At 37.5% G+C, this 72,089-nt stretch overlaps 1 pseudogene; it reads left to right on the top strand.

The window, feature by feature from the left end:
- The first annotated feature begins 12,101 nt into the window (after positions 1-12,101).
- On the top strand, positions 12,102-15,174 carry LOC121169110 (annotated as a pseudogene).
- Positions 15,175-72,089: the final 56,915 nt, after the last annotated feature.

Genomic DNA, 72,089 nt, shown 5'->3' with positions numbered 1-72,089 from the left:
GCACTCAATCCAAGTACTGATTTGTGACCTAGCTGAGCCTCTTCCAATCCAGATGCTATTTAAAGTCTGAGAAAGTGGCAGAGTTTCACCCATGTGCATGGGCCCCTGCAGCTACATGGGAACTCCAGAAAAAACTCTTGGCTTTGGATTGGCTCAGCTCCATTCACGGTAGGCATCTGGGGAATGAACAAGTGAATGGAAAATCTCTCTCTCCATGTCTCCTTTTTTCTGTGTAACTCCTCCTTTAAAATAAAAATAAAAATAAATCTTAAAAAAAGAATAGGCCAAACTTTGACAAAAATTTAGGGGAAAAACTTAAAAAAAAAAAAACCCTCAAACTCAATAGAACCCATGAAAGATCATCATAGGAATGACCAGCAGTCCTCCTCCTCCCCAGCACGTTTCAATGCAAGCCATACTCCGGTTGAGAGTTGCCTTTCCCATGATGAGATTAGATCCAGAATTTTTCTTCTTCCTCAGCTATATGAAAAAATTATGATAGAAAAGGAGATTACATGCTTGAGGCAGCTTGAGCAAACGGAGCCGAACTCCTCTTCATTGGCTGATCTTAGCTGATGAGAGGAGGAAGCAGCACCTTCCTCCATTCCCGCCCTCCCCGATCCCCGGCTGCTTTTTAAGCAGCTGGCACCATCTTTATTTCACGGGTTGCCAGTGCACCCACCATGCACCGGGCTTTTCCTGCTGGCCACCTGCTGATGAGCTCTGGGGACTTGAGGGTGATGAATTATTGCCTAGGGACATCATATGTATAAGTGAGGACTGAATCCTGAGAGACATCTAACAACAGGACCACTGTACTGGCTGGTAAGTGATGGTACTGAGACCTGATAATATGGAGGGGAGAGACTGGAAGATCTGTATTGATCAGACTGATTCATCAGTGCTCATGGAAGTCCTGAGATGGGCTTGTTAGCACAGAGCATCACTGACTGCCACACATCAGACTACACGAAAGCTATGGCTGGGGGCCTCTCCAGCAAAGCTAGATCCAAATACCTGATTGAATGTTAGAACAGGGGACAGGTCACATTAGACAGGACCATGATACTAATGAGCATGTGAGAGAACCAGGACTCGGGGGTAGATTCTGTGGGGGATAAGTGGGCCCAACTCTATGGAAATACAAGTCCGACTGGTTAGCTCAAGAGTTGGGGTGGTGACTGGCTGAACTAGTAGTGAGCATGGAACCTACCAACACTCACTGATACTGGAGCTGAGAATAAGCTAGGCAAGTCCAACCTGCAACACATGTATCTGTATTCTAAAACAGGGTGTAGCACAGGCCGGCCTGCAACAAGCACCACCTCTTACAAAGGCCAAGATGCAGGGGCAGGATATGCCAGGCAAGTGTCTAGCACCTGCTGGAGCATGTGCAATCTGAGTCTGGGAGTGGGCTGAGTGGGGAAACTGGGAGACTCCCTTACTGGGCCATAGCTCCCACTGGTGAGCATGTGTTCCAGACCTAGGGGCCAGGCAAGCTGGGCAAGGTAGCCACACTCATTGGCAAGTGTATGGGTTGGTTTTAGAAGGGGGCAGACCGGGCATGGCCGAGCAGATCTTAACCCACTGGCGAGTATAGAAACCAGACTGGAGTGCAGGTTATGCCTGGCTAGGGTAAAACACCTACTGGTTCACATGAGCCAGAGATGGGAGCAGACTGAGCAGGGCCAGGTTGCAGCACCTGCCAGTGAGAGTAGGGACTGGTGGCTGGCTAGGTCAGGCCAGGCTACAAAATCCAAAGGCAAATGCTAAGATAGATGGGGGCTATGCCAGGCCAGGTCAGAGCAACCACGGGCACTTGTGAAATCTGTGGAGGAAAGCATGCCTGGCTTGGGAGCAAAGAGGGCACTTTGGCTGGGATATGATCCCCGTTGGAGAGCATGAGGGCCAGGGTGGGGGCTGTAGTCTTGTCTGGATATAGCTGCAGAATCCCATGGCATGTGTGTGGGCCGGGTATAGGATGCATCAAATTGGGTTAGAATCTTGCACCTACTGGTACTCGTGAGAACCAGGGTAGGTATAGGATGAGCTAGGCCGGGTCTCTGCCCTTGCTGAGCCGTGTGTGAGCTGTGTCTGGGTGTGGACCAGGTTTGGCTGGGCTGTAGCACCCAACAAAAAGAATTGGAATGGGTGAGGGATGGTGAGGAAAGGCCACTGTTTCTTCTAAGACAGGAGGTGAGCTAAGTAGGGCTGGTCCATGAACCCACCAGTGTGCACGAGATCTGGCATTGGGAGAGATCTGGATGGAGGAGCCTGGGGAAGTCCTCTATCAGGACACACTCTCTGCAGGTGGTGCAAGAACCAAGACTTGGGCTGGGGGGGGGGGGGCAGCCCAGACCAGGCCAAAATATGGTACCCACTGGCATACATTTGGTGCAGGTCAGGGTCAGGACAGACTGGGTCAGTCAATACCACCAACTGGTGAATCCAAGTGCCAGAATGGAATCTGGGTCAGGCAGGGTCAGGGCGCAATACCAGCCAGTTCACATGAGTACTGGGATTGGGCGGGGCTAGTCTGTCGACAACAACAGTGTGAGTTGGAATAGGGGTGGGCCTGGCCTAGGCAGGCTACAGCATCTGCTGGGAAATGCCAAGGTGAGGGGGCTATTCCAGACTGGTGTATAGTACCCAACCAGCACATGTGAAACATAGGGGTGGATGGGGATGGCCCCAGTGAGGGAGCTGTGAAGGCCCTTGTGCTGGGCTACTACTCCCACTGGTGAGCATGAGAGCTGGGATGGGGGCAGATCAGGCCACACAGGGCCACATTCAATGGCCTACCTGTGACCTGGATCAGGGTTGGCTGACTGTACCTTCTGGTACATGCATAAACCAGTGTTGGTATGGATTGATTGGGCTTTGCCACAGCATCAGCTGGCAGATGCTGGCACAAGAGCCAAATTCTGTTAAGTGCAAAAATGGTTTAAACTGATGGCTGCATTAGTGTGGACTGGATAGTGGGGCTGGTTGGGATGAACTGGGCTTCAATACCCATCAACATGTATGAAGGCTGAATGGGATGTGGGACAGAGGGGACCAGTCTGCTGTACATACTGTCAAGCACAGGAACCAGGGCAGGGGTAGGTTTGGTGGGGGTTTTTGTGGGTCGCTCAGACTATACTGCAGCTCGCACTGGTTTATGTGAAGGCCAAGTATGTTGTAGGCAGGATTGGGCTGGGCTCCAACACCCACTGGGCTGTGTTAAATATGGGGCTGGAGACAGAACTAACCCAGCAATTGCAACTATCAGTGTGTGCATAGGCTGATATGGGTGAGACTGTGCCGGATCCTGTATTGACACAAACACACAATAATCAGGTCAAGGATGGCCTCAGATGAGGTTTCTTGGGCGACTCCCTACCGACTGAACTGCTGGACTCAGAATCCTAACCACGGAGAGAATTGCATGTTCCAGGGCTGACTGTGGAGTGGTTATATCAGAACTGGGCCTCCTCAGTGGCTCAAACACAGCCGAGGACAGCATATCCAAATGTTCATGGAAGATATGGTAGTGCATCGGGGCCTGCAGAGGACACCTTGTACCATGGCAGAGAACAGAGGACAAAAGAAATTGACCAACTACACCAACCAATCATTGGCAGTGAAGATCTGCCAATCACATGTATGAAGGCTGAATCTCAGTCACTGGCAGACAAAGACACTAAGGTGGATTATAGCAGCCAGTGGACTTGGGAGAGATTTCATCAAGACTGGAGTGGTGGGTTCGCCAGCAATTAAGGGTTGTTGAACTATCAAAAGCTATTGAGAAATTCATGGTGTAGTAAATTTCTATTTTTCTTCCTGTTGTTGATTTTGTATTGTGGCTTTTCATTTAAGAGGGATGTGTGGTGACTGTGTAATGGAAACTATCATGTCCAGATGTGAGGATACAGTACAGCGTGCATCTCTACTTCCAAATCGAAGATGTACTACTAATGAAACTATTAGCTGTATCTTGACAATGGGAGGCTGGACTCTGCCATTGTCTATGCCTGCAATAAGCATGTGACTTAATGAATAGCTATGCTATAGTAATAAAAGGGAATTCAGTGGGGGGTGGGGATTAGGAAAGGGGCAGGAGGAATAAAAATAAATAAATACAATTAATAAAAGAGAAATCACATGTTTTAAAAGAAAGTCTCAACTTCTGTGAAACAACAGCCCAACACATAGCTGAAGAAGAAGAGATATTTTGCTCCTTCAGAGAAAAACCAGGAGAAGTAAGAGCTTAGAGTCCAAAACTATCCATGCAAGGGAGCCAGAATTTAAACTGAGGAGCCATTTATCCCCCTGGGTATTGTTAAAAATGATAGCATAAACTCTCAATAGTAAGTGGATGCCAATGGTGAAAGAGATCAAAACAATTCCATCAAAACCACTGCAATTAATCAAAAACTACTCATATATCCAGCAATGGCTATCCTTCTAAAGTGAAGAAGAAATATATCCCTTGATGAGAATATTTTTAAAACTGTTCCAAAATATAGAATACATGAGAATATTTAATAACTCATTCGGTAAAGCCACTTCTATACTGATACCAATGCAAGAGAGAATTTGAAAGAGATATTTTCCACCAACTCACATGAGCTAGCGTGGGATCCAACGTAGTGCAGTAACCGAAAATTCAATTTGGATGCCCAACATGGGTCATGGATTATGGAAACGTAATTATTTATACTATCACCTGTTGCTTACTAAGCTTCACATTAGCAAGAAGCTAGAATTGGAAGAGCCAGGGCTCAAATCCAAGCATCGTTGATTACTACGATAGATACCCATCTCAGATCTTCATTTAATAAATTTTCTAAAACTTGATACAGTGGTAAAGCATTGTCTATCATTGACATTTTGACAGTTCAAAGTTGCCTTACGAAACTTACAACATGCGGTTTTATATTCAAGTTTTTGTTATCTTAAATTTCTTTTTTTTATGTGGTGTGTAGAATATTTGTAGTACTAGGCATCTAAATATTTTCAAACCATCTAATATCATTTATCTTAGAACATTTGTATGTGCTATGCAGAAACTATTTTGCTACATGATAACTAATGAAAGAATATATATATACATATATATGTGTATGATAATAAAAAAACAGCAGTGGTTTCTCTCCTTATAGAGGAAAGTCTTTCATACAGGTCGATTTTGAGAATAGTGTGTAGTTCTGCAATGAGGAATGTTATCCGGAACCATCAGGGACTAGTGTGCAGGGTTTGTCTACTACTTACCTTATGGGGAGACTCAAAATGATTTGAAATAAAGGATAAAGCAAAAATAGGAGCATGGCAGAAATAAATCTGAGTTACTCCACAATCTTGTGAATGCTTCAGTGTCACATGGGATTACCATGACACTCACAGATGTGTCCCAGTTCACTTCCTATCCAATAAATTTCCATTCTGGATAGTTCAAGTTTTCAGAGTTAGAATTCCATACTTTGGACATGGCACATTAATTTCTAGGAAAATTTCTAACTTATGCAACAATAATAACTTCATACGTATTTTGTGAGCAATGAAGATGTTCTTAGTCCATGAATCATGTGGGGTATTATACACAACAGCTCTTAAGCTGTATATGGAATGGATCATGTTTAACTCTGATGCATACAGAGGTCCATAGTGATCAAGGGAGGATATAGTTAATAGTTCCTTTTAATCTTATGCAATATATCCAATTTAATTTCTCCAAAGGCTACTAATAATTCAAGTAGTTTCTTCTGTCTATTCAAAATGAACAACCACCAGTATGCGCAAAATCTGGCATAGGGAGAGGTTCTGATGGAGGAGCTTGGGAAACTCCTCTGTTGGGACACAGTCCCTACAGGTGAGTGCATGAACCACGATAGGGAGCAACCCAGACCAGGCCAGAGAAAGATACCCACCGGCATACATTTGGCATAGGTGGGGGCAGACCAGGCTGAACCCATTCACATCACCTGCTGGCAAATCTGAGCACCAGAATAGAGTGTGGGTCAGGCTGGGTTCAATCGTGACACAAACCGGTGCACATTACAAAATGCCAAGGTGGGGTGAGCCATATCAAATGTGTCCTCAGTGGCCAAACAACACAAGTGAGAACCAGGGAGGGAGGGGGCAAAACCGGCAGGGGGAATGTGGGCTCCCCTGCTAGACAAACACTCCCACTGGTGGGCGTGAGTTAGGATGGGGGCAGACCAGAATAGGCAGGGCTACAACACCTGTGGGCCTCATGTGAGCTAGATTGAGGAAGGTCCAGATAGGGCTGAGTGTTCTGACTGCTGCAAGCAAAAATCAGAGTGGGTGGGGGTTGGTTAGGCTTTGCTGCAGCATCAGTTGGCAGAGGCTGGCACTGGGGGCTTAATCTGTCCATTTAAACTCCAAAACCCCCTGGAGAGTGCATAATCCGGGAGTGGGAGTGGCCTAGGAGGGAGATAGTGGGCACCTCTCTCTTGGGTTACCACTCCCACTGGAGAGCACAAAAACCAGGACAGAGACAGGGATGTGTGTGGCCTGGATAGTAGGGCTGGTTCGGTTGAACTAGGCTTCAGTGCCCACTGACAAGGATGAGAGCTAAATGGGATGTGGGACAGACTGAACAAGTCTGCTCTACATGCTGGCATGCACAGTAACCAGGGTAGGAGGAAGGCCTGGTGGGGTTATGAGAAATTGCCCCAACTAGGCTGCAGCTCCCATTGGTTTGGGTGAGGGCTGTGTATGAAGTGGGTAGGATCGGGTTGGACTACAACACCCATTGGTTCACCTGGATGACAGGACTGGAAACAGAACTGACCCAGCACTTGCAACCATGAGCATGTGCATAAACTGATTGGGGTGACGGTCTATGCCGGACCGTGTAACTGGCAAGCACACACAAGAATCAGGTCTGGGATCACATCAGACAAAGTTACTTTGGAGATTCCTCCAACTGAACTGCTGTTCTCAGAACCCCAACCTTGAAGAGACTATGTCAGCCAGTGGATTCTGAGAACTAGGAGCCAAGAGCTTCTTCCAGATCTCCCACACGGGTGCAGTGTTCCACGGCTTTGCTAGGTACTAAATAAGGAGTTGTACGGGAAATAAATCAGCCAGTACATGAAATGGTGTCCATATGGGATCCCGGTTTTCACAATGTGAGAATTTATCCACTGAATCATTGAACCAAACCCAACAATGTTAATAATAAGTTGAAAACAATATTTAAATTTTTGCAGCTTTTCCGTCATTCCTTTTGTCAGCTAAGTTGGTAGTAATAAAAATAACTGGGAATAAAATTTTATTCCTGATAGCTTTTCTCTCATTTGCCTTAAATTATTCTGCCTAAATATTTCATTGTTAAGCATTATTATTTGTAAATAACATTAAATGTATTACAAATTACTTTTATGAAATTACTTTTGTGATCATAAATATTTTGTCTAGATTTTTAGCGTAGAGCTGATGAGAAATCTAAACCTTTGTTAAATCCTGTGCACTGAGAATAATAAAAGTTCAGTCATGAGAGAACGCCTCTGAGAGTTTTCCACATTAGTCTTACCCATGACAAAAGCATAAATCCACTTGTCTTATTACTCTGTGAATATGTTGACCACAAAGATGTTTTAAAAATCTCAATTTAACCTCTTAAGTATTTATATATCTCAAAGGTCTTGTGTTATATCTGCTGTTTCAGACCCTGTATTGAAAATATTTAGACTTTAGATTGAGAATATTGCTCTACTTTGTTCAATATGTGACAACAATGTTTTAGACTACAGACTGGCCCTCTTTCTCCTGCATCCACCTTTATTCTATTCTCCCTTCATTTTGAAATATGGTAAACAATGAAAGAGTATCTATGCAGATGAACTAGTTTAATTTCCCCCATTAGAACTGATGCAAATTCAAATGCTAAAACACATGTGCTAAAATGTGCCAGAAATTTTATTATAATAATGGCTTTGTTTAACATTATAAAGTAGATTCTCCACATCGCGCACATTTTATTTTCTGTAATGCACTGCATAAGTGTAAGTTTTCTGCAAAGGCCGTACCAAGCTCCTTCTATTACATCTTGTCTGAAGCACAGTCACAAGAATGTGTACATATTCATCCGGCCTAGATACCTCCCTCACATGCATTCTTCAGATCATAACTCATGGTCACTTCCTCAAGAAAGTTTACTGTGCCCCCTGCTTTTTTCTGCTAGATAGGATTTTTCAAGTATATCCTCTTACGGAAGTGGGTGGATAAGGATCTGACTATTAAGTGTATTTTTTCTCCCTAGTGTTCTGATTTGGAGAATGCAAACACCAGGGCTTTCTCATATACCAGCGTATTGCTGAGAGTTTATTTGGATTTATTTTAAAAACTATTCTTCTCAGTTTTCCAGTTTCTGCAGGAATAGAAATCTTGTTCCTATCAGCCTTTGTTACTATAATATGTAATCTACTGAATTGTATTTTCACCCTAGATTATAACAACAGTGAAGGAAGGAATTGTTTTTATTTTGCTCACAGTTGTATCTTGAGTTGACTACATAATGCCTAGGATATAGACAATGCTTAATAATGATATACTGATTGAATGAAAGAGGGAATACATTGTGATAATCTTAGAGCTTTAGACATAGAAGCTGATGCAATTTACCAATGAGTAAATAGCAGCCCAGAATGATAAGCTGAGATGTCCAAGAGTCTGTATTATATTGGGAATTAGTACAGAGTCACAGCTATTTCAGCCATTTATGTTATGGTACTCTCACTTAGAAAACAATCGCAGTACTAATGTGGGAAAAAAGAGAAACTAATTTGGTAATGGGAGCTGTTGTTTTGTGGATGAATATTCATTTCCACTTCAAAGAGGAAGTTTTATGTTTTATTTACAACATAGATATCATTTTATTTTGCAGAAAAAAAGTATTTGTCATCCATCCTGCACATTGAGTGCATGCTAATGATTTTACTTGTCAAAACAACTGAAAAGGATCAGTGAGTTTATGCTGTTCAATTTCATTTTCTCTATAGCTTTTGTTCAAACAGTTTGGAGTGCAAATGTATTTTGATCATGCAAAATCACTTGATATAAAGAATTTTTAATAATGTTTAGAAATGTGTTTATGGAAATCTTAAATGATCTGAGACAATCTAATTTTGCAAACCTCATTGTGGAGAGGAAAGTGTCTGAATATTAAATACATTATTTCTCTACAGGATTTTTATAATTTGAAAGATTTATAGGCTAGAATTTCCTCATCTTACAGCTTACTGTTAAGAGTTTATTTGAATTTGTTTTAATGACTGTATTGGTTCAGTTTCCCTTGTCTCAATAGATGATGTTACTTCCTAAATCCTACTAGTAATTGAAACAAATTGGAATATTGCTAGAAGATTTCTTCAATCTGATCTCTTTTCTTCAGGAAGCATCAATTTTCAAACAATTAGTTACCATAGCTAATACAATAAGGTTTGGGTTACCAACATAAAAACAGGAACTTTGAACACCATACTGGTTTTTCTCTGAATGGCACTGGGAAAAAAATGTATTTTGCTTTCTTGTTATGAGTACTTGATAACATTCTTTTGTCCAAAACTGGGATTTCAACATCTGTATCATGATTTCAGATGGTAAGGATAGGAAAACAAGTTAAATAAAACCTCATAAAATATATCTGATGACCACAGTGCATACATATATTTGTATGTTGACACATAAGTAGATGCAGTGTGATATGTGGCTCAATATTAGTACCATGTATCAAAATTAGATATTGTCTTGATATTTAATATGATAACATGGATGATTTTGGTCCTACAAAAATATTTCAGAAAAATGTATTTCAATAATCTTTTTAGGTTTCTTTCGACTCTGTATTTGTTGTAGTTTATTTTTTTTTACATAACACTGCAGCCTGAATTGAGTAAGAGTATAACTTTAGCAGACCATAGGAAATCGTATTTAAATTATACCAATACATGATAAATGCTAATGAATCTGTATATTTTTGAGACTGTCAAATTAAAATGGCTTGATTAAATTTATCTGTAGGTGCTTTATATTTTTTGGTAGTCATTCAGAATTGAATCTTTTCAGGTTTTTTTCCTCAGCAATTTTCTTATTGGAATAAAAATGCATGGGTACAGATAGAACATTTGTTATGGGTATGAGTGAACACTGAAATGAATGTGGTCCTTTTAAGATCTCTTAGCTTGTAAGTATCAGTGATTAAAAGTGATTTAAACAGTGGTTCATGTATTTGATTATCACATTCCTTTATATATTGTCTTTCTACCTCAACAGTCACGGTTAATAAGCATCATTCTATCAAAAAATAAATGCTAGAAATATACTTGGACAATTTATTTAATTTTAATAGTCTATGCATGGCATTTTTTTGTGTTTCAATAGGAGTCATTGCTACTGAAATAGACATGAATTTTCCCTTAATTTGTTTCCATTGTCAGTTTTATAATACAGCTGGTAAAAAAATATATGAAGGCCACATATGACAATCTCTGGGATACACTTTGTCACTTCACATGTCATCATTTGCTAAGGTATAATTGATTTTGACAAAATTGCAAATACTAATCATAACAACTTACAAATTAAATGAAATCACTTTCAAATTTCAGTGACATTTTTCATCTAGTAAAAAAAAAACTCTACTAAAACTTTATGGAACCAGAGAAGATTTGAACTAACCAATGCAATGTTGAGCAAGCACAACAAAGCTAACTTTAAAATATGTTAAAAAGCTGCAATAATTAAATTACATGGCATTGGTGTGAAGACAAATTCATAGATCAATGCTACAGAACAGATTCTAAAAGAAAGCCCATGCCTCTAGTGACAAATGATGTTCAACAAAGGTTCCAAGAATATGCACTGGAAAAAAAGAAAATTCTTTAGTAAATAAATATTGCTGTTGAATTTGCATATCTATATGTTAAAAATGAAACTAACCCTCATCTCTCATTTTGCAGAAATATCAAATTGAAATGAACAAAAACCTGTAAATGAGAAACCTGAAACTGAAACTACTAGAAGAAAATGTAAAGTCTTTAGACATTGAAATGGACAAGGAGTTTTTAGAATAGATCCCAGAATCAGAGGAAACAAGAGCAAAAATAGATTAATAATATTTCAAAGTAAAGAGCTTCTCTACAGCAACATAAACAATTAACAGAATGTAGGGACTGCCCACAGAATGGCAGAAAGTGTTTGTAAATCATAAAACTCACAAAGTATTGGGACTGACACAGTGACCTAGTGGCTAATGTCCTCACCTTGAACGTGTCAGGGCGCCAGTTCTAATTCCAGTGGCCCCACTTCCCATCCAGCTCCTTGCTTGTGGTCTGGGAAAACAGTTGAGCATGGCCCAAAGTCTTGGGACCCTGCACCCATTTGGGAGACCCAGAAGAGCTCTTGGCTCCTGGCTTTGGATCGGCTCAGCTTTGACTGCCGCAGTCACTTGGGAAATGAATCATCGGAAGGAAGCTCTTCCTCTCTGTCTTTCCTCTATGTATATCTGACTTTGCAATTAAAAAAAAAAATCTTAAAAAAAAAACTCAGTATAATTTAAAATAGAGAGTATATTTAAACAGATATTTCTCAAAGGATGGGCGAAAAATAGGAAACAAGCATGTGGAAAAATATGTTGAACATCCTAAACATCAGGAAAATGCAAATCAAAACTACAATTAGCTATCATCACTCTATAGTTAGATTGGTTATTGTCAGAAAGGCATAAGAGGATGTTGAAGAGGATTTGGAGAAAAAAGAATGCTTACACACTGGTGGTAGAAATATAAATTAGTAAAGCACTATGCGGAACAATCTGGCAAAACAAAACAAACATAACAACAAAACAACAACAACAACAAAACTAAAGATAGATCTAATATAGGATCTGGCAATCCGTCTCCTGTGTAAAGTCAAGTCAGTCTGTTGAGGCAAACTCTCCAATCCCATATTCATTGCAGCATTATTCATAATGGCCAAGGAGCAGAAAAAAGCTGTATGTTCACCCACTGGTAAATAGGTAAAGAAAATGTGATACCTATTTACAATAGAACGTTGCTCAGCCATCAAATGCATACCATTTTATTTGCGACAACATGAATGAAACTAGAGGCCATTATGGTAAGTGAATTAAAGCATGAAAAGAAAGATAAATATCATATAATCTCAGTGAAGTGGAATCCTTCAAAAAAGTGATTTCATAGAAATTAAAAGTAAAATGATAATTACCAGAGACTGGAGATGGTAGGGAGGAGTATATGTAAAAGGTTGATTAATGGTTACTAAGTTAGATAGTAACCATTGATGGTTACTGTAGCCGGCAGTAGTAAATATTTTGGAGCTCTATTGTATAATGGTGTGACTATAGATAATGTAATGCTTTCCTAAATGTTTTCAAAAATCTAGAAGATAGGATATTGGATTTTTTTCTCCATAAACAAATGTTAATTGTTTGATGAGATATATTTATCCTGATTGTACACCACACATGTACCAAATTATTAAGTGGAATCCATAAACATGTATAGGCCAGTTATTTTTCAAACTGCAATTTTTTTCTAATTTAAACATGTCAAATTTCATCTCATTATAAAAATGAAAAAGAGATGAATTTAGATGCCCTGTGAAATGATAGTCACTGCTTCATCATTATGTGGGTACTTTGTGAAGATGCAATTTTCCAGTTATCAGTTACATTCTGACATAATTTTACATTGTATTTCAGAGTAGATTTAAATTTTCGTTTAAAGATATACATTTATTTTATTTATTTAGAGAGTCAGATTTACAGAAAAGGTTGGACAAAGGGACAAAGATCTTTTTTTAAAGATTTATTTTTATTGGAAAGTCAGATATCTAGAGAGGAGGAGATACAAAGAGAAAGAACTTCCGTCCGATGATTCACTGCCTAAGTGGCCACAATGGCTGGAGCTGAGCCAATCTGAAGACACGAGCCTGGAGCCTGGAGCCTGGAGCCTATTCCAGGTCCCTCACATGGATTCAGGTTCCCAAGGCTTTGGGTCTTCTTTGACTTCCTTCCCAGGCCACAAGCAGAGAGCCAGATGGCAAGAGGAGCTGTTGGGATCAGAACCGGTACTCATATGACATCCTGGTGCAGACAAGGCAAGGGTTTTAGCTGCTAGGCCATGGTGCTGGGCACCCAAAATCTTCTGTGTCCTGGTTCACTCCCCATAAGGCCACAATGGTGAGAGCTAAGCTGATATGAAGCCAGGAGCAAGGAGTTTCTTCTGGGTCTTTCACACAGGTGCAGGATCCCGAGTCTTTGGGACATCCTCTACTGCTTTCCCAGGCCACAAGCAGTGAGTTGGAGGGGGAATTAGGGCTCCTGGAACACAAACCGGCACCCATATGGAGTCTCAGAGCACACAAGGCAAAGATTTAGCTACTGAGCCATCACACCGGGTCCATGTTTAACGTTGACAAAAAAAGTTTGGGAAAGCACTAATGTATATTCGTCATCCCTGCTATCCTTTTTAAATCTCACATTATTATCTTTGTCACAATTGATCAATGACAGCAACTTCCCCTATTTAACATAAAAACTTCAATTCTTTCCATCCCATCCAGCCTTTAGCAATAAACATGATGTGCTCAGATTGAGATGCTGTTTTTGTTTTAAATTTTTGTTTTGTTTTAATTTCAGCATCCACATACAATTGAGAAATGTAATAATTTGTCATTCTGTGTTTTATTTCACTCAACATTATGTCTTACAGTTCTATTTTGCTGAAAACTACAGAATTTCACATTTTTTCTTCATAACTGAATAGTATTGCATTGTGTATGTATGCCACAGTTACTTTGTTATCTAAAGGCTGACACTTTGTTGAATCCATATTTTTGCTATAAATATTCAGTAGGTATCCCTTTGTCACAATGAATTCACATCTTTAGGGTATATAACCAGTAACAGGATTTCCAGCTCATATGGAAGCTCTATTTCTGTGTGTGTGTGTGTCTTTGTTTTTATTTTATTTAAAGAAAACTACATAACATTATTGCATATCTATTAATGGCTTTCATCACCTTGGCTTAAATTTTCAAGTAAGACAAGAAAATTAAGTAAAATTTTGGGCTAGGCGGTCTGCCTCCAGCTTAGGCAAAGGTGCGCTGATTCCTGGTCCATCTCCTGCCTGGCTGCCTGACCCAGCCCCGCCATAACTTCAGCTTTGGAAGATCTACGGAAAGATCTAGGAGAGGTAAAAGTGTTACTGGAAGAGCATACTAGCAAAAGAGTACGTGATGCCCTTACAACAGAAAAAGCCAAAACTGAGACTGAAGTAAGAACAAGATGCAGTAGAACACACGAAAAAGCAGAACTTGTGGCAGTGACAAGCCAGATGCTCCCATCACAGCAGGGTACACAGTGAAAATCAGCAATTATGGATGGGATCAGTCAGATAAGTTTGTGAAAATCTACATTACACGTACCGGAGTTCACCAGGTTCCTCTGGAGAATGTGCAGGTGCATTTCACAGAGAGGTCATTTGATCTTTTGGTGAAGAATCTAAATGGCAAGAGTTACTCCATGATTGTAAACAATCTGTTAAAACCCATCTCTGTGGAAGGCAGTTCCAAAAATGTCAAGACAGGTACAGTTTTAATCTTATGCAGGAAAAAAGCAGAAAACACATGATGGGACTGACAGATGCAGGCGGAAAAACAATGCAACAAGGAGAAGCCCTCATACGATGCAGAAGCAGATCCTAATGAAGGGTTCATGAATGTTCTAAAGAAAATCTATGAAGTTGGAGATGATGATATGAAGTGAACTGTTAATAAAGCCTGGGTAGAATCTAAAGAGAAACAAGCCAAAATGATACACAGAATTCTGAGACTTTACAGTTGGGCAGCTGAGATGAGGAACTGCTGTGTCCAGTAGGGGAATATTGGTGAGCTGCATATATAGACTTGAAATATATAAATTTTAACTATTCACACAGCCTTCCAAGTAAAGGCAATGAATTCTCCATTTCCTACTGGAAGATTTATTTAAATAAAATATGCTTATTAAACATTTCCTGTAAAGATGTTCATTAGTACCGTGGTTTTTCAGAAAGGGTTATATTGCATTCTCATGTAAAATCTAAAAGGCCTAATGAGAATGCTTTGTTACTTGTATTTTTGTTAAGAGGTAGAAAACATTTAGTGACATTAGCTTTCATCATTGTCAGAAAATGCCGAGTAAAACCCAAATTTGTGCCTCTGCTTACAAGTTGCTTTGGTTGGATCCTGTCCCCAGCTGAAGGAGTGCCGTGCTGTGTGCCATCACCATGCCCTGACAGATCCAGCAGACCGCTCCTGTGTCTGAATGCAATGTTTATGTATGGATATAAATTTACTTATACATCTGAACATCATGAGACAAGCATCTTTGTGCCATTTTAGCAAAATCCCTTCTATTCCTGTGTTCAATAAAATTAGATTTCTATTTTAAAAAATAAGATAAACTATTGGGATAGAAAACTTCAGGATGTTTTGTACTATGCTTTGTGCCTCTATAAAGGAATATTTGAGATTGAATAATTTCTAAAAGAACACATTTATTTCATCTCAATTGTGGAGGTTAGAATAAAAAAGACACAGTAACAGAATAAGTGAGGAACTTTTTTTCTGGAACTTCATGTGATAGAAAGCAAAAGGACAACAGTAGAGATAAATACTATACCCTGAGAATCAGAGAAATATTTGCAAATCATTTCTATGATAAGGAGTTAACATTCAAAATATATAATGGTTGGTAAAACACAACAACAAATGGCTCAATTTAAAAAATGGACAATTGACTTGAAAACTCATTTCCCTAGGAAGATATATAAATGACCAATAAGCACATGAACAGATGTTCTGACATTATTAATCATCAGAGAAATGCAAATTGAAACTGCAATGTGATACCACTTTGTATTCATTAAGGGGGCCATTAACAAAAATAGAAAATAAGATGTCTTGGAGAAAGTGGAAAATCTCTTACTTCTGTGTAAAACTGGTATAAATACAAAACAGTGCCCTTGTGGAACATAATAAATTGGTTCCTTTAAAAACTTATGTAAAATATTATAAAATTTAGAATTCCTAATTCTTGATAAGTTTTAAGAGAATTTGAAGAAGACATTGGATAAATATCTGAGAACCAACATTCATAGCAACATTATTCACAATAGCTGGCAGAGAAAAAAAGACAGGTATCAGTATACAGATGAAAACAAAATAGTGTAGATTTGTTGTGGAATGTTAAGGGGTTAGAGCTGTGGCACAGCTTATAAAGCTACCACCTGTGGCACCAGCCTCATATGTAGGCCCGGGGCTGAGCCCCAGCTGCTCCCCTTCTGATCAGGCTCCCTACTAGTGTGCCTGGAAGGCAGCAGAGGATGGTCCAAGGCCTTGGGCTCCTGCAATCACATGAGAGACCCAGCAGAAGATCCTGGCTCCTGGTTCCAGGCTTCAACTGAACTCTGGCTGTTACTGCCATTTGGGGAGTGAATCAGCAGATGAAAATCTCTCACTCTCTCTGTCTCTGCTTCTCTCTGTAGCTTCCAAAGAAAGAATAATTAAACTTTTTTTTAAAATAAGGGAATTATGAGATATAAAAACAGTGGAACTTGAAGACATTATGCTAAGTGAAATAAGCCAGATATAAAAGGATAAATATTATGAATCCATTTACAGGATCAAGCAAACTCACAGAAAAATAAAGTGGAATCATGGTTTCCAAGGAGTAAGAGAAGAATAAATGTGGATTTTTTCTACTTTTTAAAATACTGGTTATTTATGCATTTATTTATTTGAGATACACAAAGGAAGACACAAAAAAGAGGAAAGACTGCCATCCTTTGATTCCTTCTGAGTGCTTGCGGCAAAGGGTTATTAAAAGGAAAAAAAAAAAAAGCATAAACTAACCCCAAAGTCCAAATTCACGTGGTTGGTTAGGAATCCAACCACCTGAGTCTTCATGCTTCCTCCCAGGGTCCACATTAGCATAAAGCTGCAAGGAGGAGCCAGAGCCAGGGACACGGCCCAGCTATTTTCCTTTTAAACCTTTTGTTTTTTTCTTAAGAGTAACAAAAAGCATAGAGAAAGATAGATAGAGAGAGAGAGAGAGAGATTCCATGTGCTGATTCACTCTGACCAGCACAGGGCTAGATCACAGGAGCTTCATCCAGGTCTCCTATGATGGTGGCAGGGGCCAAAGTACCTGCTACGTTTCCTATGCCACACAAATCACTACCTGCATGGGAAGCCATTGCAGGTGGAAGCTTAACCTACTGTGCCATAATGCCAGTCAAACCCACATATTTTGATCTAGTAATCAGGAATTTTAACTACTAACCCAAATGGCCATCAGAAATGAAAAATTGCTACTGAATATGTTGAGATTCATTATGTAAAGGTGAAGAATTGGGACAGGTTGGGAAGATGAAAATTTTCTGTAGATAAAATTGATGATTGCTGCTCAGCAATGTATTTATAATTAATGCACTAAAAGTATGTCTAAATGGTTAAAATTATAACTTTTACATTAGAAAATGTTGTATCACAGTTTAAAAAAAGAAAAAGAAGAAAGACAATTCAGAACCCAGTTTTACAAGGCTCCAATTGCCCAAAGACAAGATGAGTTCGCATCATTAGCGACAATAACCACAGAACCACCAATAATTTATAGATATCAAAATATTTTCATTAATGACCATAAAAATATTAGAAAGCAAAAACCCATTACTTACCCATGGAATATGCTAGCAAATCAGTATACTATTTTGAAAAGACAAATAAGAGATTATAATCAAGTGCATACCCTGTCTCTATGAAAATATTGTACCTATGTGCAATCACTTGATGATGTCAATATTTATTTCATGGAGGGCCCGGCGCGGTGGTGCAACTGGTTAAGGTCCTCGCCTTGTACACCCGGGATCCCATATGGGCGCCGGTTCTAATCCCGGCAGCCCCGCTTCCCTTCCAACTCCCTGCCTGTGGCCCGGGAAAGCAGTCAAGGACGGCCCAAAGCTTTGGAACCCTGCACCCACGTGGGAGACCCGGAAGAGGCTCCTGGCTTCGGATCGGCATAGCATCGGCTGTTGTGCTCACTTGGGGAGTGAATCATCGGACGGAAGATCTTCCTCTCTGTCTCTCCTCTCTGTATATCTGCCTTTCCAATAAAAAAATAATAAAAATAAATCTTTTAAAAAATATTTATTTCATGGAAATTTATTATGTAATATAAATAAAATATCTTGTTATAGTGATATATTCGTTGTTGTATACATGTATATGTTTCTACCCACATGATTTTTAGAAGATTAAAAGTATAGATTTTTAAAAATTAGGTTTATTTTCATTTTGTCTGAAGGGCAATGAAATACAGATACAGAGAGACAGGGGCAGAAAGAGATAGAAAGAGAGAGACCTTATATGTACTGATACACTCAACAAATGCCTGAAAGTCCTTGGCCAAGAGATCTTCCACGACACATTCTCAAATAATACAACCATTGTCCATTGCTTTCCAAAGTATGCACCAGCCTGAGCTGAACCAGAAGCAAAGCTAAGAGTTGGACCCAGACAGTATAATATGACATGAGGAATTACCAAATGGCAACTGAACTGCCTACCAACAAACAACCCCTCAAATCTGTAGAAATTTAATGCATAATCTAACAATTAATTACTGTATTTTAAAAACCTATGTGTCTCTTTGTTGTGATGTAATTTCATATTTCATAATATTCACTCCCTTAAGTGAACAAATTCATTTGATTCTAGAGTTGCGCAGTCTTCACCATCAATTCAGAACATCAACACATCAAAAAAGAAACCTGGCATTAATAGATGGACACTGCTTCAGGGATTCCTGCATCCTACAGCAAAATACCTGAGTTCAGTCCCCACTTCTTATTCTTGGATTTCAGTTTCCTGCTGACACAGAACTTGCAAAACACTGGTGATGGCTAAGTACCTGGAATCCTGTTACCCACATGGGTGAAATGGTTTTGCTTCCCCTGGCAGTGAGAGGCATTCAGGGAGTGGAATATTTGTCTTTCTGTCCTTCTCTCTGTAAATTTGCCTTTCCAGTAAAAATAAATAAACCTTTAAAAATATTTATGATTGTCCTGGTAGGTAATATCTTGAACATGTAAATTCATAAATGCTGAAAATATGCTCGTGTTTGCCATAAGTTAATTGGAAGGGGAGAATTGGGAATGGTTGTATGATACATGATTTTGAATGGGGAGAGGTGAAAATATTATGAAATTAAGAAAATAGTGATGGTAACAACACTTTATTAATATACTCATAACCAGGTCCAGAATGATGGCTCAGCGACTAAATATCTGCCTTGCATGCACAGAGATCCCATATGGTCACTGGTTCGTGCCCCAGCTGCTCTGCTTCCAATCTAGCTCTCAGCTTGTCACCTGGGAAACCAATAGAGCCTGGCCCAGGGTATTGGGACCCTGTGCCTGCATAGGAGACCTGAAAGAAGCTACTGGCTCATGGTTTCAGATCTGCTCAGCTCTGCTTGTTGCATCCCCTGGAGGAATGAATCAGTGGACAGAAGATCTTTTTGTCTCTGCTTGTCTCTATAAATCTGCCTTTCAAGTAAAATTAAATCCTTTTTAAAAATGTATGCTTATAATGATGCAGTTTTTTACTTTGAGATAGTGAATTTTATAATTTTTTAAATATTACTTCACCTGTAAGATAAATTTAATGTATTCTAACTTAAAACACATTAGTTACTCATTGACCTTTCTTTTAAATAAGGATATATATAAAATTATCCATGATAACCTTGAAAAAGTTTTTAGTCTGTTGTGTGTGTGTGTGTATGTGTGTGTGTGTTGATCATTCTCATGTATTACATTTTCAGTTTGAATTTTTTTTTTAGGATTTCTTTCATTTGAAGGGCAAATTAAAGAGACAGGGTGACAAAGAGAGCTCAAAACAGAGAGACATCTTCCATCCACTGCTACACTCCTAAATGGCCAAGTAAACTATGGCTATGTCATGCCAAAGCCAGGAGCCAGGAGCTTCATACAGGTCTCCCATGTGAGTAGTACAGAGTACCTGGGCCGTTTGCTACTGCTTTTCCATGCCCATTAATAGGTAGCTAGGTTGAAATGTAGCAAGGCTCCAGTCAGTGCCTACATGATGTGCAGGTGTTGCAAGAATCAGCTTAATTCACTATGTCAGAACGCTGGCCCCTTGAACTTCTTTTTTTTTTTTTAAGATTTATTTTTATTATTCTTTTTTTTTTATTTATTGGAAAGGCGGATATACAGAGAGGAGAGACAGAGAGGAAGATCTTCCGTCCAATTATTCACTCCCCAAGTGAGCACAACGGCCGATGCTATGCCGATCCGAAGCCAGGAGCCTCTTCCGGGTCTCCCACACGGGTGCAGGGTCCCAAAGCTTTGGGCCGTCCTCAACTGCTGGCCAGGGCCACAGGCAGGGAGTTGGAAGGGAAGCGGGGCTGCCGGGATTAGAACCGGCGCCCATATGGGATCCCGGGCGTGCAAGGCGAGGACCTTAACCAGTTGCGCCACCGCGCCGGGCCCGAACTTCTTTTTTTTTAAAGATTTATTTTATTTTTATTGGAAAGACGGATATACAGAGAGGAAGATCTTCCATCCGATGATTCACTCCCCAAGTGAGCACAACGGCCGATGCTATGCCGATCCGAAGCCAAGAGCCAGGAACTTCCTCCAGGTTTCCCACGTGGGTGCAGGGTCCCCAAGCTTTGGGCCGTCCTTGACTGCCTTCCAATGCCACAAGCAGGGAGCTGGAAGGGAAGTGGGGCTGCCGGGACCAGAACTGGCGCCCATATGGGATCCTGGGCGTGCAAGGCGAGGGAGGACCTTAACCACTGCGGCATTGCGCCGGGCCCCCTTGAACTTCTTTAATGGAAATCCAGAATTTAAAAAAATGGCAACAAATACTCATAAAACTTGGGGAGATTTTTATGGCATTCTTCCACATATTTCTAAGTGTCTGACCTACATCTATTTTAATATTACAACAACTTAAGTATTAAAAAAAAACAATTAAAAAAAGATATATAGAATGGTTCAATGTATTTCTTTGTTCAGATTCTTACTAGGTTAAAGTTGGCCTCATTACATTTATAAGAGTCAAAGCAAGAATATAGTGACTGCACAGTTCTCAGGTCATATTATTATATAAAACCTAATATGGTACTTAAAGCTATCAGCTTATTTTAGAAATATATTTCTGAAAGTCATTATAAATGCAGAGTGGTATGAACATGAGCATGAGAGGGGTAAATAAAGTAAAGCCAAGAGGAAATCTGCCAAATCTTTAATTTTCTTACAAAATTTCTACCAAGAGATATACCACTTTATATAGCTTTGCTAACCGTATGCCTCATAAACAATAGATTCAATTTTTATATAAATGTATATGACGTCTGAATGTTTTGAAGATCTCTACCAGATAAGAATTTTGTTGTGATGATCTCATGAAGAAATTTAAAAAATGTTCTGACACTTACATTTTATTGTACTACAGTGTATCTAACAATTAGGGGAATGAGGCAAACAGTGTTGATAATGAGAATTAAGCTGCCCTTTGGGACACCCATATCCCACATTGGTGTGCCAGGATAAGTACCAGTCACTCCACTTCCAATCCAATGCTCTGCTGGATCCTAGAAGACATCAAATGATGCCCCAAGTGCTTGGGACTCTGCCACATATGTGAGATATCCAGATGAAATTTCAAGCTCCTGGATTTGTCCTGGTCCAGCTCTGGCTATTGTGATCATTGAAATGCACACACATATTTATATATATACATATATTCATATATGTGTACACACATACACATTAAGATATATATATAATTTAATATATATACATTAAAGTAAAGGTTTAGTGAATTTATTAAGTCTGTTTGAAAACACATTATGACATTTGGTTTGCATTTTCTGAAAGTATTAGCATAACTGCTTAAATCAAATACATGAAACTTGAAAGTAAGTGTTGTTTCATAAATGCTTTGCATCATTTTGTCTTCTGATAGAAGGGATAGAATTATGACTGCCTGTTTATCAACTGAACTTTATGAAATTCAGTTTGGAAGAGAAATGTGTCTTGAGGCCAAACTACATTTATCATCCATTGTTCTAGAGACTGTTGCATTTTCAATAAAAACATTGCAACTGCTCCATTAAACAGATGGTTAAGACAGTAAAGAAACTTAACTTTAAAGAGTGCACAGCAGACACTATAGTTTTTAAATTCCTCATAAATAGCAATCAATTACATCAACATATAATTGTTTCACTAGAATACTTATTTTTTTCTTGGAGTTGACATAGTAATTTGGAGCATAACATTGAGCATGCATATTTCCTAAAAATAATCCATTCCTTGGGGGCTATTAGTGTGAATATTATATTAAAGCATTCTGTTTTTCATCCTACTCAACTGGCTGAATATCTGGAGGCGATACTGTTAACAGCCATGTGGCATAGCATGTAAAACTACAGCCTGCAATATTGGCATCTCATGTGGGTGCTGGTTCACATCCTGGATGCACCACTTCCCATGCAGTTTCCTATTAGTGGCTGGGCAAAGGAGTAAAAGATGGCCTACAGGCTTGAGCTTCTGCACCCACTTGAGGGACCTGGAAGAAGCTCCTGGCTCCTGTTTCTTGGGTTTGGTTTGGCCATGTTCCCATTGTTGTGGGCATCTGCAGAAGGAAGTATAGAATGAAAGATCTCTTTCTCTTTTCCTCTCCCTCTCTCTCAAGCTGACTTTAAAACAGTGAATTTTAAAAATATATATATGCATAATACAAATTGGAAATATATTGAGATAAGACAGGCCAAGTTTTTAAAGGTAATATATGTTGGCTCTTTTTATTTTATAAATTCTTAGATTTTAGAGGCAGATGACAGAGAAATGAACAAACAATTGCAATGTAGGATGATAATTCATATATTGAGAGTAAATCAATTGCTTAGAACATGTAATACAAGAACCAACTCTGAATGGATTTGTTGAAGAAAGGCTAGAATTTGGGGGGATAACTAAACATGACTAAACAACTCCTAATTATTGAGTTGCTTGGTGAAAAGTTGTTTTCTATTTTGTTGTGATTTGAGGATTATGAGTTTTATGTTGAGTTGAAACTCCTTAGCAAATTTGTCAAACACTAACAAAACAATCACAGAATTTAAAACATGGAAGAATTTCTTTTAATATTACACTGCTACTATTCAGAGTAGTACTGGGAATGCTAGACAAAGAAACACATAAGGGAAATATGTGGTATATTTAATTTAGAAGAGAGGCATTAAGTAATAATTACTTGCAAATATTAAAATTACACCAGTGGGAAATTCAAGTAGGTGAATCAAACTTAAGAGTACAGTGACTTTCTTTTTACATAATATCACTACACAAACAGTGCTTCTTCATGACTATAGTAATTGCATAAAAACATGACTGAAAATATCCCAGCAGCAACAAGTATAAAGTATACACAACATAATAGACAGCATACAAAATATTGGTTATATTTTTCACTTTGGTGATAAAGACACAACCAGTTTAATGAATTCTGATTAAAGTAGCATTATTAATTCTTTGTCTAAAAAATGAATTAGGGACATTGTTGAAAACCATATGCAAACTGAATTGTCAAAAGAAAATATTAGGATGTATAAAAATTGCTAAATTATGGGCCTGGCGCGATAGCATAGTGGCTAAAGTCCTCACCTTGCACATCCAAGATCCCATATGGGCACCGGTTCTAATCCCAGCAGCTCCATTTCCAATCCAGCTACCTGCTTGTGGCCTGGGAAAGCAGCTGAGGGTGGTCCAAAGCCTTGGGACCCTGCACCTGCATGGGAGACCCTCAGGAGCTCTTGGCTCCTGGCTTTGGATCAGCGCAGTACTGGCTGTTGCTGTCACTTGGGGATTGAACGATTGGACAGAGTGAAAGATCTTCCTCTCTGTCTCTTCTCCTCTCTGTATATCTGCCTATCCAATAAAAACAAATACATCTTTTAAAAAATTACTATATTAAATTGGAAGAGCAGCATAATTTTTAAATAAAAAAATTAAATTTGCAAAGTCTGCCATCAACAATATCAATTGGAAAACAATATATATTTAAAATATTTGCAATAACAATGAATATAAAATATTTTGTATTTAATTTTTAATATGTAAAAATATGTTTTGCAAAATTTATGGGAATATATTAGGAAAAGTAGACAAGGAACATTAATAACAAGATGTGAGAGGAACAACATCAAACGATCAAATATCAGTGGAAAGACACATATATTTATGAGTACTCAGGAACGTACACATTAAAATTACAGTGGAATATCTTTTAATTGCTGCAAGAGTGGTAAAGTTTAAAATGTAGGTAACAAGGTTCCACATGGTGGCCTAGCGGCTAAAGTCCTCACCTTGAATGCGCCAAGATCCCGTATGGGTGCTGGTTTTAATCTCTGCAGCTCCACTTCCCATCCAGCTCCCTGCTTGTGGCCTGCGAAAGCAGTTGAGGACGGCCCAAAACCTTGGGACTCTGCACCTGTGTGGGAGACCTGGAGGAAGTTCCTGGCTCTTGGCTTCGGATTGGCTCAGCACCGGCCGTTCCGGTCACTTGGGGAGTGACTCATCGAATGGAAGATCTTTCTTTGTGTTTCTGCTCCTTTCTGTATATCTGACTTTGCAAGAAAAATAAATAAATCTTTTTAAAATGTAGGTAACACATACTATCGGTAAGGTTTTATTTTTAAAACCCTTCATAGGATTACAATAAAGAAGAATCATTAAGTTATCATGTTTCTTTTAGGATCACAATATGGCAGCATATGGCACAATATGGCAGTATCAAATTTCAGTATGCAGCCTTTGAAAAGAGACGTTTTTAATTTGTGACAACATGTATACCAGAAGACTAGCAAGCTAATCCTAGTAAAATGTAGTAGATAAAAAGTATGTGATCAAACTTACATAGAGAATCTATAATAGCTGAAGTCATTGAAGTAAGGTTTAGAATGGTGGTTACTAGAGAATAGGAAACAGAAAAAAGAAGATGTTAGCCAAATGGTGTGACATTTTATTTAGACAAGAAGAATACATTTTTGGTAATTCTTACATGGCAAGGTGACCACAGTTAAGACAGTATTGTACATTTCAAAATTTATCTTTAGACTTCAAGTCTCTCACAACAGAAAATGATTAAGTGATGTGGCAGTTACTTCAATTAATGTTAATTATTCCACATTATGTTCATAGATTCAACCATTGCATTGTACTGTATAAATTTATGTGAAAATGCTATTTTTCAGTTAAAGAAATAACTAAAAGCACTAGAACTTGTGTCCTTTACAAAAAGTTTTATTTAGTTGAAATGCAGAGTTACAGATAGAATATTCCATCTGTTGAATTACTACTTAAGGAGCAACAATAGCTGAAATCAGGAGTTCCATCCAGCTTTAACATGTAGTTACAGGGACTCAAGTACTTGAGCCATTCTCTGCTGCTTTCTGAGGAGATTTGCAGGGAGCTGGATTCTAAGCAGAGCAAAGGTCTCAGATCAGTGCCCGTAGTGGATGACAACACCACACGCAGTGGCTCACAGTACCAGCCCCAGAACACTTGGAATTCTTATTAGAGCTCAAACATGGAAGCAAAACAAATGGCTACTTAACAGAGGAATTTTAAAAAATGTTATAATGCATTCATACCAGGAAGCATAATGAGTATATTAAAAATATATTACTTAACTATACCAGGTTTCTCTTAACTAAAGTTCTCCAGAGAAACTGAACCAATTGTATACTATACATACACACACAGAGAGGTGTGTATGTGTGTATGTCTATCCACCTTCTACCCATCCATCCATTCATTTGGTTTATTCTGATTATTCCTGGAAATTCCATATTTAAGAACATTGTATCCATTTTAAAAACAGAGAAAGGGAAGGAGAAAGTAAAGAAGATAGAATGACAAAGAATGAGGTTATATTCACTGATTTTCTACTCAAATGCCCCAAATGACCTGGTTCAAATTGAGCTAAAGCCAGAAACTGGAAACTCCATTCAGGTGCCCTCTGTAGGTGGCTGAAATCCACCTACTTCAGCCATCACCATGGCCTCCCTGGGTCTACATTAGCAAGAACCTGGGATTAGGATATAGAGCTAGACATGAAACATGGGCACTCTGCTGTGGGTAAGGCCTGGGGACCTCAATTTGCACACTTTTAACAAATGGATTTTATTTTGAATAAATTATACCTTAATAAAGTTGAAAAATATATTATTTAAAGTTATATTTAGGTTTCTTTTGAAATTGAAATCTGGTCTCCACAATAAAATATAAATTGCAATAATAAAACACAGATGTTTATGAGGAAGTCTTCAGAAATGAATAGAAATATGCATTAAAACATTTATGAATTTCAAATATCTTTTACAATAATAAATGTATGTTAATTCTATCTTCAATGATCTTTCTCAAATATCCTTGTACAAAAATATCACAAAATAGAGAATTTTAATGTAGTTCTCTACATGGAGCATTTGGTAAAAACTCCCAAATTCTGTGACTTAATGTGATTTAAAACAATTTCACAACTTCTGATAAAGTAATTTTAATTAATTCCTTTTTTAGTTAGGTGAACCAAATATGATTTGAAATAGCTCAATGAGCTGTTAAAGATTGGCAGTGTGTGTATTTGAAAGGATTTTGACAAAGCAGTTATCTCAAACTAATTTGAAATAATTGATCTTGCAGAACTGACTCTTTGGGAAATGTTGGCATTTTTATTGCAAAACAGAAGCCCACATTTCTATTTAGATGTTGAAGTAGCATCAAAAATAGTCTGTATTGTCTTAATGTTAGTTAAATTACTGAGATGGAAATAATTCAACCTAAAAATCAAGTAGGTAACTTAGGTATATATAACACATATAGTATTCAAGAAACTAATTGAAACATAAATGAAGATATTTTTGGATTAGAACATTAAGCATGTTGATAGCACAATAAAGACTATTTTGATATAAGGACTTTTTTTGGTCACTGTCTTACCATCCATTTTCTCCTTGAAATCCTTTAATTGAACTCTTATCTGGTGTGCTAGATACCTGTACCCATATTTGCAAAATATATTCTAAATAGTTCAATAAACTGCATTTTACATTCTATACAATTATCATATCTCATTTACATGTACCAGAATTGAAGGTTTTTTTTTTATTTTAAAATGTTTCTTTAATACATTTTGTGGGGTTTCTTTACCGAGATGGTAGCTTTTCTCAGATTATCTCCAATGATATTTAAAACAGTAGCCTTAAATATTTGGGTGACCATAATGACTAAATGGGGGGAAGGAGTACAATTTAAAAGCACATATTCTTGTGCCTGTTTTAAGATAATATAATTCAGTAATACAAAATTAAGTCCAAATGCTCATGGTTGTAGGAAACTGAAGAATAATGGTTCTTGGATCACTTAAAGAAATACTATTCTTTTCCCCATATCAGATACTTGTTTTCAAAGAACTATTTTAACACTGTTATTGTTAGATCACAATTTAAACTTCTCATTTTCTGTATGTAGAAATGGTTTCACTTTACTTGGCTTTAGTTAACATATCTATTACCCAAGAGAAAGCTTAAATGTGACACTTATACATACTGTTCCCTAGCTTTGCATATGTTCTTGCCAGAGCAATTTTTCTTCCTGCTGATATGTGGTTAAGGGCTGCTTATTCTGGGTAGCAGCATGACACGGTACTCTCCTGAGTCAGCAGGGCAGAACTAAGTGCGTCACTTCTTCCCATTAAACTCAGTAGGAGAAGGTAACAACTGTGGTGACCCTCAAGCTAAAATTTCACAGAAGGCCTTCTGCCTACACCTCTTGTCTAGATTTTGCTTACAAGGCTAGATTGTCTACCTTAGGATATAAGCAAAGGCAAAGAAGAAAATAATTACTAGGTATGACTCAAAAACAAAAGCAAACAAAGGGTACTTCAGAAAGTGAGATGGCTATCCCATTATCATAAGCATCATTCTACTTAAATTGTGTGTAGCTAGGGGCCAGAGTGGTGACTCAACAGGCTAATCCTTTACCAGCAAGTAGAGTCACCCTATATGGACTCCAGTTTGTGTCATGGCTCGTCCACTCCTGATCCAGTTCTCTGCTCATGGCTTGGGAAAGTAGTGGAGGATGGCTTAAGTCCTTGGAATCCTGCACCCACATCGGAGACCTGGAAGTACTTCCTGGCTTATAGCTTCTGGCTTCAGATCAGCTCAGCTCCAGCCACTGCAGCCATCTGAGGAGTGGAGCAGCAAATGGAAGTTCCCTCTTGCTCTGTCCCTCTTCTCTATAAGCCTGCCTTTCCAATAAAAATAAATCAATCTTTAGAAAAATTTCATTTGCCTAGTAACTGTGTTTGTATATATTCTTCCACTCTATCATTTTGATGTTTGTTCTAAACATCTTGGTTTTTAGCATATGATAAAATTTTTTGCAACTTGAATTAAAGTTTTCCACAAATAGAGAAAAATCAGTTTGATGTGGCATCAAGCAATCAAGCACCTAAGACCTCACATATAATAGTTATAAAATTTTTCTGCAAGATTCTTTCTTCATGCTGTCAGGGAAAAGTTTTAAGATATTTTAATATTCTGAAAGGAATGCATTCTTTCTTTCTAAGTAAAGGTAAAAATTTTATTTCACAAAGAACAGGAAAGCAAATGTAGTTAGAATGCATCAACCAGGAGCTTGTGAGTATTTGCTTTTCTTTTAAGATGTGTTCATTTTTATTTGAAAGGCAGATTTACTGAGAGGAGAAACAAAGATCCTCCACTCACTGCACTCTATGGCTCGATTGCCAAAGTGGCTCAAAAGCCAGAGCCATACTGATCTGAAACCAGGAACCAGTAATCTCTCCAAGGATTCTCAGGAAGGCACAGGACTCCATGAACCCAGGCCATTCTATGCTTGCCCTGCCAGGCCACAAGTAGGGATCTGAATAGGAAGTGAAGCAGCCAGAACAAAAATGAGCGCCTATATGGAAAGTCTGTGCTTGTTGGTGGAGGTTTAGCCTGTGAGACATCATGCCACCCTGGATAATACACCCAGGACTTTGTTTTAATAACAAAAGCCCATCTTCAATATGTTGGAAAATCTACAAAACCAATGACTGATTCTTTAAACAGCTCAATGCTTATAATTGATAAACCTTCAGCTTGACTAACCTAGTAAGGAAGTGACAACAGACATTGCTAATGAAAAAGGGGAAAACAAGAAAGAAAAACTACAGGCAACATCTTGCATGAAACCTAGCAGCACAAATTATCCACAAATCATTATTGGTAACCAGGACAACGTGATTGTTTTAATAGATGCTCACATTTATTTCTTTTATGGTTTTTAAAATTAAAATAGATCTAATGGATTACTCAGCTAGCTTATTCTTGGGGATATAGTCAAATGATATGAAATCTACATATGAGGAAGTGGTCCATAATCCTATATTTACAGTGGCACAATCCACAATAGTGAAGACATGGAAACAACCCAGATGACCTTCGAAACAGGAGTGGATAAAGAAACTGATATGTCTACTGAAAGGAATACTAGTCAGCCATTTAAAAAGTGTGAAATTCTACCATTTGCAGCATGATGGTCCCAATTAGGATCATTAACTTCAGTGAAATAAGCCAATCCCCAAGGACAAATATCATTATGTTCTCTCTGACATGAGGAAACCTTCATTAAAAATATAAGATCAATAGCTATAGAGGTAAAAAATGCATGCATATAATTCACCTAGAGGAATTGTATGATAGAAAAACTATGTACTGAGATGTAAATATACAATGCAGTATTATCTCTACTTCCAAATCAAAGATGGGCTCACAATGGCCTCACAATGAAACTGTGAAATATATCTTCACAATAGGATGCTGGACTCTGCTATTGTCCATACCTACAATGTCAGGATACATTAAATAGCAGAATGCTGGACATATGATTGTTTTTGAAGGTCTATGCTATTGTAATAATTTAATGGAAATCAGTGGTTGGGGGGTTGGGCAGGGGAAATCCCTGAATTCCTATACCATTCTGTAAAACCCATGGAACTATATCATAAAATACATACATACATACATACATAAGTATATAAGTCACCCGGCTGATAGGCTTCCAAAAACAAACCAAAATTTAAGAAAAAAGGTGTTCTTTTTATTAAGTACATATAGTTATGAAACACATTATCATCAAAATTAGTTAAAGACAACTTATTTGTATTACTACTGTTAAAGTCAGTACGCATACTTTTTAAAGGGGCTCAAACTGTTGTAAAAACTATCTTTTAGAAGAGTTTGACTGGTGGCACCTGAAATGGCACTAATCAAGTTGTTTTTATCACGATCATGAGGACTTTTTTTCACTCCACAAATTTTAAAGCAATTGAAAAGGATAGACATGTTCCTGTTGCTCATTTGTACTGTACTAATTTGTCACTGGGATTATAACAATTTCTGGCTCTCTTCAGAAACCTTGGAACATAATAATGATGAAAGCACTCATTAAGTCCGCTCAAAAAACTCTGTCTTTGTATGCCATCTGTAATGCACCACATGTAGTAACTGCAAACTGTCAGAGTGTTTTCAAAGGAGAAATCAGTACCAACAGAAAACCTAACTTCACATTAGATACACAAAATGACAGAAGTTTCTTACTTCTTCCTGAGTGTGTGAGACTTTTTGATTCCTCTTCAAACACTGTCAATCAGGTTTCACAAGGCAAATCATTGACAGCTAGGTTGTGTCATTAAACCCTCAGTGTACTCATCTGGGCTACTATCCTTATCTTTGTAACATTGTAAGAAAGAACATTATCTGAAAACGGAACTCAAATGCATCTGCCATAGACTTTGTTTACTGATACTTAGATAATGAAAACAGTGCAATCAAAAAATCGAAAAGAATTTACCACATAGATAAGTAGGATAAGAGGAAACAGTCTTGGGCCCAGCACGATAGCGCAGTGGTTAAGGTCCTCTCCTTGCACGCCCTAGATCCCATATGGGCGCCAGTTCTAATCCCGGCAGCCCTGATTCCCATCCAGCTCCCTGCCTGTAGCCTGGGAAAGCAGTCCAGGACGGCCCAAGGCTTTGGGACCCTGCACCCGCGTGGGAGACCCGGAAGAGCTCCTGGCTTTGGATCGGCATAGCATCGGCCATTGCGCTCACTTGGGGAGTGAATCATTGGACGGAAGATCTTCCTCTCTGTCTCTCCTTTCTGTATATCTGCCTTTCCAATAAAAATAAAAAAATAAATCTTTAAAAAAAAAAGAAGAAACAGTCTTGCACTGTTGTGAGCAACTAAAACATGATTTTTTATACATGCATGCACATGTGCATAAATATAAGCAAAAATTAACTATAAAATTAGATCTTAACAATTTTTAGATATTATGTATTTCAAAAAGTTCTTAAAAATGAGTTAATGTAAGTTTTGGTTCAATAAATTTTGATATCTGTGCTTAGTTTTTATAATAAAATGCATATTTTTAATTAATTACGTTGCATTATGTGACACAGTTTCATAGGCTCTGGGATTCCCCCAACCCCTCCCCAAACCCTCTGCCCATGGTGGATTCCTCCACCTTGTTGCAGTATTACAGTTTAACTTCAGTCAAGATTCTTTCTTTGTAAACATATACCAAGCATAGAGTCCAGCATCTTATTGTCCAAATAAATTCAACAGTTTCTTGGGGAGACCATCTCTGGTCTCAACGTAGAGCTGGCAGAATATCATCCCAATCAATTAAAAGCCCCAAAACAACATCAACAGCAAGTTACAACATTATGGAATTAATGACGTGGTATTGAGTAACCAATATGTTAAAAAAAAAAATGCAAGTTCTTAACCACATCCCATGACTACTTCATTGACATTTCGATTTTAGTTTACAGAGAGAACTGGCTGCTATACACCTCAAAATGACTATATGGTACTATTCAGCTGTCCATGTCTATTTTCATTTCAATACTATGCATATTTGTAAACCTTTTGAAGATTTTGAAAAAAAAAGTATGTTATTTATTTATTTATTTGAAAGATTAGTAATGAGAGAGGGAGCTATTTCTCATACATTGGTTAAATCCCAAAATAGCCACAATAGCCTGCGTGAAGTCAGGATTGTGGCCATTCATTTGGGGGTTAAGTCAATGAGTGGAAGATATTTCTTTCTCTCTCAACTCAGCCTTTCAAATAAATAAAAATTTAATGCACTGTGGCGATGACAACAAAGGATTTGGAAAACCGCTTTAATTCATAAGGTGGCAAAAAATTTGAGAATTGGGGTACAATTTTGAAAGAAGTTCTATTGTGGTTAAAATGGTATTGAAGAATAGCACATGTTACATAGAAATATTTTGAACACCTGGAATCAATCAATGTGGAAAATTCCACTTTTGTCCTTTTTTAATGAATTGCTACAATCACCTCGGGCTTTGGTAACTTCCACCAATTCATTCATAAATAGTAAACACCTTAGCTAGACCCTCTACCAACAAAGCATATGAGTCATTGAAAGCTCAATTCATAGTAGCAAATTTTAACAATAAAGATTTTTCATCATTATTATTGTTATTGTTATTGCTATCATTATTTTCCATGATACAGTTCTTAAGGGATAGAGATTCCTCCTTCCCCTTCCTTGCTACTCATTTTCCCCTCCCATAATTATCTAGCATATAATTACAGTAGTATAGTGTTGTAGTAACAGTTATAATGCAATAAAGAATTTTTTAATAAAGTAATTGATTACACATCTAATACTGTTTGTGTAGCTATTGCATAGTTAATAACACAAGCATATATTTTATATGCACTTGAAAAACAAAAATGTGTAATTCACTGTAATTTATTTTGTTATTGCAATGGTCTGGAAACAAACTTGAAATATCTTCAATATCTCTTTGCAGTAGTCTCCCATATTTTGGAGAGTAGGATAAACATTGTAAATCACTTTAGAAGAAAATATGAAAAGGAAAATATATGAATTTATGATGATGAAAACTAGCAGACACATTAATCACTTCATCAAAATAATTACCATTAGTATGTAATGTTCATATTGTGTACCATCTGTGATAAAAGGGCCTTTCACCTCTGTGCTAATAATTCCTTCCGGGTTAAGAGAAAACACACAAAAACTGCAAACTGAGGACTGTTCTGCAAAATACCTGACTATTACTTCATATGGTTAACAATATAATGAAAAGCCGAAAATATCTGTAATAGCTTAACAACTTTGCGGTAAGTTAAAATTAATGCAAAGTTTTAAAATTTCCTCTTGTCTTTTTGCAGTTTATACCCTCCCCTTATTTCAAGCATCAGTAAAGCACTCAACTTGTTTTTTGTCATTGTGGTTTTGTCTTTTCTAAATTCTTTTAAACAGAAAAGAAGCTAGAATTTATAATTTTTTCAGATTTTATTTATTTCAATAAGCATAACTCTGAAATGCATCCATGTTGCTTTATGCACCATTACTGTGTTGTTGATGTTTTTCTTTTTTTCTTTGAGCAGCATTCTATTGTACAGCTAAATCACAAATTGTCCCATTTACCTGGTAAGTGTAGTATTGGTTCATTCTATTCTTATCTAAAACACAAGTCTTTGTATGAACATGTTTTTGTTTCTCTTTATATATGACATACCCTTCTATTATTCTGATAATTTAGGTATTTCAGATTATAATCATAACATAAATATACTATAATTGATATTTCAGTTTTGCCTGTTCTGGGCCCTGCAAAGTAACTTAGTGGCTAAAGTCCTTGTCTTGTACATGGCACATGTGTGCCAGTTTGTATATTGGCTGCTCCACTTCCGTTGCAGCTCTTTGCTTGTTGCCTGGGAAAGCAGTAGAGGATGCACCAAAGCACTGGGACCCTGCACCCACATAGGAGACCTGGAAGAACCTTCTGGCTCCTGGTTTCGGATTGGCTCAACTCCAGCCATTGCGGCCACTTTGGGAAAGAACCAACAGATGGAAGATCTTTCTCTCTGTCTCTCCTTCTCTCTATATGTCTGCCTTTCCAATAAAGAATGAATAATTTTTTTTAAGTTCTTATTCAGGACAATCTACAATGTCCAGAAAATATGCAAAAGCCTATATAAAACAAGCTGATTTCTTGACTGTATAACATTTTTAATATCCACATTACTTAAGGGTTTTACATTCCTCCATCCAAATATCTTAAATTATCTGCATTAAATGCAGATGGACATAAATGATGGTCATTTAAGACAAACTAGAAGGCATAGGAATCCTCATAGTTTCTGTTGTACTTCAAATCTATTTTTTGTTAGGATCCTGTTAGAGACCACATACCAAGCTTGCTGAAGTTTAACAAATGTTGTTTTAAGACACGTAAGTACCAAGAATGAATTCAAAAACAGAATTTTGAATTTAGTAGGAATTATACAAACATATTGTTACATTAAAATATTTTCTTTTAGCTTTAAAGTTATTGAATCATCTTTCATTTTTATTTAAATTGGAATATTAAGTGATTTTTTTTTCTTAGATGTGGACATGATGGCCAAGATTTTTTAGCTGAATATAGAATATTGAAATATAATTCAAAGTTTTTAAATAATCTGAGTACCTATTTTGTCACCAGCATGTGGCACGGACACTTTCAGGCAGCTAAAGGCAGCAGTGGGAAAATAGGACACTTTCACAAAGCACGAATAACAATATTGGATATAAATTATATGCCCTAATGAATCGTAGTGACAGTAAGTGTTGTCTTTGTAGATGCTGCTTCATGACAGAACAAAAGAAGTGCAAAACATCTGTCCCTCTTTCAGGGAAAATTGTACAGAGAAATTATGGAGAGTGACAATTTCATGGACATGAAGCAATTAATTCATTGGATGCAGAGGTTTTAATTTTTGTGAACAGATACACAAAGTGACATTGCATAGGTCTCCAAAAGGCTATCGGGGTAGTTGTGTGCTAAAATGTAGTTATTCTGCTTCCAGTTAAATGATACATTGAATTTCCTAACATGTTGAAAGCAGAAGTATTAAAATTAGTGCTATAAATTTCTCATAATTCTTCTCTAAATTTTCCGTGGTTTAATTGATCCGCTTACTTAAAGACGGCAAAAATGGTAATAAGACTTCTTTAATAAGTCTTATTTAATAAGGCTTCCTTTTGTAGTGGTCTTCAGTGTAGTATGTCATATTTTTTTTTCTGAACACCTTTAGAAATTTCTTTTTCTGAAATGGACATCTTTCAGAAATGAATTATTCAAGTTTTTATTTTTTTAAGTCTTATTTATTTTTACTGCAGAGATAGATATAGAGAAAGGAAGAGAGAGGGAGAGAGAGGAATATCTTTTGTCTGATTAATTCACTTCCCAAGTGACCACAATGGCCGGAGCCAAGCTAATCTGAAGCCAGGAGCTCTTCCGGGTCTCCCATGTGGGTGCAGGGTCCCCAGGCTGTGGGCTGTACTCTGCGGCTTTCCTAAGCCACAAACAGAGATTTGGATGGGAAGTAGGGCTACCTGGATTAGAACCTGTACCCATACGGGAACCTGGCTCTATTAAAGCGAGTTTAGCAACTAGGCTACCACGCTGGGCCCTTTCATAAATATCTTTAACATGCATCCCTGAAGATAAATTAATACTCCTACTTTAACTGACTCATTTGTGAAAATACATTTACATGTAAAACATAAAAGGGAAAAGACTTAAGCAGATAAAGGGAAATAATTATTAAGCCAGAGTATGAATATTATTATGTATTCAAATTTGTCAATGCAATATGGTTAGCATCTGTTCTGGGAATGTAGCTCACTGGGTTGAGATATTCTAAGCATTACATTTTCACCTTGATAAAAAAGAAAAAAATAATTATTTCAACCATAGATGCAATTAAATTTTAACATTTTTAAAGAAAAAGTTATGTGGATCTTTACAACAGATCTTGTCTTGATAGAATGTCTAGGTCAGTACTCATTTATGTTCAAATTTTCCCAAGTGAAGCCCTAAGAGGAGTTATTGGCCTCAATTATGATTATTATTTGAGGAAAACAACTTGATATCTAAGGTCCAAAAAAGTAGCATAATAAGGAAATGAATGGAAATATGTTTAAGTATCATTAGTCCTGGGTCCAGCGTGATAGTGCAGCAGCTAAAGTCCTCACCGTGAACGCACCGGGATCCCATATGGGGGCCGGTTCTAATCCCGGCAGCTCCACTTCCCATCCAGCTCCCTGCCTGTGGCCTGGGAAAGCAGTCGAGGACGGCCCAAAGCCTTGGGACCCTGCACCCACGTGGGAGGCCCGGAAGAGCTCCTGGCTCCTGGTTTCAGATGGGCTCAGCTCCAGCCGTTGTGGCCGCTTGGGGAGTGGGCCATAGGATGGAAGAGCTCCTCTCTTTCTCTACTCTTCTCTGTATTACTGCCTTTCCAATAAAAATAAATAAACCTCAAAAAAAAGAAGCACTAGTCCAATGCAACATCTGCCTCTACTGTCTTCATTTTTATTGATAAAGCACATGTGCTTCAATGATACAAGGCTAGTTCACTTTTCTTAAAAATGAATTAAAAATCATAGTCCATATATTTTTGTCATTTTCCACAATGCTTCTCATGTTAAAGAATTCTTTCAAAAGAAAATATGTAATGGCAGTTACCTTAACAAAGAAAAAAACACCTATGTATGGAACTATGATAAGATAATTTTCAAGGCTTGGCATTTAGCATCACATCAAAAATGCTAACTTGAGATGTCTTCATCCGAGAGTAGAGTGCCTATTTGCTTATTGCAAGTCTTGGCATATCCACATTCCGTTCAAGTTCCTGCCTACATTTTTCCCGAGAGGAAGCATACAATGGCTCAATAATTGAATTCCTGCCACACAAAAGAGACAGAATTTATTCTAGACTGCTGGCTTCCACCTGATTATTATGGCATTTTGGGAATAAAGCAGTGGATGGAAGACCTCTGACTCTGTCTTTGGCTCTATTTCTCTTCCTTTCAAATAAAATTAAAATAAATAATTGTCAAATAAATTGATAGGCACTATATAGTTGTATATGATTAACTATTATGTTCTCGGATCCAGCGCGGTAGCCTAGTGGCTAAAGTCCTCACCTTGTATGCACCAGGATCCCATGTTCATGCTGTTCATGTTCTGGATGTTCCACTTTTCATCCAGCTCCCTGACTGTGGCCTGGGAAAGCAGTAGAGGACAGTTCAAAGCCTTAGGACCCTGCATTTGTGTGGGAGACTCTGAAGAATCTCCTGGCTTCAGATCAGCTCAGTTCTGACCATTGCAGCTGCATGTGGAGGGAACAAGCAGACAGAAGGCCTTTCTCTCTGTATCTCCTTCTCTCTGTTGATCTGCTTCTCCAATAAATAAATGAATTGATGAATGAATAAGTAAACACATAAATAAATAAATCTGTATTTACTATATGACTTTAAAACTTAATTTTGCACGATTGAAGTTGAACATCTTTTCCTTTGATTATTGTGCACGGCACTTGACTAGTTCTCTCTACAGCATGACCTTTTACGTTAAATCATTGAACTCTTGATTTAGTACATCCAGTAAGCCTATGACTATAATATAAAGCTAAAGTGGCGTATAACATTTTAAATGTAACATGTTAAAGTATTTTAAATGAAAATAAAAATCTTGAAAAATTATTTTCAATTTCCATTCCCACTTTTAAGGTAGTCACTTTCTGACAGCAGCTATATGGTCATTCATTGCTAGAGTTTGAAAAGAAGCTGGAAACAGCACATCTTTTTCATCACTATAGTAAATATTGTTATTTTGAAACTCTACATTTGTTCTAGAATGTGTGTTCAGGTGGTTGTAAGGATAAGCTTTGGTGGTGTATCAACCTGCTTTTTAAAGAAGTAGATTATCATTCAGCGATGCTGATGTTTAAATTTCTCATGCTTGGAACTGTTACTTGTCTCATGCTCCAGTAGTCTTGCTTACAAAAGATATTATGTGTGTCCCTTAGGATCCATCAGTAGGTAATTAACATTGAAAGTCAACTTCATACAGGTTAACCAACACTATCTCATTGCTCTAAATTAATATAGACAAAGCTTTTATTTTATAAATTAGATTTAAAAATGTGTGGAACAATCAGAGATGACATTATTTCTTCTATTACAAGAGATTCTTCAGACAACTTATAATATTATTTCTCTGTGATTTTTCCATTTGAATGAACTATATAAGATCACGTACTGATATTGCCTATAGGGACTATCTTCATCACTATATAATTTGCCTGCCCATAGTGCTCCAAGTACACTCTAGCATAGGCTCCGTTTGTCTGAAAGTATCCATCAGTATCAGGACTAATGGGAACAAAATATTCAATGTGATTTAATTTGGAATGTATAATAGTCAAATGAAGAAATCATTTAAATTAGCATCTGTGATTGTCTTTATTATCAATTAAAGGCCTATTCATATTATAACATTTATTTTAGATATCTTTGTCTTGTAAAATAAAGGCTTCTCATAAGAGTCTTTTCACCTTTATACATTCAAAATACCTGAATTAGAATTATGCACAGAATATCTTTCCATTGAGCTCGATGATCAATATACATATACTTTAATATTCCTTCATATTTAGTAAGTGTGACAAAATAATCACAGCAGAATAGAGTTAAGGAAAAAGTTGAGGAAGGCAACAGGGAACACACCTACCAAATGGTGGCTTAATCCACTATACTACAATACCCATTACTTTAATTGGGGTTTTAATTGTCTTGCTTGGGATCATATTTTTGGCCAAATGAGCTCTGCTTCTGTAAAATAGTGTCAATATCATAGACATCACCATCACTGTTGCTGCCTTCGGGTCCATAAAGTTCCTTGATTCAAAACAAAATTTCAACTCAAGTTCCCATGTTAATCTTTGTCTTTAAATTCTTCAAGGAGCTCAGCCTCACTATATCATAAACAGCAAACATAATACCCACATACCCAAGTTGAATATTGACCTGACAATGATATAGAATGTCACATCATTTTAATATATGTAAACTATGTGATTGTAAGTCTGTCATAACATGGAGAGCTCCAATGGGGATGAATTAAGTGACTGCTCAATGTTCATAAAATTAAAAATCCCTCTAACACCAACCCTGTCCTGTCTAATGAATGAACTTACAAAGCATCCACACTGTGTATTCCCCTCGGAGGATAATTCTGCTGGCTTCCCAATGCCCAAACCACCCATTTAACTTCATTGTCTCCCTTCTTCCGCCTCCTCCCTCTTCTTCTTCTTCATCACTTTCCTCTTGTTCTTTAGAATTATTTATTTATTTTTATTGCACAGTTAGATGTATATAGCGAGGAGGAAAGACAGAGAGAAGTATCTTCCGTCTGATGATTCACTCCCCAAGTGACTCCAATGGCTGGGGCTGCTCCGATCCAAGGCCAGGAGCCAGGAACTTCCTCCAGGTCTCCCATGAGGGTGCAGGGTCCCAAGGCTCTGGGCCATCCTCGACTGCTTTCCCAGGCCACAAGCAGGGAGCTGGATGGGAATCAGGGCTACCAGGATTAGAAGCGGCAGTCATATGGAATCTTGGCGCTTTCAAGGCAAGGACTTTCGCCGCTAGACCACGGCGCCGGGCTCTATACTTATTTATTGTTATTGGAACGTCAGATTTACAGACAGAAGGAGAGACAGAGAGAAAAAAAAAAATGTTCTATTTGCTGGTTCACTCCCCAAGTGGAAGCAAAAGCTGGAGCTAAGCTGATTCAAAGCCAGGAGCTAGGAGCTTTTTCCAGGTCTCCTATGTGGGTGCAGGGTCCTAAGGTTTTAGGCCATCTTCTATTGCTTCCTAGGCTGCAGACTAGGAGCAACATTGAAAGTGGAGCAGCCGGGACACGTACTGGCACCAATATGGGATCACGGTGCCTGCAAGTTGAGAATTAACCACTGAGTCATCATGCTGGGTCCTCTCTTATTAGTTAGCCTCAACACTCTCACTTCAATTTCTGTTATCTTGATCCTTTCCACCTTCAAAATACTACATGTTCAATAAAATCAAAACCTATAATGAACCCATTTAATATTTATACAGACATCTAACATATTTTTACAAAGTTCATAGAAACTTCGTATCATAAATTAACCTTTGCATAAATGAAAAATCTGTACAAAGTAAACTCGTGCAAACAAATTTTAAGACATGTCGTTAGGATTTTGTTTGAGAAATCAGGAAGAAGAACCTATATAGAGGAAACATGGATTCTAGTAAAACTAAACGGAAGAGCAAGCATCAAATTCATAGGGAGGCTTGAATGAAAGAATAAAGAAATCACTGAAGCCTTACAAATATTGTATGAGTTCCATGTCCCAGAAGAGTGATCCATTCACAGATTGATAACTCGTATTAAGAAGGGATGAGATAATGTTGAAGATGAAGTCCATAGCTGCAGACCATTCACGTCAATTTGTGAAGAAAAACTTAATCTTATTTGTCCTAATAGAAGATGACTGATGGTTAACAGCAGTAACAACAGCAAATACAGAAGACATGTCAACTGATTATCTTACCACAGTACTGAATGAAAACTACAGTTGAGAAAACTTTCTGATCAATAAGTGCAAAGACTCTTGTGCTCAGATCAGCTAAAGGCAAGAGATCTTTTAAAGAAAAAGTTAAACAATTGGGATCAACATTCTGAAATATTTCTTCAAAGAAGTGAAACAGAGAGTAAAATATGGCCATAACAGTGCATGCATGAAGACAATGTGCAATCAAAGCAATGGCTGAAAAGAGGTGGAATAATCCAGTCAATCAGAAGATGGACGGGCCACAAGTAAAAAACATGGAAACAATTTTTCTTTTGGGGGGAGTAGGGATGGAAAGAGGGGTTTGGGATAAGAAGCAGTATCCAAGGTTTTGCTTACTGATTTTCTTGAAGGCCAAAGAAAAATAACATGTTGGTAATACAATGTTCTGTTGAGAGCTTCATTGAGCCATCATTAAGCCCTTCTTCGGCTCCTCCCAACTTTGCTTTGTTTTGTTTTCTAATCTTAAAAAATATTTAAAGGATACTCTTTTTCACTTTATAATGTAAAAAACACTACATTGGCATGTATAAATTTCACAAACCCTTAATTTTGCAGAGATGATCTGTTGTTAGCATCAATACTTAAAACAATTTCTTAGACATGATGATACTTATGTTAAAAATACTTATAATTTTTATCTTCTAATTATATTTCTATGATTTCTTGCTATTTCTGTGTGTGTATATTTAAGTGAATTAGCTTTTCACACATTGGCTTCTGTCAAAAGACAACATTAAATAAAACCAGATTATACATTTAAATGTTTTGTTGTAGTTGTGTTTCATGGTTTATCTTGTCATACAAAGTTGAGTACTCCCATTGAGCAACAGTACAGTAGGAGGTTTTCTGAGTTGAGACTAAGGAAACACTGCAATGAAAAAAAAAAAAAAGCTAATGAGTTATCCGGTTTTTTCAGCTCACATTTTTAGAGATATGAAAGCAAAGGACTCTTCCTTATCATGCTGAGCCAGATAAGTTACAATATCTAGTTCTCCAGAAAAAAATGGTCTGTGTTCAAATATACCTGCTACCTTGTAGTTTTAACTTGATTATAAGAAATTTAGTATGAGTGATCCCATTTTGATGGGAGGGGGGATTTAGTCTTTTGGGACCTCATACAGAAACAGTCCGAAACAAAGAACTCCCATAACTTTCTTGTAGCACTATCCATAAATGTTGTGTGTACTGTCATCCTTCTCCTACATATCAGCATCCTATATTGGTGTCCGTTCCAGTCCAAGATGCTCCATCTCTGATCTAGCTCCTTGCTAATGCACTTGAGAAACAGCACAATATGGCCCATGTAGCTGGGCTTCTGCCACTCACGTGGGAGACCTAGAGGAAGGCCTAGCTGATATGGCCATTTGGAAAGTGAACCAGTATATGGAAAAATCTCTCTCCCTTTCTTCTCCCCTACTTTGCAAACCTGCCTTTCAAACAAAACAAATAATTAAAAAATATTTTTGGACAAATGCTTAGTCTTTTATTATTTACTATCAACTAAAGAAGTGTTTACTAATTTATTAACACTTGTTTTATGTGTATCAAAAACCTCAGTCAAGTAAACCTCTATCAAAAAGCCTGGACCATGAAAATTTTAATCAGGAAATACGCGATTCACACTTTTAACACATTTTAAAATTTATCGTAAATGTTACTAGAGGCCCCAACAATGACTAATTTATTTTGGGGGTAAGCATCAAACAGCAGTGTCCTCATTTCAGTAAAATGCTTTTTCTAGATGTTTCCTTCAGGTAGAAGACCAGCACAGCAATACAGATTTCAGTCATGGGTTTCTCCTCTTTAGTAACTTTACTTCTGAACTGTCTCCTATTTATATCTAAAAGGAGCTATCATAAAATAATTTGTTTGGTAGCTGTTTACAGTCAAGTGGGTACTACAGAAGCTAAATTTAACATCCCTTTTTGTTCATTTAAATTTCCCAAGAAGAACAGAAGAGAATGAAAGATGCTGAAGGGTAAGCCACTCTATATGACTTTACAAAGCCAGTTTTTATTATGGATTTTGGAGGGAAATTTCCTAATTCTCATTTTTCTCCCATTTTTCCCCTCTGGCTCCTTTCAGCAATACAATACTTTTTCTTCCCTAAACGTGATCTTTGCAAGATTTCAAAACTCAAATATTTCTGAAGATCCCAGAACAGTCTGCTAGCCTTAGAAGAGAAGTTGTCTGTGCAAGAAGTGAACATACTGATCTCATAATCGAGACAGCACAGTCATTGACCTCGCAAAGAATCATGCTTCATTGTGTAGAAAGAACAACAAGCACAGAACTTCATTTGTTTGGAGCCATTCAGATGACTGCCCATATACACGCAGGTGCAAATCATCCAATTATGACAAAATCCTGCCATTCGTTTTGATTCCATCATGTTTAATAAGCATGCATAATGTTTACAAGTGATCATCTCAATTATTGTCACATTGGTTTTCTGATGCCTTTGTGTTAAAAATGAAAAAAAAATGCTCTCTTATACTTGCACATGAAAATTGGATAATTTAATGTGCATTTGGGTAGATGAGCAGCTAACTACCAATTTCTTCCTTTAATTATTCAATTGGGACATGAAGTTCTCTTTTATCATATTATGTAGGAAGTAGTTATGATTCTCTAAAATAAATCTGGAAAATTTTTATTTGACTCAGTCTAGTATGCCTGTGAATGCTTAAATTTTCTATCTATTGTACCCTTGACTATTATAAACTAAATTCCAAATCCTCCCTCTCCCAAAATGCTTAACCTGTAATAGTATATATATGTATACATATATGTGTGTGTGCATATATATATAAATGTTGTCCTTGATGTTTAGTACATACTACCCCAAAGTAGAGCATCTTAGTGCACTGAGTACTTTCAGCTCTAGCAATCTGAGAAATGGTAAGAGTTACCTGAACTTCTCTTGCCCTTCTCCCCTGGAACACTTCATGTAAGAGGTGTTTACCCTAACTCAAGAAGAAAGGATCATCCTTATCCATAAAGATGGAAGAGCCCCTAGAGTATTATATCCACCAGGAGCAGCAGCAACAAGAATCTTGATTAAAACAAACAAAACAGAAACATTTTTCACATCCTACTTTTCAACAATTCACTGCCCGAATCCAAGTCCCCTTCTGTTCTTATGTTTGCTTAATTTACTGCTCTTAGTCAGTTAAATGAGTAAGTGTTCAAAATTAACCACCTGTTTTTATCTTTTTTTTAATTTTTATTTTGCATAATACAGTTCCATAGGCTCAGGGACTTCACCTTCCACCCTCCCCATTCTCCTAGCCCCACACCGTTTTCCATCTTCTATTCAGAAGTTGAGATATATACTGCAATGTACCTCCAATTCACATGTTAATCTCCATTACACATTTACTCTAGATAAATATATGTATATAATACATATGTATATATATATATATTTCTCTATGTATCTATTGACTTGTATTTTGCATGAAGGTTGTCTTATGTCAGAAATAACACATGATCATTTGCCCCAAGGGTCAAATGGTCTCTAGCTGGGACCATACTGTTGCAAATGGTAGAGTATCATTCTTTTTAAATGGCTGAGTAGTATTGCGTAGAGTCGATGTGCTGCAGTTTTTTTTTAATCTATACAATGTATGCATTTCTTTACAAAAATTCCATTGTTACATACAATATATTTTCAATGCATTTTTAACATTATTTTTCTGTGAGTTTACTTTTATCAGTTTAATTCTCAGGTCCCAGCTTAAGACTGTAGGAAATTAGAGGAAAAAAGTTTTCTTTCTTACATAGGTGAACTCTTCAAACATCAGTTCAGGCTTGAAGAAATGCAGTGTGGTTATCCAAGGGTTCTGATTTCAAGGACAGTGTGGCTTTGTCTGATAGACTAAGAAGCAGGCTGAGTCATTACAGTGCATGCTACACTCATTGTCCACGGCAGCAAGTTAATTGGGGGGTGAGTAAGAAATCCAGCCTTCACAGTTCAATATTGTAAGTACAAATCTCAGGTTGCTATTGAACACTTGAAATGTGATATTGAACTGAGCTGTGCTGTCAGTGTAAAGTGTACACTGGTTTCAAATGCTAAAGCTGGAGAAAACAAAGATTGGAAACACAAATATTTCAAATCTGCTATCGAGGGTTTTAAGTCCTTTGGTTAGTTATATAGCCTTTCTGGCAGTGAGGTACTGAAATCACAAATTTCTGGTTCTGTGGGCATATGCCTCTGCTAATCAGCTTCCTAATAATATACATCCTGAAAGACAAGGTGATAGCTCAAATATTTGGTCCCCTGCAGCCCATATGGAAGACTCAGCTGGAACTCCTGACTGCTAACTAAGGTGTGGTGCAGCTCAAGCTCTCTCAATAAACTTTACCAATACAGTTAGCATAAGCACACCTAAAGTATGCCAACAGGCAAGGATTTTGTTTTTTCAAATGGGTGATGAGAGAGGTTCTGTTACAATAGCTTCAAAACTGTATAGGCGTATAACCTAATTTGAGTTCCTATTTTTAATGTCGTGTCAGGTCACTTGCCAATGAAAGTATCCTTGTCTTGGTTTTATCATTGTGAAACAGCACGTTAAGCTTCTGCTTGAGATGCTTGCATCTCTTCTTGGTGAGCCTGAGCTTACATCCCACTTTTACTTCTGATCAGGTTTCCTGCTAACGTGCCTGCTGGGAAGCAGAGCATGAAACTCAAGAATTGGTCCCTTCTAACCCATGTAGGAGGACTGCAAATTTTTCCCCGCTATTGTCTTCAACTTGGCCCAGCCCTTGTTTCAGGCATTTGGGCATTGAACTGATAGGTAAAGAGCTTTCTCTCTATTTTAAATAAACAAAGACTACATAAACTTAAAAAAAAAAGTGTCCTTGGCTTTGGAACTCCAGCATTTGTGTTTAGGAATGCATTTCCACTTAGCCACTTATTATGTGAACAGCCTTGTACTTGTACAAATATACATGTACACCAATGGGAACAGAATGGAGGCCTCAGAAGTTAACCACATAGCTATAACCAACTAATATTTGGCAAAGGAGCTAAAATCAATCTACGAAGAAAGAATAGTCACTTCAAAAAATTGTCTTGGGAAATTGCATCTACACACACAGAATTATGAAATTAGACCCCTGTATACCTCATATAAAAATTAACTCACGATGGATCAAAGGTTTAAATCCATTACTTAATACTGTCAAATTACTGGAGGAAAATTCTAGAAGACATTGTCATACACAGGCTTATTGGAAAAGAACCCAAAAGCATAAATAATAAAAGCAAAATAAGCAAACGGGATTATATGAAGTCAAGAAAATTCTGCACTGCAAAGGAAATACTCAACAAAAATGAAGAGGCAACTGATAGGATGGGAGAAAATATTAGCAATGTGTGCAATGGATAAAGGATTAATATCCAGGATCAATATCTAGCCCAAAATAGTCAATGGCATAAAAAAAGAACTATTTAGAAATGGCCAAATAATGAACCACAACTGACTGAAAGAAACACGAAAAAAATGCTCAGGATCACTAGCTTTCAGGACGTGAAAATAAAAACCACAGTGTGGGTTCAACTTATCCCAGTTAGGATGGCTATCCTCCAAAAAGTGATACTACAAGTAAATTCCAATGGTGTAAATGTGCCCTCCAAAACTCATGAAATTTAATTGCTGTCACAATGCAGTATTAATAGATTAGATCTTTGCTTAAGTCATGAGGTTTCTACTATCATGAATAGATAAGTTATTCAAAAAAGTGGCTTCTTGGTGAAAAGATAAAATTAGCCATCATCTTCTCTGTCTCATGCACTTGGTTGCTATCCTACCCTGGGAAAATGCAGGCTCAAAGGCATTTTTCAGATTCTAGCAGCTTGATAATGGACTTAAACATTAGAATTCTGGAAAAGAATGTGATTTTTAAGTATAAATTATCTAGTCAGTGGTTTTTGAATCACTAGAAAAAATAGGCTGAGTATATCAGTTATGTACATGTATACAATATATGCATATATACACATATACATCTATACATTTAAATGAATATACATACATGTATATATACATATATATTATATAAATGTAAGTTAAATTTGTTACTAAGAGTATAAGAGTTTTTAAATCTACTGTTTTGTAAGTAAAGAATGACACTTTAAATAGTCCAGAAATAAAACTTTAGAATTCTAGATCAGAGCTACCCTTTGTATCACAATAATGTGTTATCTGAAGGATAGGAAGAGACAGAAGAATCTGGTGGCATTAACTAACAGGGGTCTAAAAAATGACGGTTTTTGACAGAGTAGATTTGTTAGTCTGGTCAAGTTTTTTTTTTTTTTTTTGTAAAGATTGTTTTTAAGTTCATTTTTCCCAAATTTTGAAAAAAAAAAAATACTGGTATGAATAGGAAAGATTTCATGCATTGCATAGCTACAATTCCAAGATGACAACCACATTTCTCTCCCTCTGCCCTGCCTGCAATCCCCACCCTTCTACTCTCCCCTATTTTATTTTCTTCAGATTTTGCAAAAGACATAATTTTAATCCACTCTACATTTACAGGCTTAATACCCTACTAATGATAATATTTAACAAATACAAAGTAGGATGACCACGATTCCATGGGGGTATAAATGAGTGCTAAAGTAAACAATCATATTACAAAATCTCCATTTTCTTCCTTTCTATATATTATGCTTTATATTACTTTGCACATATCAAAGAAAAGATGGTATTTTTCTTTTTGGGGGACTGGAATATTTCGCTAGCTGTAATGGTTTCCAGTTGCATCCATTTATTTTAAAAGACAGAAATAAATTATTTTTTTATGGCTGAGTGGTATTCCATAGTGTATTTATATCACTTTCCCTGATACAAAATATTCAGGAAACATTGTTTTGTCAGGGGATGATATAACGCATGTTTGATCCTACATTAAAAGGAATCACAGAAAAGTGAAAACTCAATAAGTGACTTGTTTGGTTTCAGAGAAAGGCAAAGCTATAAAAACAGTATGTTTTAAAATAAATGATGACAAGAACTTCGTTTCCCTGCTGCCTAGTAATGCATAGAAACAGTTCTTGCAGTTATTGCTTGCTTGGAAAGCAATTCTTGGAGAAAAATAATATTTATGAGATTCATAACATTGCATAATCAGAAAAATAATCTTTGAATAAATTAAGAATAGCTATAGGAAAAAATAAATGAAATTAGTGGTAACACTTTCAAATGAGTGGACTTTTGATTTATCTTATGGAAATAGCAGGATGAGACATAAGCTAAATGAAAAAAAAAGCAAAGATAAAGAACTAAGGGCAGTCATTTGCAAAGTATCTACTTTGGCTTTAGGGATCACTTGAATTCCATATTGGAATGCCTGAGTTTGAGTCATTGCTCTGCTTCCAATTCCATCTTCCTGTTGATGTGTATCATGCTAAAGGGTCAGAGGTGGGAAACTTTTTTTTTTCTTCCAAGGGCCGTTTGAATATTTATTACATCATTGACAAGCCATAAAAATTATCAAATTAAAAATTAGATTTACTCAGGTCCTGTGCGATAGCGTAATGGTTAAAGTTCTTGCCTTGAAAGCACCAGGTTCCCATATGGGCACTGGTTCTAATCCCGGCAGCCCCACTTCCCATCCAGCTCCCTGCTTGTGATCTGGGAAAGCAGTCGAGGATGGCCCAAAAGCCTTGGGACCCTGCACCCGCGTGGGAAACCTGGATGAAGCTCCTGGCTCCTGGCTTCAGATTGGCTCCTGGCTTGCGGTCACTTGGGTAGTGGATCATCAGACGGAAGATCTTCCTCTCTGTCTCTCCTCCTCTCTGTATATCTGGCATTCCAATAAAAAAAAATAAATCTTAAAAAAAATTAGATTTACTGTAATTTGAATCTCACTTGTAGTTTCATTGGTAGAGTGGGAACACATGGCTATGTGCCTTCAAGCTAGATGTTCTCCACACTTACAAGACCCAAAACTTGGGCCCCTTCTACTTCTGTGAGAGTTCTAGGTTCTTGCAAGAGTCATTAGATGGAAAATTCAAATATTCTCATCAACAGATAATAGTGTTTTGGGGAAGATGGTTGTAATAGGCTTAGGGAAATGTGAACTGATTTACCGAGAAGGTGTAACCAATAAAACTTGCGTTGGATTATATGGGGTTAAGTTAGAGATAAGCATCATGGATACCATTCCATTTTTTGGCTTATCGATTGAGTAAATTGTGAAATGACTCAAAGACATGCAGATTTAGAAAAGAACACATTTGGGAAGTGAAAGTTTTTTGCTGTTGTTGTTTATTTTACTAGAAAAAATGTGTATTTAAATATATAGTCTAATATACAGGCATTCAATATGTGAAAATGCTAAGAAAACATTTACAAAGTTTTACAATTAATAACTCTTTAATAACTCTTGGAATTGAGTTTTATAGTTTTTAAATAAATTTAACAAAATTTGTTAAGCTTAATGTACACCACGCTTTAGGCTATTTCCCAAACGAATTAATCCAGGTCCATTTGACTCTGTCCTCGAGATTTTCTTCACAGTGGAGTGGGGCTAGTTTCCTAGATGTGTAACCTTTCCACAGGAAATGCTGCCAAAGAGCACTGTGAGTTGTGAGGAATGTGCTATTGACCCTCTCTGTCGTACCCTGAGGATTAAAAATTGCATAGACTGCTATCAGAAGCTTAAGTATGAGGAATTTGAAGATGCTCTATGGTCCTATCCATTTATATTTCACTGTGTTAATTATGTTTGCATAGAAATCCTCTCAGGTTTCTGGAACCTTAAGATGTATAAAGATACCTAAGATGTTTTCTATGTCTAAGAGTTTGTGCACACATAAAACAGAAAATGCTAAATGTTAGCACAGAATGCCTAACAAATGATTGAACCTGTTTAAAGTCTGAATAGCTGTGTGAAGCAGTGACTAAAGAGCTAAGAAACAGTAAGCAAAACAATAAATTTTTTTAAAATGTCACTGGACCGTTAGGAAGTAAAATTTGATTTTTTTTTCCTTTCGAGTCAGTTTTTTATATAATCATTAAAGGTATTTTATATATGCACCTTATATTCTATTTTGTAAATTTTATAAATCTAAATGTAAAATTTTATGAGAAATGCAGAGAGATAATAGAGCTCCTTACAATGACAGTACTGCAAAAAATGTTAGTGTATACATTTTCAGAAGGAACAGACTGCATCAGAAATTGAATACAGGACTATTGCAAAGAACTTTAAGTGATACTGTCTTGGAATGCGTGAAATGATCCAGCTGAGAGAAAAATTCACTCAATTCACTCAAACTTCAGTCCAAATATTTATCTAGTATGTTTGTTTGATTTGACTAATAGTTTCATTTTTTTCTTACATATGTTTGTAGAAAAACTAGAATTAATTGACAAACTCGGGAGCAAAAATTTGACCTTGCTGTTGAGATGTCTGTGTACCATGTTGGAGTTCCCATTTTTTTTTTTTCCTACAACATTTAATCTCCACATCAAGAATGCCTCATTTGACCACCCCCTCCACCCTGGCCTCTTAAAATTAGGTGACAAAGTAGAAAACAATCACGAGGATAAAAAGGAAGAGGCACATGAGCCCTGGCTCTATGAACATGTTCTGGTTCTAATTATAGCATCCTACTAATCGCAGTCACAAGTACGTTTCTAAAAGATATATGAAGAGAGAGTAAGTAAATCATACATTCATCATAATTATATGTACTTTAAGTAGCTAAATATTATCTCTAATAACACTATAGTTGTGTCTAACTCATTAGAAAGATGTCATATATAAAATATAAAAAGGCACACCAAGTATAAGGGATGTGAGATAAAGGTAATGAATTCAAACTTCTGTAAAAAATATGTCAACTTAGACTATCCATTTAACTTGATCAATACCAAAATGACTTGTCTGCATACTTTAATTTCCAAAATTTAATTTAGGGCCTAAGGTACAGTACCAGTTATTCCTATTGATTAAAATAAATAAATAAATAAATAAATAAATAAATAAATAAATAAATAAATGCAGGGCCTGTCACGGAAGCCTAGCGGTTAAACTCCTCACCTCGTCTTGAACGGGCCAAGATCCCATATGGACACTGGTTCTAATACTGGCAGCTCCACTTCCCATCCAGCTCCCTACTTGTAGCCTGTGAAAGCAGTTGAGGACGGCCTAAAGCCTTGGGATCCTGCACCCACATGGGAGACCTGGAAGAGGCTCCTGACTTCAGATCAGCACAAAACCGGCCGTTGTGGCCACTTGGGAAGTGAATCATCAGATGGAAGATATTTCTCACTGTGTCTCCTCTATGTATATCTGACTTTCCAATAAAAAAATATTTAAAAAATGCAGAAAATCTAAGGTGTGCATAAATTCATCATATATTTTAAAATTAAGAAGAAATGTTAACGATTAGAACTTTCACAAGATTGCTTTCAGACCATATGCAAAAATATAAGTTTGGATAATGCTTTAGATTAATCTGAGATACATGGGCTCAAGTACTTGTGTCCCTGTCACTTGGGTAGGAGACTGTATTCCCACATAGAATTCCTTCTGAGAAGCTGGTGCAGGCCTGGCTACTGCAGACATTTTGGGAGTGAACCAAGGAATGGAAGCCTTCTCTTCTCTTTCGCTCTCTCTTTCTCCCCTAATACAAATTATTTAAAAGATTAAAAAATATGCAGTTTGAATTTTCTTTTGAAGATCCTCTACATAAAGGGTTATGCAGGAGAGGTGCATTATTAACTAGTGAATATGTGTGTCATATAGAAGTAATTTTTACTAATTGCTTTGGATGCTAGATTACTAAATATGCAAAATTCATTTTCATATCACAAAAGCGTTTTCTTTAAACATAAAGGCAAACTTATACATTTTCCTATGGCTCTGAGAATCTAGGGTGGATTTAACATCATATAACTTCTATTTATAAATATTTTGTGACAAAAATAAATTTTCCCATGACGTGTTTATTTCTAATGATATACTTAAAGTCCACATTTAAACAAATAAAATCAAAGATCTCAGTACTGCAGCAGAAAATTCAGACTACACATGTCACATATTTTGCCATATTTTATCAAAAATATTTAAATGTATTATGGTGAATAATATGCCCTTTTGATAAACTTATTGAAAATAATTCCCTTGCATTGATCACTCCTATTCCTTTTTGTAATGGATGCTTACATATAAACAAAATGTCAAAATTGACTGTAAGTAAACTATTGTATATGAACCCATTTCACCAGAGTGCAGCAGTCATTTAAATTCAGTAAATGTCTGTTAACTCTATATGCATCTAGAGCTTTCTAGTCAAGTTAATTAATATGCAAATTTGGTTGGCATTTACTAATTCTCACTAATGACTGGCAAACCTATTAAAAATGACCAGATGTTGATAAATGATTATGTAAATAAATAGTGTAATTGTCAATGATCCTGCCACTGTATTAAAATATGAAGACATAGATATACTCTTGTGAAAGTCAAGGACACTGCAAAGTTATTAATAGAAAAAAATCAATGTTATTGAGTTTCTATTTCATTTCCAAGTATAAAGATAAAAGAAAAAAAGATAGTTCCTGGGCCCGGTGTCATGGCCTAGCAGCTAAAGTCATCGCCCTGAATGTGCCAGGATCCCATATGGTCACAGGTTCTAATCCCGGCAGCTCCACTTCCCATCCAGTTCCTTGCTTGTGGCCTGGGAAAGTAGTCAAGGATGGCCCAAAACCTTGGGACCCTGCACCTGTGTGGGAGACCTGGAGGAAGTTCCTGGCTCCTGTCTTTGGATCAGCACAGCACCAGCCCTTGTAATTACTTGGGCAGTGAAACATTGGACAGACGGTCTTTCTCTCTGTTTCTCCTTCTTTCTGTATATCTGACATTCCAATAAAAATAAAATAAATCTTTAAAAGAAAATTACCCATCTTCTTGCTATATCTCTCATTCCAGCTAAATGCTTTTCTTGATTTCTTTTAACACAGGTCTTACCAAATAGATGCATTAAACGGAAGTTACTTTGCTGTTTAGTTTCATTAAACAGAATTACTTTGCTGGCTCAAGAAACTATATGCAAGGCTGAATGTGTTACATAGTGTAAGATGCCACGTGGAGCATACACAGTTTCACAGTAGAGGACACAGTTTAAAATCCTGGCTCTGATCAAAATGCACACCTAAGAAGGGTGAATGATGGCTCAAGTATTTGGAGTCCCAACACCCATTCACCCCAACCACGAGAGACTCCAATTGAGATTTGGTGTTTTTGCTTTTTCCTGGCCCATCCCTGACTATTTTGCACATTTACGAAATAACCTGTGGATACAATATCTTTTCTCTGTGTCCCTCTGCCTTTCAAATAACTACATAGAAAATACTACATACAGTTAACAAATAACTTGTAGAGAGCCCACAAGTTCATAGCGCTATGTTATTGCTTGACCATTATGTGATTTCACAAAAGAACATTAACAGAGAAAAGCAATAGACTTTCATATTGTTGACTTAGGAACTACCCCTTTTTAAGTGATGCCAAAAATATTTACATTCATGTTTCTTTTAACTTCACATTGCAATAGCTATTTTCCCACTGGTGTATAACATTACTTGCTGTAACAGTTCACTCTCAGAGAGAGCCTATTTAGTGAATATTGCTTAGTCACAAGGGGACATTATTAACAGTAGTATAGCAGGAGATCATGAATTTCCTTGCCTTGGTAGGTTTATGCCTTTGACTTAATGATGTTTGAACATAAGCTATTTCTGTTTCATTTGTTCTGGCAATATAACTCATCCTGACAGTATATCATTTTGTCTGTCACTATAAATAACTTCTGTCAACTTCCAAGAAATCGTCTTACCATTATAAAATACTTCCAAACAGTAGTAACATAACAATTAGGTAGCTGTACTCTCACCATAAAACTATTTTGTTCAAAGTCATGTACTAATATCAATATATCATAATGTGTTAACTTTGCTATTATGTTGACAGTACAATAGCAACTTAATTATCTCATACCAGGAGACAAATAGAATTCTATACAAATTGCTGCACTGTTGACATTTTACATTTTAACAATGGTGTAATAATCTTATTTAATACGGTCTCCATAGGTTCTTACTGAATACATCTCATCCATATATGAATATGTAACTCTTGTACAAGACATGGAGCATTCAGTATGAAAATTGCAAGATCAACAAGTGAAAAATCATTATTTCCTTCTTCTAATAAATATTTTCAAAGTGTTAACTCAATTTATTTCTGAAATTGCATTTTTAAAGAAAAACACTGATGTTTATCAAAGTCAAGGAATATAAAATATTCTTTGGGGTTTTGTTGGTCATCTCATTGTGGAAATTTTCTTTCAGCAGAGACAGAAACATGGACTGCTTTTATGCAGGAGAAGGGAGAACTCACATACTTAGTGTTTACAAATGGGTGGAGGTGGAAAGTATAGGCAACACTGCCAAAAATGGCCAGGGTTTGAGTGACTACAAACCAGAATATACTCCTGGCAAAAATGGTATATATATACCATTATATATATATAAAAAAAATATATATATATATATATATATATATATATATATATATATAAAGTTAGATTTACAAAGAGAAGCAGAGACAGAAAGATCTTCCATTTGGGTGCAACAGTTGGAAATAAGCTGAGCCAAAGCCAAGAGTCAGGAGTTTCTTCCACGTCTCCCACATAAGTGCAGAATCCCAAGGCTTTGGATCATCCCTTACTGCTTTCCCAAGCAACAAGCAGAGAGCTGCATGGGAAGTGGAGCAGATGTGACAAGAACTGGCACCTCAAAGGGATCCTGGTGATTGAAGGGGGAGGATTCGTCAATTGAGTCATTGTGGAGGAACTGAAAATTGTATTTTTAAGTTGCAGTTGGAATCTGCTTAATTCCCTGCATTGCCTTAGAGACACTAGGTAACCTGGAAATAATCTCAGAAATTGTAATCAAATATATACCTCTACAATCCAAGATATGTCTGTCTGGAACTGTTTCAAGTATTATTTGTCACACAAATCCTTGTCTCAGTGTTTTTGCTTTATTATAATTGTAGATTTTGTTCTAGAATGGACTCTAGTTTATTTGGACTTTCATTATCACTACCTAGTGTCCTGAAACTTAAGTTCTTCACTTCTGTGTCTCCACTCTCTGCTTTGAATCCATTCTCTACTTCAAATCAAAATTCTCTAAATTATGTCTTTCATTGTTTTTTACCCTTACTATAAAAAAAAATCATTTTTTTCCAAATGATTGCAACAATTCTAGCCTCTACTGCATCATCCAGTCTTGGATATTATACATTTTTTGTGGGTGGATCTATAAGTGCATTATGCCTGTTCTTATTTCCCTGCTGGATACTTGAGGCAACTTAGCATTGCTAAGTGCTGCTTTAATAGTTTGTGTGTGTGTGTGTGTGTGTGTGTGCTGATTTGTATTGGCTTCCAAATCCTAATCTCCTCCAGCCCTCACCCTGCAAGCTGGGGCCACTTTTTATGTTGAATTAGACTGTGCTATAGTTGGTCTCTGCAAAAGAACAATCATATATTAGTTGTAAAAAAGAAAAAGACAGCTAATGGCCTCTTAAGCTAATCTATTATAACAAAAAGGGCGGGTGGGTGGGTTTCAACTGTTTCTGACTTTAAGTTGGCAGTTCTTTAAGAGAGATCTTTAGAGGGGAGACAAAGTATAATTAGCCTTTAAACCAAGCTGGGATATTTCTTTTTGAGTACTATTTAATCACTAGCAGACATCCCAATTAAGCAGAATTACCATCCCAATTAAGCAACAATCTTTGTTGTTAATTGGTATTAATTCAGTAACTTGGGAAATGTCCCATCTAAGTGGACTTCTTAATTAAGTCTCAATTAGCTTGAATTCATTATATTAGAAATGATGATCAAATACCCTGTGCTGTATACCAATTTGAAATGCAGGACCTGGTATCTAAACACTTATGCCAATATATATATGGAGAAACTTACGTGCGTAAAGAGTTGATAGAATCTTAACATTTAATTAATTCTGAGTTATCGATTCCAAAAGCATTCTTGAGTATTAACTATATGGGAATTTTTGTTTGTTTTATTTTATTTTAGTGTTACAATAGAAATAAAACGATACATTTGGAAGTATACAAAGAAAAGCAAAAATGTTTTGTGTTTATGCTGTCATTTATTTATTTATTTGGGGAAGTCAGAGAGATAGAGAGACACAGGTCTTCTGTCTTCCTGTTCACTTCTGAGATAGCTGCAATGGCCAGCACTGAACTAGGAACTAGGTCAAAACTAGGAACCTCTGAGTGTCAAGGACCCAAACACTTGGACCATTGTCTGCAGACCATTAAGTGGCAGCTGGATCAACAGTGCAGCAATTGGGATTCAAATAACAACCATAAGGGATGTTAGCACCACAGCTAGACACAGTGGTTTTGCCCATTTAACCACACAACATGACCCCACCCAATACATTTTGTAAATGACGAAGATCTAATTTGGCAATATACTATAGACAATTACTCTATTAAAAAAAGTATTTATCACAAATGGCTTTAAATAATTGGGAACTCCTTGCTCTAATTTTATTAAATCCTTTTCATAAAATAGTATTCAGTTTGACAATTACCTAAATAATTTCAAAATCAATAAAATTTCTGAAGTAAGAATTGAGTATTAAATTTCATATCTGTTAACAGAGCTCACTCTATTATACTTGTTTTTAAACTTTTTGGGGAGGGGCAATTCTAAATCTTCATATTTAATCTGCTTATCTTCAATATCAGTATAAAAGTATGATGCAACAAATTTTCTTTTTTTAAATTTTATTGATTACATTGTATTATGTGACACAATTTTATAGGTACTGGGTTCCCCACCACCCCTCCTCTAACCCTCCCCTCATGGAGGATTCTCCCCCTTGTTGTATGACCACAGTTCAAGTTCAGTTGAGATTCCTTCATTGCAAGCATTTAGCAAGCATAGAGTCCAGCATCTTATTGTCCAGATAAGTTCAACGGCTTCTTGGGGAGACCTTCTCTGGTCTTAAGGTAGAGCCAACAGAGTAAAATCCCTATCAATTAAAATCTCCAACATAACATCAACAACAATATATAATGTTATGGAATTAATTGACATAGTAAACAATATGTTAAAATTAAATGCAATTTCTTAGCAACAACCTGTGACTACTTCAATGACATTTCAACAATTGAGGTGCAAAACAGTTTTAGGAGGGGTGTGCAGAGAATTCTTCAATACGTTGGTGAGGAGTACTTAATCTTTGTGTCCTACCTAGTAAGGTATGTGTGAGTCGATGCTGACCAACCTCTCCTTGTTCTCTGCCTATCTATTCTAATTTATGAGTGTGTGTGTGAGTGTGTGCGTGTGTGTGTGTGTGTTTGGGGGAGGGGGCTCTGGAGCGACCCTGATGGTCATTGCAGAGAGGGTAGGGACCCAAAGTTGGAACTAAGTAAGGACCAGAGAAAGCTCCTCTGCCTAGTTCCGAAAAATTTACTGTTCTGATTCTGAGGACCGCTCAGGGTTCCTGGCAGTTGTTCCAATGATCTTGGATCCTACAAGGAAGGTGGATCCTACGAGGAAGGATTCAGGCTTCTTCCAACATGTATGGCAGGTCCAAAGGTGGTGGTGGGGGATGTCCTCTGAGTTCTCGGCCTCCGAAGGCATTCCAGTTCCCCGTGGTCTCCTTGGCAGTTGGGATGTAGTCCTTGGTGCCCGTACTGTTAGTCATTGGTTGGGATCCGGGAGTCTCCAGGGTTGGGATACAAGCCTCCTCCTGTTTCCCTTGCTCCACTCTGCTCCTCCCCACCCCCCGCTCTGTGCATGTGACCTCCTGTTAATAGGTTGTCAGGATCGCTCTTGGTTCCCCCTGTATGTCTTTGTAGTTTTACTATTGTCTAATGCTGTTTTGAATCTATTGTCTATAAGGTACCTGTTATGTTCCTGATAGGTTACACTACACGTCTTCCTCACACATTCTAAGGAGGTGGAAGATTTCTTTGCTCTCCCGTCCCATTTCTAAGTAGCACAAAATTTTGAAAGTATATTAGGTTTTACAATTTTTCAAAACACATGGGTTGAGACCGTATTAATTACATACATAAAATATTATCTTTTGGGGCCGGCTTGGTGGCATAACAGCTAAATCCTCTGCCTGTGGCATCAGCATCCAATATGGGTGTTGGTTCCTGTCACTGTTGCTCCGTTTCCAATCCAGCTCCCTGCTTATGGCCTGGGAAAGCCAGTCCTTGGGCCCCTAAACTAACATGGGAGACACAGAAGAAGTTCTGGCTCCTGGTTTCATACCAGCTCAGCTCCAGCCATCATAGCAATTTGGAGAGTGAATAAGCAGATGCTGTCTCTCCTTCTCTCTGCAAATCTGTCTTTCAAATAAAAATGAATCCTCAAGAAAAAAACCTTTTAAAATCATTAACTTTTGTATCTATAAGAAAATTAATACATGATTGAAATCCATTTTTTACTCATTTATACATACAGATATTTAGATGCATGAGTGATTATAAACAAATAGGTTTACATAAACATTCAGATAATGGTAACAAAAGGTGTTTCTTTTTTATTTGCTTTAAACTATTCAGACATATCTTTTAGAGTTTTACTTTGCTTTAAATGAGGAAAATGGAATGTTTTTGTGAAGTACATTTATTGCTCCTTTAAAACCATTGTTTTCATCTCAAATTGGTTATACCAGGAGCTTCTGGAATGTCCACCACACTGCTATTTTTGAAAGCTGTTGCACTTGGAGAGGGCATGCATGCTGTTCCACCCATCTGCTTTATCTTGTTCTAGACATTTCTTCTGTTTTGTGATTACTGGGTTATGTTATTTATGATGAGCAGCCAAGTAAAATTATTTCCATTAGATATGTCCATTGTGTTGTCAACCTCACAAAGCAGATTTGTGTATCCCTGAATTTATAATTGCTCTGTTAGAACTGCAAGAGGTCCTTCAGTTTTGGAAGAGGCGTCTGAAGTAGAGAAAGACCTGTGAGACTGGGCTTACAATTTCTGGACTCTGTACTAATGCTGAAATTAGCGACAGAATTGGACACCCAGTTCATGCAGAATTGGAAACTGGTGTGGACATCCCACACACTGTTGTCAGAAAGTACTTTAGGAATGATGTTAAAGAATACAGGATTCTTTAGAAACCCAAGGAACGATGACTCTATGGTTTGGAAAGAGGAAGAATACAACAGCAGGGTGGTGGGTAGCCTTTGATTCCTAGGTGTTACATGTACATTCATAGTAAGGAATGGCAGCTGTGCTACATTAAGTTACTACAGGTAAAAATCATCAGTGGAATTTAAGAGACAGATCCAACTCTTGGGGATTCACCGGAGGCACAAAAGAAAGACAATCTATGAAGAAATAATTGAAATATGATATCTTGGTTATTATTTCTGAATATAAAATGAAATCAGTAGGCAGGGCTGGATTGGCTTCTATTATTGTCCAAGCTAATTGTGATTTGTCAGCTTCTGACATTTTCCTCAAAACTTCCCTCATGAGAAAGAGTCATGTCTGGACAACAAAAAGTAGCTGCAAGTCCTCTCTTCACTAGCAGCACAATCAAACAATGGAAACCAGGGAATGTAGTAGATTGATATCATAAGCTCTCTAAAGAATATTTATTAAATGAATTGTGAAAGTGAACACTGTAGAGAAAGCAGTTTTAGTTTTGAAGGCTGAAGTGTGGAAAAAGGATATTTTGGTTGAAATAAGACTCATGGCTTGGTATGGAACACTCACAGATGGTCATATATGATGCAACCCCACAGCTGTCCAGAGGGACAGCCAGCCTGATGGACTAGATAAAAGCCATTTTGATGTTTGTTTACCTTCATAATGGGGTGTCTCAGTCTGGGATGCCATGATAAAATAGGAGGGGGTTACAGACAGTTTGTAGAAAAATAGAATTAAAAGATTTTTTTTTTATTTTGATGTAAATATCTTTTGAAAACCATGCATAACTGTTTCATGACATGCATTTTTATGACATTTTTAAGATTCCTAGAATACATGAATTTGAACTTTTTGTGCCAAGATAAACTTATCTTTTAACTCTATTTTCAATGAACCTTTTTTTAGGATTCTCAAATGTTCAATTGAGTAACATTTGAACAACAGAAATGTGTTGTAAATTGTACTAGAGTTTGTGAACTCCGAGATCAAAGGCCAAAGACATACAATCTGGTGAGGGCTTACTTCCATACAGCTTGGTGCTTACTATGTGTCTTCATATGATAGAAGGTGGTGAGCAAGCTCTCTCAGGCCTCTGTCATAGAGATATTAGTGTCGTTCTTAAGTGTAGCATCCTCATCTATGTGAGGGGTGATTTGAATATCCATGTTGGACCCAGTGCAGCTTCCTGCTTCCCCTTTCCGACCACAAAATTCACACTATTTCCGTTACCCACAAAGCAGATGTAATCTGGCCTCTTACTTGAAATTCCCAACTCCCAATCTCTTGCAGCCCCTTCCCCTAGTCCCCATCCACCTACCTTTGGCTCAAATAATCTGTTACTAGTCCCTTGGGGTCCCACCCACAGCTCCTCCCAGCCAATTCCCCATGCCCTTCTGACACCTTGCAGGCTCACCTGTGTCGTATAAATGAACCTCCACATGTCTTCCCTCCCCTTCTTTTCCACGTTTAGCAACCTCCACGTGTGTCCTTTCTCCCTCCCCTTCTTCCCTTCCCTTTTCTCCTGACTCTGCCTTCCTCCATCTTGCCCCTCCTGCCCTGGCAGCCCCCATCGTGCCACCATGGCAGGGGACGTTTCCCTTCCAGTCTCCCCCCAAATTCAACCCTGCACACATTCCTACCCTGTTAGAATAAAAGGACCTCCTGATACCTCATCACGCCTGGTATTTTGGCTCGTGGTATACTAATCATGAAAAGAAGAATTAGCTGCAGGAAATAGCTGCGCGTTACAAGGTAATAACTTTAAGAACCTTAAGTGCGTTTAGAACCTAACAAGCACCTAATGGTCAAAGCTCTTACATCACAATCATGACATTGGAAGTTAAGTTTCAACACATAAATTATTAGAGAACATAAACATTCAGACTGTAGTCACAGGAAGGAGAATGTTTCTGATTGTTCGCACAGTGCTCAGTGGAACACCTCAGATGAAATATCAAATTTGCTTTGGATACATGCTATGTGGAATTGAATTTATAATAATTGTGATATACACCTATCATATATAACTGTTACTCAGATTGCAGTGCTTAAGTGAGTTATTATCATTTGGCACTCCATAGAACCGTACTGCTGCAAAATTGAGCAGCAGTCCAAAAAAACTTATGGAATTTTCTGTCTCAGATTCCTCTATGACTCTTGGAGATGCTACTTAAACATTAGACTAATCAATAAAAGGATAGGATCAGAAGGGAGAGTTGAGAAATTCATCACAGCAGGCAGATGGTGTCAGGTGTAATTGTGCTTTCCCAAGAATTCACAAATCAAAACCGAGTCTCTGGCATGATGGAATTAAGAGGTGGGACATTTGAGAGGTAAGTAGAGCATGAAGGCTGCAGCCTTGCAATTTGCATTTGTGTCATTATCTAAAAGGCCTCTGTAGGTTCATTCACCCTCTTCATCAAGTGAGGAATGAGTCCTCACTAGCTACTGAATGAACCGATGTCTCAACCTCCAGAACACTAGCAATAAATTATTTATTTATTTATTTATTTATTTATTTATTGTAAATATTTGAAGTTTTATATTTTTTTCTTTATTTTATAACACAATTTAGTAGGCATTGGAGTTTCCTCTTCCCTCCTCACTCCCCCTCATTCTCCCCTCCAGTTTTTTCAATAGGTGTCGTTTGAGTACCCTCAGAATTCCATCACACTGCCATTGAGGTGTCTCCCAAAAATGTAGGGGCTTATCTGTCGTTTTGCTGTGAGCCCATCCTTGTATTGCATGTACAGGGATATACTTCTCTCTGTTTCTGCCTATGGACATATTTATTTCCGCTGTGCTTCCATTATATCTCCCTTTACATACAGTCCACCATGTGTTGAGAATGAAAAAAAAAAAATCAGTGAGTCTTCATTTCCACAGTTTTGTTGAACTCATGGCAGGGGTATCAGTGTGACACTAGAGTGGTTCAAAAGAGTGTCCAGTATCTTTCTTCAGAAATTAATGCTAGTGTGTGACCCATATGGTTCAAATGGGAGCACTGTATGGATTAGATAGTAGTTAAATAAATTTTTAATATATTATTTTTAAAGCAATTGTTTATTAGAGAGAAAGTGAAAGAGAGAGAGAAAGAAGCAGCTCTGACACCTGCTATTTTATTCCCGACATGACAGCAAAAGCCAGAGGTCAGTTCGATTGAAGCCAGAAGCCTGGAACTCTATTCAGGTTTCTCACATAGATGGCAGTAGCCCAAGTACTTGAACTTTCTCTGTTGCCTTCCATGGTGCACTAGCATGAAGCTGGATCAGAAGCAGAGCAGTCAGGACTCAAACCAGTGCTCATATGGGATGCTGTTGCATCCATCCAGTGTCTTAAGGTGCTGTGCCACAATGACAACTTCATAAAATTTTTGTTGTAAGTTACCCAGTCTATGGTAGTTTGTTATTGCAAGCCAAAAGGACTGAAACAGATGGCTGTTAGGAAATAGAATTTAAAAAATAGAAATTTCTGAGTTTTTCAGTGTATTTCCACTCCAAGTTGGGCAGTGAAAGGAAATCACTTATTTGTCTCCAACATTTAGGGGCCCCCATAAGGTTATTATACCATATTTTCAGATATTAAAAATACTACAAGGTGTTTTATAGATTTTTAAAAACTATGGTGAGAAACACGACTGGAATTACTTGGTGTAAGATTAATCATGACAGAGACTGACAAGAGATCGAAGCTTCTTTTGCTCAACTCTGCTGGGGATATGAATGACTAAAATGACCATGGAGAGTGATGACTTTCTGGAACTCTTTCATATGAGCTGTGCAATTAAATCACAGCAAAACAATTATATATATGTTGATAAAATTGTAAAATTGATATATTTTAATTTTATGAAAATAATTGTGCCTCTTTTACCTGATTGATTTGGAGAATGGATATCTTACCTGATTGAAAATACTTCCCATTTACAGTATTGTAAAATCAAAATATGTAAATAATGTTCTGATGAAGATGTCAGGATTGGCAGGATTAAAGTGATAGTAAGAAGATTATTGTTTCAGAGATTTGGAGAACCTTTGAACAGGATTTGTGTGGACAGCATTTTACTTATTTTATTCACAGACATTTTAAGACTGGAAATTTTATTTGACTAGGGGACACTTCTACTGAGTATTATAAAGCTAAAGATGTCTGATATAAGATGTCTGCAATAAAGTATCTGCAAGAAGATAGAACACATTGATGCCCCATACAGAAGAGCAAGTTTCTTGGTGTTCCTGCTGAAAGAGGCAATTTGGGTCTGTGAAAGGAGTAAACATTGCGAGAGTGTGGCAGCAATGCAGAGAAGGGATTAGAGCTGGGCTTGTTTCTTTGAGGTTCAAAATTCCAGCAAGAACTCTTCTGTTTGACAGCAAAATAGGCTGCAGGTAGCTGGAGTGCACACTCCTTGCAATAATCTGAATGTGACTGCTAAGTTAGGCTGGTTGTCAGGAGCTCTACGGGGTAGGGAATGCCTAAAAATGGTTCTTGGTGAGGAACATATACCAGCTCTGGACTGGATTTTACCCCATTAGCCGTACATGCAAGTATTCAGAATGCTGGAAAAGAAATGGAGCAAAAGCATTAAAATGCTTTGGACTGCAAGTTATATTTCTTCAGAACAACAACAAAAAAAATCAGTTTGTGGTCCCAGCGCGATGGTGTAGTGGTTAAGGCCCTCTCCTTGCACACCCAGGATCTCACATGGGCACCGGTTCTAATCCCAGCAGCCCCGCTTCCCACCCAGCTCCCTGCTTGTGGCACGGGAAAGCAGCCGAGGACGGCCCAAAGCTTTGGGACCCTGCACCTGCGTGGGAGGCTTGGAAGAGGCTCCTGGCTTCAGATTGGCTCAGCTCCAGCCGTTGTGGCTGCTTGGGGAGTGAATCATCAGATGGAAGTTCTTCCTCTCTGTCTCTCCTCTCTGTATATCCACCTTTCCAATAAAAATAAAATAAATCTTAAAAAAAAAAAGTTTGTGATCTATAACATCTAGCAATGAACAGAAATATGTAGAGGGTATTTAACTTAGGGATTAAGACACTGACATTCCAGATCAAGGTATCTGAATCTAATTCCTAGATTTTGTTCCTGACTCCAATTTACCACCAATGCAAGGGAGACACTGGTGAGGGCTTAAATAAATAAGTTTCGGAGAATCAAGATGGCAGAATAGGGTAAGGACACATTTAAAGGGATGGAAAAGCATTTAATCAGAATGAAGCAGAAAGCACATATTCCAGAAAATAGAAAAGGACAGACAACAGCAGAGGGGTACCTGGAGACTGGCAGACACAGGAAAGCAGTGGACACAATGGTCTGGTGTTGCAGTGACTGATACTCCAGCGGCATCCAGCTAACAGTGATCTGAACTCCATCAGAGGCTGGAGCTACACCAGCAACCAGGTGGGAAGGGACTTTCACTGGGAGCTTGGGAGGTGAACCCAGACAAAGAACTGCCCATCCTGCTGGACCGTTTGATTTGGCCAGGAGCACATACAGAGCAGCAGATCACAGATGGACAGTGGGAAAACAGGGTGGATTTCATAGCCTAGTCGACCCCCTACAGCTGAATTGGGTGCCATTTTGCTTAAGGGGGCAAGGGCAAGGGAAAGGACTAAGCATATGCTGAGCTGGGAGTGAACTCATTTCTGACTCAGTAAACTGCAGCATTCTACAAGTTCCACCCAGGACAGGTTTGGGTAGCCCTCAGACCTGATGGCCAGCAGATCTTTAATTCTAGTGGTGGTACACCAAGTGCCATTTTGTACACTGTGGCAATAGCCTTAGGACTGCAGGGGACAACAGTGAACAGTTCATGTGCTGAGCTGGCGAGAACTCATTGAGGTCAGCAAATTGCACTGGTCTCACAGGAAAATAATACCGACTGCGGCATCATACCAGTCAAAATAGGTCTGTCTGGCACTCAGACATAATATCTAACAGGTTCTGACAAGGTCAGCGCCACCAATGACCTAACTATATAGGACACCTGGTGTCTCTGTAATCCTGGGACCTACTCCATACGGAAGGGGGAGAAAGGTTGCAGAGACAACAGTGCAGCCTCAGTACGGTATCATAGGAGGTGTAGAGTGGTGAGCCAAGAGCTGGGGCTGTGGAGACCACGGTGGATATCTGACATAAGAAGCCAGACCTGGAACTCGCTGGGGGTTGTGGCACCAGTGGCTGCAAGAAAAATTTGTGTACCAACTGCAATAAGTAAAATCGCATTGTAGACCTGTGGGTCACACAGCTTAGAAACCTGCCCCAAGAAGACTCTGCTAACCAGAAGTACAATGATCAAGAGCAAAAGAAGAGACAAAGGCCCAATGAATATTACTGAAAACTCCCCTGCAAAGGAGCAAAACCCTATGCCAACCTCAGAGTTAACTGAGGAAGACATCGAGAAAATGGGGGACACAGAATCCATAAGACTCATTTTAAAGATTCTGGTCAAAAATGAGAAGTTAATGCAAGAGTTCAAAGAATTTAGGGAAGCGATAAAGCAAATCAAGACTGGAATATCAGAAATTAAGAACACAGTAGAGCAAATTACAAGTACAGTGGAGAGTCTCCAAAATAAAATGAAGCAAGCAGAAGAAAAAATATCAGAATTGGCAGATATCTCCTGTCACCAGGGGGAAGCAAACAAAAAGCTGGAAGCAGAGCTGGATCAGGCCAAAAAAAGTATTCAAGAATTGAAAGACACTATTAAGAGGTCAAATATAAGAGTTATGGGAGTCCCAGAAGGTGCAGAAAGAGAAGCTGAATTTGCAAATGTATTTAATGAAATAATCAAGGAAAATTTCCCTAATCTGGAGAAAGAATTGAGAAACAAGATCCAGGAGTGGCACAGAACTCCCAACACTCTTGATCAAAAGTGATATTCACCAAGACACATGATCATCAAGCTCTTTTCAATTGAACATAAGGAAAAGATCCTTAAATTTGCATGTGAAAAAAATCAATTGACATATAAAGGAATGCCAATTAAGCTCACAGGAGATCTCTTACAGGAAACTCTACAGGCAAGAAGAGAATGGAGTGACATATTCCAGATTCTAAAAGAAAAAAAATTGTCGGCCTAGGATAACATATCCAGCAAAGCTTTTTTTTGTCTTTGAAAATGAAATAAAATTTTTCCAGAGTAAAGAAAAGTTAGAAAAATTTGTCTCTTTCAAACCTGCCCTATAAATGATATTGCAAGATGTTCTCTTGACAAAGAAGAGGAATAGCACCTACCAAAACCAAAGGTAAACTGGAAGAATATCCCAGTAAAATGACAACAGAAGATTAAACCAATGAACAACCCATTCCTAAAATGACAGGACCAAAGTAGCATCCTTACATATTAAACTCTGAATGTAAATTGCTTAAGCTCAATCAAACCCCATTGATTAGTAGACTGGTTTAAAAAACAAAAACCATCTATTTATTGTCTAGAAGAGACACAGTTCACCAACAAAACTCAGTGGAAGCTATATCACATGGGTTTTGTTGTTTTCAGTTAGTTTCATTTCTTCAAAACACTTTCTTCTGATTCAAGTATTCAGTGACTCATAGATCATGCAGTGGCATTATTTTCTTCAAGAAGTTTCTTGATTTTCATTTCTTCAGCTACATGTTACTCATTTAGTCACAAGCTGTTTGACTTCATGGTGTTGTTAATTTTTTTTTCTCCCTGGTGTTAATTTTGTTTTGTGGCTTTTCATTTAAGGGGATGTATAGAAGCAGTATAAAGGAGACTGTCACATCTAGTAACATGTTATTTAACTTCATGGCATTGTAAATTTCTATTTTTCTTTCTATTTTTGATTTTCTATTATGAATTTTCATTTAAGGGGATGTGCAGTAGCTGTGAAATGGAGACTTAAATCCAGATGTGAGGATACAGTGAAGTCTGCATTTCTGCTTCCAGACAAAGATGGACTTACAACGAAACGGTTCACTGTATCTTGACAATAGGATGCCGGACTCTGTGACATTGTCCGTGCCCACAATGATGGACATATGACTGTGTATGAAGAACTAGATGTTAGTAATGATATAGAGGAACTAGGTGAGGGGTGAGGGAATTGGGAAGAGGATAAGGGAAATGCCTGAAGTCTATGGAACTGTATCATAAAATGATAATAATAATAATAATTTTTAATAAATAAACAAGTAAGTTCCTATCACTCACATTGAATTTGCAGATTTCATTCCGACCTCTGGGTCTAGCCCTGGCCCTGGCCCTGTCCCAGCCACAGCCATTGTTGTTATTTAGGGAGTAACCCATCATGTGAAACCACCCTGCCTTTCTATACATACATACCTTTCAATAAGTAAATCTAAAAGACTGTTTTTAAAAATATGTATTATTTGTGTCCCAGCTTCTCCACTTCCCATCCAACTCCCTGCTTGTGGACTGGGAAAGTAGAAGAGGATGTCCCAAAGCCTTGGGATGCTGGTACTGCATGGGAGACCCAGAGGAACCTCCTGGATCCTGACTTCGGATCGGCTCAGTTCTGTCCATTGTGGCTACTTGGGGAGTGAACCAGCAGATGAAAGATATTGCTCTCTGTCTCTGCTTCTCTCTGTAAATCTGCCTCTCCAATAAAAATAAATAAATCTTTTATATAAGGGATATATTATCCTCATAGCAATAGTTTGATGGAGAATTCGAATGTGCCATTGAAATGTTGGTAGACAACCAATGGAGATTGCTGGACCATGAAATACAGGGATTAAGCACTAGCTTGTAAGCCTCAAAAGTGAGAGCTCACAGAAAAAAATAAGCTAAGGAAATAGTTCTCACTATATATGTGTGTGTGTGTGTGTGTGTGTGTGTTTGCTTCTCTCTCTCTCTCTCTCTCTCTCTCTGGTCTCTGGTTCTTCTACCCTTCAACTAACTAAATGAGAATCTTTAAAATGAAATGAAAACATTCAGCTCCAGTTCCAACATTCAGGAAACGAATGAGAACTGACTGTTCATTAGGTTACAATACTCTAAACCAAGGAGATTTTTAGGCTGGTAAACACATTTATCTGCTGTAATGGTGGTATCAGAGACTGCAGGGAAGCAGGCCATGTTCCCATTTCCCATACCATGCCCTATTCCTTGCTTTATGTTTGGCTATTCCTCAGTTGAATGTCTTAGAACAAACCACCACGTGTTACTCATGCATGTATGCCCTTCATAATTATATTCAGCATATAATCCATAAGTGTGAGAATATATGTGGACCTAAGAAATCACATTTATAAACCTTTCTTATATTTCATCTCCCTTTCCGTTATTAATTTGCATGAGGCAATATACACAATTTCTTAGTCACAGTGAATCTTACATTTTAGCACAAATATATCCTTGTTTGATTAAAGCCTTCAAGTAGAAAATTAAAATGAATTTTGCTTTCTCATGATTGGTGCTTATTTTTAAATATTTTGAAAATATCAGTTTCACCAGCTTACTCCCAAGGGCTTTTAAAACAGCATTCAGTAGGATTTTCTAATTCTTGCTTTAATTCTCCTTTCCTTGTTGTTGTAGGTGGAATTCAGTGTCTCCATACAGATGCAATGTGATTGTATCCATACAAAGCCCAGAGATGAAATTTGCACATAACAAGCTATCAGAACAGTATAGTTCGTGTTAAAGGAGCTACTGCGATTGAATGGATCTTTGACTGTTCTGTCTCTTACATCTGACAGCTCTGGGAATGACTTTGTGGTTAGCATCATTTTGCTCCGAAAGAATTGACATTTAATGCTACTACTTCAGACGGTCTTCCTTTAGTTATCTCATTAAGGAAAGACAACTCAAGGAAGTTTCATATATTTCCTCTAGGGTTTAAATTTTTCTAATTAGAAGTTGGAGGACAGATTCTGGATAGCGCAGCATCATTGAGAGGCCAGTTTCTAAAAAAGGAAGTTGTCCTGGGTAGAATTGATTTTGGTTATAAATAAAGAATGCCTATTGCATGACCTAAGTAAGGATCTTATTTTGCTTGAGAGTTGAGAAGTTCATAAATATTTTGACGAGTAGGAGCTCATGTGGCTCCTGAAAGATACTGTGAAGACTAATGTTGGTTACACATGCATTTTCAGGATCTTTATTGTAGTACTTCGTTCTTTATGTGTTCCAATTTGACTGTTCTGCTCTGATTACTTTCATGTGTTTGGTGTAAAGAAAGGGAAAATGAGAAACACAATGATTAAAGCATTTAACTTTAAGAACTACAAAATTTTGCGTGTGACTAAATCCACTCCCCAGTGACTTCCGTGTGTATCTTCCTTGGCCAGAGTGGCATTGCAAGGCACTCCTAGCTGCAGAGAAGCAAGGTAAGCAAAGCTATTCAAGCATGTTGCCCACCACCTGTCTAAAATAAGGTTTCTGATAGTGGGAATGAAAGAGATGATAGATAATATGTAAGCAGCTAATCATTTGTGTGTAAGGTAAGTGTGATATTGTTGTGACTGAAACACTTGTGGAATAAACTAGTGTTGAGGGTTGTCTGAGTTACTGATATTTGAAGTCTTTTTTTTTTAATCACACACTTTTCTTTGTTTTCCTTTTTTTTTTTCACAAAAAAATGTGTGCTATATTCTTAGGTGCAGATGTAAAACAGAACAGGAAAGTCAGAGGCTCATTTTGGTTTCACAGTTAAGATGTTATTTGGGTACACACAGCCCATATTGAAGTGTTTGGATTTAAGTCTGGGCTCTGCTGCTAATTCTAGAAGCATGCTAATGTGCATTCTGTGAAGTAGCAGGTGATGATACAAGTAGTTAGGGAACTGCCAAATATCTAGGAGACCCAGATAGAGTTATGTGCTGCTGGTTTTAGCCTACACAGCCCTGACTTTCATCGGCATTGCATGAATGCACGGATAGGAGATTGGCTTTTCTACATCTGCCTTTCTTTTTTCTTTATTTTTATTATTTTCCATGAAACAATTTCCTAGGTATAAGGATTCCCTCATACACCTCCACTTACTCTTTCCACATTCTCCTGTCCCTCACTGTTCTTTTTCATATTGCTATTATAATCCTTCAACAACAGTCACAATTCCAACATTCTGCTATTTAAGTGTATCATGTCATTGTAGACATAGACAATGATAGAAACTGTAATATGCTCTTGTCAAGCTGTATCGAACAGTTTCATTGGATGTCCATCTTTACTGAGGAGTAGAGATGCATACTGCCCTATATCGTCACTTCTTGGTATTCTTGTCTCCATTACACAGTTCATTTATGAGAATATTTACATACAGGTATACCCATATATCTATTCGTCTTATATTTTGCATTAATGTTGCCATATATCAGAGAGAACATATGATATTTGTCCTTTTGGGATTGATTGATTTCTTAGAGCATAATAGTCTCTATTTGGGACTATTTTACTTCAAATGGTAGAATTTTATTCTTTTTAACAGATGAGTAATATTCTGCAGAGTAAGTGTACCACTGTTTCTTTATCTGTTCTTATTTCAATGTGCACCTAGTTGTTGTCATGTCTTCACTATTATGAATTGTGCTGCTGCAAATATCGTGTTGCATGTCACATTTTCATGTGCAGATTTCACTTTCTTTGGATATATTCCCAGCAGCGGAATAGCTGGTCATAGAATAGAACGAACTTCAATTTTCTTAGTTTGCATATTGGCTTCCATAGTGGATGCATTAGCCTACATTCCTACCAACCGTCCAGGGTATCATTCTCCCCACACACATGCTGGCAGATTTTGTTAGTATATTTCCAAACGTAGGTCAATCATTGGAGTTAGGTGGAAACTTAATGTGATTTTTATTTGTATTTCCCGAATAGTTAAGGAACCTGAGCATATTTTCATGTTTATGAGCCATTTGAATTTGTTCTTTTGAAAAATGCCTGTTCATTTCCTTTCTCCATTTCTTCACAGGGCTGTTTCTTTTGCTGTTATTGAGTTTCTGAAGCTCTTTGTGAATCCTGGATATTAGCTCCCTATATGTTGTGTAGCATGCAAAGATAGGCATCCCCCCCCACACACACACCCCAGGTTGTTTCTTCACTTTGTTGATTGTTCCCTTTGCTGTACAGAAGCTTTTCAGTTTAATGCAGTCTCATCTTGCTACTAATTACCTACTATGTTGAAGGTAGCTTTCTTTTGGCAACTAATAATGTAACAACATAAGTCAATATGACCTAAACTTGTTTTTTGTTGTTTGTTCTTAGTATGTTTTTACATGTTCTGCTGTTATGTCTCATCTTGCATATGCATTCTTTAGATAAGTTTTTACCCCCTCCATTTATAGAATCTGGTATTTTTATTTGAGAAAAGTAAAGTTTTACATACCATTTATTACCAAATGGTATGCTTGAATTCAGATTGTGTCATCTTCATACAGTCTTTTCTCCTTGCCATGCCTTCAATGACATTCTTAAAATCATAAGTAAAATACTATAGGAGTGGGACAAATTTGCAGAGAAGCAAGGTAAGCCACTGCTTGCATTTCAAAGCAATGAACGTTGTCCTGGCTGCTCCATTTCCCATCCTATATTGCTGCTGGTAGACATGGTAAGGCAGTGAAAGGTGACCCGAATACTTGATCCCCTGCGATGAATATGAGATACCAGGATGGAGGGTTTGCTCCTGACTTCAGCCGGGCTCAGAACAGGGTGTTACAGTCATTGCAGAGTGAATCAGTAGAAAGAAAATCTCTGTGTCTGTCGTTTCCCCTCTCTCTGTCACTCTGCCTTTTATTTAAATGACTAAATCAATAAATAAACACTTTAAAAAGTAAATTAGAAGAGAGCATTCAAAGGGAATAAAGTTTGTGAAATATCTAGGGAAATCTCACCCCCAAAAACCTATTAAAATTTTTCAAGTGCTGTTTAAACATTAAAAAAAATAATGTTTATGTATTTATAAAAGGCACAGCAACAGAAGAGGAGAGACAGACATTAATAGAAATCTCCCATCTGCAAAGATATGCAAGAACTAGTGCTGGACCAGTCTGAAGCTAGGAGTCATGAACTCAACCCAGATCCCTCACATTAGTGACGGCTTTCATGATCTCTCTTGAGACTTGATCTGCTGGGTCTCAGCACACACAATAGCAGGAAGTTGGAATTATGTGCAGAGTCACTATTCAAACTTAGACTCTTCAATATGAAATGGCAGTTTCTTTATTACCA

Source organism: Ochotona curzoniae, unplaced genomic scaffold (assembly GCF_017591425.1).
Source record: "Ochotona curzoniae isolate NIBS_2020 unplaced genomic scaffold, NIBS_Ocur_1.0 scaffold_1852, whole genome shotgun sequence".
In the NCBI taxonomy this organism is placed as follows: Eukaryota; Metazoa; Chordata; class Mammalia; order Lagomorpha; family Ochotonidae; genus Ochotona; species Ochotona curzoniae.
The sequence above is the reverse complement of the archived record's forward strand: the minus strand, read 5'-3'. Positions and strand labels throughout refer to the sequence as shown.